This window comes from Caretta caretta, chromosome 1, assembly GCF_965140235.1.
Source record: "Caretta caretta isolate rCarCar2 chromosome 1, rCarCar1.hap1, whole genome shotgun sequence".
In the NCBI taxonomy this organism is placed as follows: Eukaryota; Metazoa; Chordata; order Testudines; family Cheloniidae; genus Caretta; species Caretta caretta.
In genome coordinates, this window is record NC_134206.1 from 206,298,669 (window position 1) to 206,353,327 (window position 54,659).

At 45.6% G+C, this 54,659-nt stretch overlaps 1 protein-coding gene across 5 annotated transcripts; it reads right to left on the minus strand.

The window, feature by feature from the left end:
- Window positions 1–1,059: 1,059 nt before the first annotated feature.
- Window positions 1,060–48,209, minus strand: CD58 (CD58 molecule). 5 transcript variants are annotated; one of them, XR_012664793.1, is made up of 14 exons: window positions 48,039–48,207; window positions 39,364–39,675; window positions 28,843–29,091; window positions 27,183–27,287; window positions 25,188–25,232; window positions 22,604–22,672; window positions 9,787–9,858; window positions 9,594–9,665; window positions 9,401–9,472; window positions 9,208–9,279; window positions 9,015–9,086; window positions 5,429–5,464; window positions 3,901–5,058; window positions 1,060–2,502 (listed from the first exon to the last, which is right to left on the minus strand). XR_012664793.1 is itself a non-coding variant. In XM_075119012.1 (13 exons), exons 1-13 carry the CDS (start codon window positions 48,109–48,111, stop codon window positions 2,474–2,476), a joined length of 1,278 nt encoding a protein of 425 aa, XP_074975113.1. In that variant the 5' UTR covers window positions 48,112–48,206; the 3' UTR covers window positions 1,060–2,473. The 5 variants fall into 5 exon arrangements, 2 of the variants coding, with proteins under 2 accessions (XP_074975113.1, XP_074975115.1); XM_075119012.1 differs by lacking the exon at window positions 3,901–5,058 and having other exon boundaries at window positions 48,039–48,206; XR_012664794.1 differs by lacking the exons at window positions 9,015–9,086; window positions 9,208–9,279; window positions 9,401–9,472 and having other exon boundaries at window positions 48,039–48,208.
- Window positions 48,210–54,659: the final 6,450 nt, after the last annotated feature.

The following is a 54,659-nucleotide window of genomic DNA, read 5'->3' on the forward strand; positions in this document are numbered from 1 at the left end:
CTTTCTACCTAGCTGGCAAAGGCCTTCCCCGGAGTTAGAAAGTCCAGCCATAAAATGTCCAAATGGCGAGCTCTCCCCTACAGTGCAATTTTTCATTCATAATTTGCCACTCAATTTTCCACTGCGTATTTTTGACAACTTTTCATTCTCAACTTTTGACGTGCAAATTTACATTCTTCATTTTTGACACTTCGGTTTTTGTATTCAATTTTACATACTCCCATTTTTGACATTTAATTTAATATTTTTGATTTTCCACACTCAATTTTTCACATTTGATTGTTCTTTCTCCATTTATAACACTCAATTTTGGACAGTCCATTTTCCACTCTTGATTTTCAACATTCAATTTTCCATTCTCAATTTTTGACCATCCATTTTCCATTCTCAAATATTGACATTCCACCTGCACACTGTAGATCATAAGCTCAAGGGGATGTTTCCGAGGAAGCCCCTTATTAAAATAATGAAAGCACGCTAAAAATAGTCAATGGGTAAGGAAGAAACATGGTACAGTATTAGCGTGCTAACGTATGGATCAGAAGATGTGGGTTCTGTTTCCAGCTCTGCCACCAATTTGCTGTGGGACCTGTGGTAAGTCACGTGGATGCAAGAATCCCCTAAAGCAGAGGTTCTCAAACTGGGGTCCGTGGACCACCATTGGTCCGCGAGCTCCATTCAGGTGGTCCATGGACAGTTCCCTCCAAGGTGCACGCCTGGGCAGCCACACATGAGTAAATGAAAGGCCAGCCACCCAATTAGTGGAGCTGCGCAGGTGTGGCTCCACTAATTAGGTGCCTGGATCACATGTAAGGTGAGGTGGTGGCCTTGGGGGGAATAGGGGGTAGGTGGGAGGGGGCAGTGGGGTGAGAAGAGTGGGTGGGGGGAATTTGGGACATGCAGGGCTGTGGCGGCCAGAGAAAGAGGCAACTTTCCCCAGCTCCAGAACTGCAGCTGCTGGGGAGAGACGGCCCTCCTTCCCAGCCCCAGCTCAGGGGCTGCTGCGGCGGGGGAGCGAGGGCACATCCATCACATTAGAAAGGTAAGACTATTAAAATATTAAAATATGAGTTGTGTGCTTTTATTTGTAGAACAAAAAAATGTTAATTATTAAGGTTTTTTTTAATCCAAAGCTCTTTACAATAGTTAGCTCACGGTACAAACAACATTTGGAAAGATCATGAAGTGGCCCACTGAGACCCACAGCAATTTTCAAGTGGTCCATGAAAAAAAAAGTTAGAGAACAACTGCTCTAAAGCATGTAGATTTTTTGGGTGCCTAACTTCATACATCAAAGCCCAGACTTGCATAGATCTGAGACCTGGGTTTGGCACAGAGACTGTACTGGTTTCACTGGTTGATAATCTCCTTCTGATAGTGAAAGAGGTGTCTGTGCTGATGCTTTTAGATCAGCTGTTCTGACACAGTTGTGGGCGCCACAGACGCAATTGCTCTTGAGACTTACCTTAGAGTCTGAGGATACATTGTTTGGGTAGCAGGGGTTCTCAAACTTCATTGCATCGCGACCCTCTTCTGACAACAAAAGTTACTACACAACTCCAGGAAGAGGGACGGAAGCCTGAGCCCTGCCCCTTTGGGCGGGCAGCGGGGATGGGGGGAGGGCGCTATAGCCTGAGCCCTGCTGCCCATGGCTGAAGCCCTTGGGCTTTGGCTTCAGCCCCCGTCCTGGGCAGTGGGACTCAGACTTTGGCTTCAGCCCCAGAGCCCAGCAAGTCTAACGCCTCAAGGCGACCTCATTAAAACAGGGTCATGACCCACTTTTGGGCCTGACCCACAGTTTGAGAACCACTGTGCCATTTACTCTAGCCGGGTTGATACCATGTCCACTGAGCTAGAAGGCGTGTCTACCTTTTGCTATTCAAAAAAAAAATTAGAACTTAGTGGTGGGGGTGGAGGGTGATGGTGGTGCTTTCTGGAAGAAACAAGAGCCAGGAAAGCTGTTGCTCATCTATGCATGGACAGTGTCATTGTGGCCTTTTCTTTCAGATAGGGAGGCTGAGAAAATGAGAGTCGCCCCTCTGAATACTCTTCTCTTTTGAATGTAAATAATGTTACAGTTAGAGTTGTATATCATGTCGATTAGTTTTTGATTTGTCTACATTCACTTGTGTTAGTTAATGTCTGGAAACATTGGCATAAATAAACCTGGCTCCTATGTTTCATGTTTGCTTGCTTGTAAAACAAAAGTATAAAAAAAAGCACGGATGCACACGGATTTGCTCCTTGACTCACTGTCCATTTTCAAAATAACCAACATTGAAGAAAGAGGGCATCTGTCCTTGAAAGATGAAAGTGGGCATTGCTGGCAGCTTGAGAACAAATACACGAATCTTCAAAACACTTTTGTTAGGGAGAACTCAAGCACTCATTGATGACATCCACAAGATACTTGTTCCATTTCTTCTCTCAATCTCTTTTGTCACTCCGCAATGGAGTTTAGTCCATTGTGTTGTTACTCTGCGTCCCTTTGCTGTTTAAGATCTGGAATAAAAGATGAATTCATTATATTTTTTATTTTAGTTTGCAATGTTTTATCACTTACCCAAGAACACTGCAGATTTTAAACACTAGCGAACAATAAATATGAATTAATAGGATACTGTAGCATTTTGCTATGTGGTCTTTGGTTTATGTTAGTAGCAGCATCAGCTGATACTCGGTGTCACTCCTGGGTATAATGCTGCAGGGATTTTTTTTTCCTATGGTAACATTATGCATTCCTGAAGCGTCTTTCATCTGAGGATCTCAGAGCTTTCCTAAGGTAGGTAAATATTATCCTCATTTTACAGACAAGGAAACTGAGGGACAGAGAAATTACAATGAAAAGGTGTCAAGACAGAATATCTAAAGTATTTACATCATGTGATGGGCATCTAAATAAAACTGGGCTGATTTTCAGAAGATATACTTAACTGCCACTTAAGTCAACACTTCCTTCTTCGTGCACCAGACACAGCAACACGGAGAGACGAGTCTGCATGTGCCAAGGCACTGGTACATACAGACTGTGCCTCTTCTCCCACGGCACCATTCCCCCCGCACCAAATCTCAGCACAGTACCATTTCCGCCCACTCCAGACACCAGCAGGGGAGCTAGTCTAGCAGCAGGGAGACCTGAAGCAGCTGGCACAACTCTACAGTTGCGCTGGTACTTTTTGTTGAGCTCAGTTACGCTACATTGAATAAGGGGAAGTGACTCCTGTGTCTGTTACATTTCCAAAGCAGCCTGTGTCTGAGATGTTATCCGACTGTATGGGTGGGTGGTTTGGCATTGGTGGGGACTGTGGTTGTTTAGATAAGGGAAACCCCCCCTAAAGGTGAGACCGCCAGGGCAAAATTTCAAAAAGGAACATTTTAAATTATTTTCTTTGCAAAAGTTTGTATCCCAGATCCACAGCAGCTTTGTTTGCTCTTGTCATGTCCTGGTGAGGCCATCTGAACACAGGACAAAAGAAGATGACAGAGCAGCATAAAAAAACCCAACTTTGGAACCTCAGAGTTGGTGTTTCTGGTTTCAGATGTTTGTTCAAGGCTCAAATGGTAGGGTGGAGATCCCCTCCAAACATGGAACTAATGCACTTCTCCTGCCTACAGCTGTGACAGACAGGGTCAGTTCTTACTCTCCCCTAGGTAGTTCTGACATAGGTCACACAACCTGTGAACAGCACTAAATCAAATGCTGCTGTTAGTGATTTGTTCCTCTGTGGTGAGATGTAGCAATAATGCATATACAAATAATGCAATTGTATATTACAAACCTCCAAACATGGCTCAAACACCATGGCAAACCCCAATGGCCAAATAAAGCATCCTGTATAGAACAGAAAATCATAATAGCCCACGATCTAACAACAGCCAGCAAACCTCACAAAAACTTACGTCTTCAGCCTCACTCATCAGGCTCACTGACAAGCTCTGGGTCCCCTTCTAGTTGATCCAAAATGCCACTGCTCAGATCAGCTTCCCCTTCCAGCCACTTGGACCATGTCACTGGCCTGCCTCAGATCGTCACACTGCTGCCTCTCTTCATCTGCATCACGTTCAAGTTTCTTATCCTGTTCCTCACTTAGGCCTGGTCTACACTCAAATTTAGTTCAACTTCCATGGCCTCTGTTTCAGCCCTGCCTACACCTTTACTCTCATTTCTCTGTACTCCCCCTCACTAGCTATCCTCCTAAGCCTCCCTTTTACCTCCTCCCTCGGTCTCCAGCAAATACAGCTTGGGCTGGTATTAAATAGAAGAGAAAACTCTGCATATTTCTGATAGCCCCTCCACCCAGATTCCTGTGGAGCCTAGGAATCTTTAATGTACTATCAATGTCATGCGAAGGGAGAAACCCTTATAAAAATATACCACAGTACTCAAGACTTGTACACACACACAACCACTTTAACTAGACCAATACAATAAAAACAGCGCAACCCTCTAGTATGAACTCAGCAATACTCTTTAAACCTCAGTTTAAAGTTTAAAACCAGGGTTTTGATCCACACCCAGACTGTTCCCATCTAGTACCTGAACTTTAATTGTTTGCACTGTTTCTGTTGAAAATGGATTGCAAGCTCCTTGCAGCAGAGCCCCATGTATCTATATGGTGCTATATAAATACTACTCAAGGGCTAAATACTGATTAACTTATTCAGATTTTTACTCAGGTCTTACTGAGACAGAGTCAATGGGCGCTCACCTGAGTAAGGGTAGAGTAACACCTTCTGGGACACTGTCAGGCTGTTTAGAGCTCATATTTAGGCTTTAGTTGTAGCTATTACAAAACCTAGTGTTAATACAAATACTCTGTGAAATAACAGCCCTCCCCAAAACCATTCACTCAGGTTTTTTGGACTTACATCTCCCCCTTATATACACTAGAAAGAGCTTGCTAGCATAGCTACACAGATCTATCTATCAATATTGGCAAATCCTACTAGTGGAGATGCAGCAAGTCTGAGCGCTTTAAAGCGCTAGTGTGGACAGGCTTCGAGCGCTGGGAGCTGTGAATTCCATCCCTGATTCATGATTTAATCTGGAATTGGAACCTGAGTAGCCAAGGATAATTAGACACATTAACCATTTGATCTACAACCACTGATTTGCTACCACAAGTCCTGCCAACCAATCCCAGTCCTTATATGGATATTTGTGCTCATCTGCCATCTAGAACTCTAACATCTAGGGCCATTCAGCACCTTTGACATGCCCCCCCAATCAGACAGCATTAACCCCTGTACGCCACGCCAACAGTGAGGGCTATAACCTGAGGTGCTATGCGCACACGTCACATGTATGGTCTTGAACATTCAGGGATGCTTGGAGCTTTTAGCTGGGGACCAGCTCTAGCAATCTATCGTACTTTCCCCAGACGTGATCATACAGGGGTCTAAAACGTTCCTGTGTTCTTTTCCATACCTGGCTCCTGATTCCCCTTTGTGATATTTTCATAATCTGAAAAATAAGATGCAAATGAGTTGGAGTTAGCACCAATTATTGCACACACCATTCATGGTCATCATAGAGGGGGTAAAATTCTTTCCTAACCTACCCAAGGAGCACTGGGGGGACAGAGGAGTAGTGGCTAGTTGGCGTGCCCCGGGTACAGAGAAGGATGGGTAATGGGAGAGCTGAAGCATAATGTGCTAAAATGCACCCCTTACTGCTACTCCAAAAAGGTAGCAGTGCACCTCTTTCCCTCACCCCTTTTTCCAGAGCTTGTTGCTTACTACAGTACCCAGCCGGGGGCCTAGCGCAGGGGCAGGCAAACATTTTGGCCTGAGGGCCACATCGGGTTTCCAAAATTGTATGGAGGGCCAGTTGTGTCTCCCCAGACAGCCAGGCGTGGCCCAGCCCCTGCCTCCTATCCGACCCCACCCCACCCCCCCGCTTCTCACACTCCCTGACAGCTCCCTCTGGGACTCCTGCCCTATCCAACCCCCCTTGTTCCCTGATTGCTCCCCTGGGACTCCTGCCCCATCTACCACCCCCTGCTCCCTGACCACCCCTGGACCCCCCACACCTTACTGCCCCCTGACGCCCCATCAACCCCCCCCCCTCATTTCTGACTTGCTCCCCGGGACCCCTGCCCCATCCAACCACCCCTTCTCCCTGTCCCCTGACCGCCCCTGGAACCTCTGCCCCTGCCTGCCCACCGCCGCCCCGTCCAACCCCCCCTCCTTCCTGACTGCCCTCCCCGGGACCCCTGCCCCCATTCAACCCCCTATTCCCCACCCTCTAACCGCCCCGCCCCGACCACCACCCCCAACTCCCCTGCCCTCTGTCCAACCCTCCCTTCCCCCTGCCCCCTTACTGTGCTACCTGGAGCACCTGTGGCCGACAGTGCTACAGCCGTGCCACCCAGAGCACTGGGTCAGGCCACGGCTCTGCAACCGCGCTGCCCGGACGCCCAGAGCATTGCGCTGGCCACGTGGCACACTGAGGCTGCGGGGGAGGGGGAACAGCAGGGAGGGGCCAGGGACTAGCCTCCCAGGCCAGGAGCTCAGGGGCTGAGCAGGAGGGTCCTGCAGCCGGAGGTGGCTCTTGGACCATAGTTTGCACACCTCTGGTCTAAGGGCTTGCTGTGCCCCCCAGCCAGCTGTTCCAAACCCTTGCGACTCTTGCAGTGTGACCAGCACAACAACTAAGTCTCCCCTTAGCCTTCAAGAGAACACCAAGGCCCAGGTCCTGAAAGGTATTTAGGCTCCTAACTTCCACTGAAATAAGTGTCTAAATACCTTGAGGATCTGGACATAGGAATCTGTCCTGTCTGGGGAGGGGGGGGCATAGATACAAGAGGGTTTAACCAGACACTGCTCTAGTCACCCTTATTTTAACATTTTGCCTGAAATTTGCAGGGCAGCAATCATACATCTAGTCCGACATTGTGTCTGGGAAGTGTGGTTTTGTCATAAGATGACTGAGACAGAGAAGGGTAGGCTAGTACTCTGAGCACAAGACTGGGAATCAGGACTCCTAGGTTCTATGCCCTCTGTAATACTCCGTGCTTGATTGTCTACGCATTTTCACCCTTGTAGCTTACTTGACACCATTAGGGTGATTCCTGATTGACAGCAATGCAAGTAGAGACTCGGGTCCTGTGTGGCTTGCACAAACCATTTCACCTCTCTGTGCCTCAGTTTCCCCAGGTGTAAGTAGGAGATAACAATACCCACTCTCAAAGGGGCACAACGAGGATTTATGCAGCAATGGTTGAATGGTGTTTGAGGATGTACGTGCTGATTATTACAAACAGAACGGTAAAACACAGGCGGATGGGCAGGGCAGTAATGCTCTACAAGTGCCCTGCGTGCACAGAGAAGGAGCACATCAGCAAGTAACCAAGTCATTACGCCAGAGCAGAGAGGGCAAGCCGAGGCAGGCTGGAGAATAAAGAAGATCTAAAATTGTACTATAAGAGCCACACAGAGAATTGTCTTGATTCTCTTTTTGCAGGAAATCTGACTCCAGTCCCCACCCCAAGTCCTTACTTCCAGCTACATCAGAAACATTCAGGCTCCCTTCCTTTCATTTCCCCTGTGAACAAGCTACTCTCCAGTCAGAGACCCTCCCTCCTTCCCCCAACTCCCGTGACAGTGTCTCTCTCCTACCTTCCTGTGTGTGCAATGGGCACCTCATCCCCTCCCAACACTTCTCAACCATTTCACTCCACTGGCCACTTCACAGCCATGCGCAAGCAGCTAGTCATTGCCATGCAGCACATAGAATCATAGAATCATAGAATATAAGGGTTGGAAGGGACCCCAGAAGGTCATCTAGTCCAACCCCCTGCTCGAAGCAGGACCAATTCCCAGTTAAATCATCCCAGCCAGGGCTTTGTCAAGCCTGACCTTAAAAACCTCTAAGGAAGGAGATTCTACCACCTCCCTAGGTAACGCATTCCAGTGTTTCACCACCCTCTTAGTGAAAAAGTTTTTCCTAATATCCAATCTAAACCTCCCCCACTGCAGCTTGAGACCATTACTCCTCGTTCTGTCATCTGATACCATTGAGAACAGTCTAGAGCCATCCTCTTTGGAACCCCCTTTCAGGTAGTTGAAAGCAGCTATCAAATCCCCCCTCATTCTTCTCTTCTGCAGGCTAAACAATCCCAGCTCCCTCAGCCTCTCCTCATAACTCATGTGTTCCAGACCCCTAATCATTTTTGTTGCCCTTCGCTGGACTCTCTCCAATTTATCCACATCCTTCCTGAAGTGTGGGGCCCAAAACTGGACACAGTACTCCAGATGAGGCCTCACCAATGTCGAATAGAGGGGAACGATCACGTCCCTCGATCTGCTCGCTATGCCCCTACTTATACATCCCAAAATGCCATTGGCCTTCTTGGCAACAAGGGCACACTGCTGACTCATATCCAGCTTCTCGTCCACTGTCACCCCTAGGTCCTTTTCCGCAGAACTGCTGCCTAGCCATTCGGTCCCTAGTCTGTAGCTGTGCATTGGGTTCTTCCGTCCTAAGTGCAGGACCCTGCACTTATCCTTATTGAACCTCATCAGATTTCTTTTGGCCCAATCCTCCAATTTGTCTAGGTCCTTCTGTATCCTATCCCTCCCCTCCAGCGTATCTACCACTCCTCCCAGTTTAGTATCATCCGCAAATTTGCTGAGAGTGCAATCCACACCATCCTCCAGATCATTTATGAAGATATTGAACAAAACCGGCCCCAGGACCGACCCTTGGGGCACTCCACTTGATACCGGCTGCCAACTAGACATGGAGCCATTGATCACTACCCGTTGAGCCCGACAATCTAGCCAGCTTTCTACCCACCTTGTAGTGCATTCATCCAGCCCATACTTCCTTAACTTGCTGACAAGAATACTGTGGGAGACCGTGTCAAAAGCTTTGCTAAAGTCAAGAAACAATACATCCACTGCTTTCCCTTCATCCACAGAACCAGTAATCTCATCATAGAAGGCGATTAGATTAGTCATGTGCCTCACTTCCCCCACTTAACTCTGGCCAGAGTGTGATGGCCACACACCTGCATTCTCTTGAGTGGAGGAAAGGTCATGCTGGCTCACTGATTTAGTCTCTTCTGAGTTCTTCACTTCATCTACAAGGAGGAGAGATAATTATATCCACAGAACCAGTAATCTCATCATAGAAGGCGATTAGATTAGTCATGTGCCTCACTTCCCCCACTTAACTCTGGCCAGAGTGTGATGGCCACACACCTGCATTCTCTTGAGTGGAGGAAAGGTCATGCTGGCTCACTGATTTAGTCTCTTCTGAGTTCTTCACTTCATCTACAAGGAGGAGAGATAATTATATCCACAGAACCAGTAATCTCATCATAGAAGGCGATTAGATTAGTCATGTGCCTCACTTCCCCCACTTAACTCTGGCCAGAGTGTGATGGCCACACACCTGCATTCTCTTGAGTGGAGGAAAGGTCATGCTGGCTCACTGATTTAGTCTCTTCTGAGTTCTTCACTTCATCTACAAGGAGGAGAGATAATTATATCCACAGAACCAGTAATCTCATCATAGAAGGCGATTAGATTAGTCATGTGCCTCACTTCCCCCATTTAACTCTGGCCAGAGTGTGATGGCCACACACCTGCATTCTCTTGAGTGGAGGAAAGGTCATGCTGGCTCACTGATTTAGTCTCTTCTGAGTTCTTCACTTCATCTACAAGGAGGAGAGATAATTATATCCACAGAACCAGTAATCTCATCATAGAAGGCGATTAGATTAGTCATGTGCCTCACTTCCCCCACTTAACTCTGGCCAGAGTGTGATGGCCACACACCTGCATTCTCTTGAGTGGAGGAAAGGTCATGCTGGCTCACTGATTTAGTCTCTTCTGAGTTCTTCACTTCATCTACAAGGAGGAGAGATAATTATATAAACTTCAGGTGTACATAACACAATACATTTTAACAGGAACAAAAATTTCTGCCAGGCGATTTGCTGCGTATTATTTATCATCTGGGATTAATGAACCCATCAGCTTCTCCCAGGTGGTTTCAGCCCCTAACAAACACCCCCAACCAGCACTGATTCACTTGGAGGTTCTCTGTACAGTTCATATGAAATTATCTGGCTAAAAGGAGCTGTGAATATTTTCACAGCTTACAACTTCCATGACCAGTAGTCCCGGAAGAGCTTCCTAAACTATCTCTGTGCAGAGCTCCTGAAATGCAGCCACCTCTAGCAGCAACCCGCCAGCATACAGCTAATTGTACAGCAGTGGAGTAAGGAGGGGAAATTTTGAGCTTGTGCATCCAGGAAATATATGCAATCTGCAGCAGCATTTACAGCAGGATTCTAACTGCCTTTGTGGCAGGAAATTCTCAGTATATTTTTAAAGTTTAGAGTTTTACCTCTTTCCCTGATTTAGTCCATTTTCTGACATATGCCTTTAGTTCCACCAGAGTTCAACCGGAGCTGAAGTTCTGCTTGACATGAGTCCAAATACCCTTATGTCATATATAGCGCTCTTTTTGCTCTCAATGTGACCATTTTTAAACTTAAATATTCTTAAAGAAAGTCTTTTAATTTAAACAGTCATCCAATAAAACACTGTCTCTTCTTAACCATTCTTGAAGAGGTGATTTGTGTCTTTCTGACTTCCATCAGGAGTTGCTTAAGCATTGCCAGATACTATTTAGTTCCCCAATATCACTATTCTATACCCAAATAGCTTCTTATTTCATAACCAGCTCTAGCATTAGATGACCCTACTATATTGTATATAAACATCTTTCCATTCGCATAGCAATGATATTAGGAAATTACATTAGATGCTTTACAAAACATTTGCAATAAACATTACAAAAAGAGTTTTGACCATCTTAAGCATTTAAGGAATAAACAAAGATTTTCACCTTTGCGTGGATACATGAATTTAGAAGCAGGAAAGATCTTCTATAAAACATTTTCCAACTGTAAATGTTTTCCTTAAAGTTGAAGGATGAAGACTTTGAGCATTTATAAAAAAAATTAAACTAACAGGAAGTTTTCTAGAATCCTTTGTGATAGTTTGAAACCAAGGTTTTTACCTTGCACAGAGGGGTGGTTTTAAAAAAGCCCACTTTATGATGTAGTTTTTGGCTCTTAGTAACATATCCCTGAACATTACTTCTCTGAAGTATTCTGAATACAGCATCCTTACTTTTTTTCTTTTTCTTTTTTTTTTTTTAAAGTCAGAACTCTTTCTAAAATAAATATCCTACAAAGTTTGTTCGCCTGAGATAGTCTTATCTCTATGCCAGGCAAGGAGCCGCCTAAGCTAGCCAGTGGGAGAGATCGATGAGAGAAATGTGTTCTAAGCCCCACCCCTCTGAGCTTGTGCCTCTCTCTGCTTAGCAATTCACAACCAGGAACCCCTCTCCTGAAGTCAGGTGGCTTAGGTACCATTTTATGTAGTATTAGGCATGATTAAGAGCACACCCAGACACATCGGGTCCTATGTCCCCTGTAAGCTGCGTGCTTGGGCAGCTGCCCAGGAGAGATTCCACTGCAGGTCATGCACATCCAGCAGCATGTGTTCAGGTGCCCCTCCCCGCCACATTGCTCTGTCCTGCAGCTGCTCCCCTCCCAGGACCCTCCTGCTGGCTGTGTGGGGGAGGGGAGGGAGGCAGGTGCTGATGTCAGGGTGTCCCCCTCTGCACCGCCCCTGTAACCCCATCTCCTCAGAGCAGGGGAGAGGGGACATTCAGGACATGGAGCTGCTGCAGTGAACAGAGAGTGACTGAGTACATTTCTTAAAGAGACAGTGCACTGTTTCTGAGATTTCCCCAGCAGCCATCTCTTTCTGTCTCTCTCTCATACACACACACTCTCTCCCTCTCTCTTCCCCGACCCCATTCATGTACCCCATCTCTGCAGAGCAGGGGAGAGGAGACAACAGGGCTCAGGACAGAGCAGGAGAGCTTTCAGTGAGTGTCTTAAAGAGACAGTGCAATCAGAAACTTCCCCAGCAGCGAGCACATGCATGGTCTCTGCCTCACTCACACACACACAGAGTCTCTGCGTCACACACACAGAGTGTCTCTCTCTCTCTCACACACACACACAGAGTGTCTCTGTCTCTCACTCACTCACACACACACACACACACACACACACACAGTCTCTTTCACACTCACCTCCCAACACACACTTGTATTATTGTTGTTGTTACTTCTTGGTACTTCCTACAATGCACATATATTCTCTGTAATTTAATTCTTTCAAAGTATGCTATTTTAGTGTTTTGACTGGTCTGTGCATTTCATCATTTTTATTTCTCTTACACTTAAATTTAATTCTTTGAGTAGTGAGTTCTAAAATGCCTAACCTGTCCTGACTGGAGTAATTATCCCTATGGTAACTTTTTAAAAATATGTATTCTATCTAAAGGTTTTTGTTTTTACTGGTGGTGCACATCCGCACATACTTCGGTGCACATAAAATTTATTCTGTACATGGATGGAAAAAATTAGAGGGAACATTAATCGGGTCAGATACACAAGACAAGTGCTCCTCCACTTCTCTTCAGATCACACTGGGGCTTAGACAGCAGATAGGCTTCCGGATGCCTACAGTGAGGCAGCAGTGCCCATGTCCAGGGCAAAAACATAGGCACAGTTCAAACTGGTAGTGATTAAGGCCCAGATCACAAAGAGATTTAGGTACCTAACCTCCAGATTTATATGCCTTAATCCCAGATCTAGGAACCACTGCAGTCCACAACCCCCTGCCCAGCTGTGGCTAGCCATGTAGGTGCCTAAACTCACTCAGTGCTGAAGTTTGTTTTAGCAGTAAAAGTTCCCCCTGTGCTTTTGCACTGTAAAAAAAAGAAAGAATAGTATTTTTCAATTCACCTAATACAAGTACTATAGTGCAATCTCTTTATCAGGAAAGTTAAACTTACAAATGTAAAATTATGTAAAAAAAACTGCATTCAAAAATAAAACAATGTAAAATTTTAGAGCCTGCAAGTCCACTCAGTCCTCTTTCTCGTTCAGCCAATTGCTCAGACAAACAAGTTTGTTTACATTTGAAGGAGATAATGCTGCCCGCTTCTTGTTTACAATGTCACCTGAAAGTGAGAACAGGTGTTTGTATGGCACTGTTGTAGCCGGTGTTGCAAGATATTTACGTGCCAGATGCGCTAAAGATTCATGTCCCTTCATACTTCAACCACCATTCCAGAAGACATGCGTCCATGCTGATGACAGGATCTGTTCAACAACAATCCAAAGCAGTGTGGATCGACGCATGTTCATTTTCATCACCTGAGTCCGAGGCCACCAGAAGAAGGATGATTTTCTTTATTGGTGGTTCGGGTTCTGTAATTTCCGCATCGGAATGCTGCTCTTTTAAGACTTCTAAAAGTATGCTCCACACCCCGTCCCTCTCAGATTTTGGAAGATACTTCAGATTCTTAAATTGTGGGTCAGTTAGAAATCTCACTTTCTTTGTGTTTTGTGAAATCTACAGCAAAAGTGTTCTTAAAATGAACAGCATGTGCTGGGTCATCATCCGAGACTACTATAACATGAAATATGTGGCAGAATGCAGGTAGAACAGAGCAGGGGACATACAATTCTCCCCCAAGGAGTTCAGTCATAAATTTAATTAACACATTTTTTTTTAACGAGCATCATCAGCATGGAAGCATCTCCTCTGGAATGATGGCCGAAGCATGAAGGGCTGTACGACTGTTTAGCATATCTGGCACATAAATACCTTGCAATGCCAGCTTCAAAAGTGCCATGCAACTGCTTGTTCTCACTTTCTGGTGACATTGTAAATAAGAAGAGGGCAGCATTATCTCCTGTAAATGTAAACAAACTTGTTTGTCTTAGCGATTGGCAGAATAAGAAGTAGGACTGAGTAGAGTTGTAGACCCTGAAGTTTTACATTGTTTTGTTTCTGAATGCACTTATGTAACAAAAAAAAAAATCTACATTTGTAAGTTGTACTTTCACAACAAAGAGATTGCACTACAGTACTTGTATGAGCTGAACTGAAATCATTTTATCATTTATACAGTGCAAATATTTGTAAGCAAAAATCATATACACTTTATATGAAAATGTAGAAAATCATCCAAAATATTTAATAAATTTCAATTGGTATTCTCTTGTTTAACAGTGCAATTAAAACTGTGATTAATCACAATTAATTTTTTTGAGTTAATCGCGTGAATTAACTGCAATTAATAGACAGCCCTACTTCATATACAACAGCAGAATTAATTTCACTGTTCAGTATCTTACACTAACTCTGTATTTCCATCTTCCTTGTGGCTTCTTGGGAATAAAAATAAAAATTAAATATAATCAGAATTTATTACACTCCTTACTGGTTCAGTTGATGGTTCTATGGAGGTGACAACGTAAAAAAAAGTTAGAGTGTGATTTGGAAGGGGACAGCCTTCAACCATTTGAGATGTGTTTAATGGAAAGCTATACACATCTGTTTTTAACTAGTGAGTCTTTCCACTGTTCAACCCTGATACCAGTCAGCTCTGTGTTCTTGGGGAACCAGGGCCCAGTATCCAGCCTGTCTGACTCATGAAAGACACCCCCTCCCACCAGCCTGTGCTTGAACCAAAACCAATCAGAGAAAAGACTTGCAGAGCACAGTGAAGGGTGTTGGGAGACACACCTAGACCCCTCCTGACAAGGGTGACAAGAACAAAGGCAACTCCTCCAGCCTCATCTACAAGAAAGATGGGACAGGAAGACATCTCCATTAGCATACAGAATGGAGAACAGAGAACCACACTGAACTCTGGGACCAGAAAAGCAGGGAAGCACTGCATCATGGGGGATCTCTGCTCCAGATGTTAATGAACCTATGCCTGCACACACCCAGCTCAGCAGGTATCTGACCAATTCTAGTAATGAATCCTTGATTAATATCCAAAATACTGAAGCAGCCTAATTGCATTGTGAGCTCCCTGGAAGGATCATCATCCATAGCCAAGAGTGATCATCTCCTATTGTCTAGCCTAAAGAACACCCTTGAGTCATCAGTTTACCTATAAACAAATCTAGTGTTCTCCCTTGAACCATTGCATTTTCTCTACAAAAACCCCTACTCACCCTCTAATCAGTGTTCTGATGCATGGATCCAAACTCTGTATCAGTTTCAATGGGATTTCATCTTCTCCTGACTGATCATGCTGGGGGCTCTGCCTGTCTCCAGCACTCAGGACCCTGAGCTACCACCAACACCTGGGAACCCTGACCAGTTCAAGCTTAATGGAAGTTGGTGAGATGCCTCTCTTTCTCTCTCTCTGTTTTCTTTTCTACCTCAGGTATAATTTTCTAACCCTGACTTGTTTGATCAGGTATATTTTTCTATATATGACTTTTGTGACCTTTAATAATGTAACTGTTACGTTGGTTTATGCTCTCCTTGTGTAGTTATCCCTATTATTCAAAAAATAACTTTTATGGTTAAGCTGGTTGCTTCTCTCTCTCTCTCTCTGAACTTTACTCTTTTGTGTTTTTAGCTTCCCCATTTACTCTGCAGCAACACTTCTTTTACCTAAGCTAAAGATCCCTGTAGCACCCAAAATACTGTGGGATTTGCTCATCAAGTGGGTTACTACCAGTACAATTGTGACTTGAAAGTGGGGATAGGGACGTGCTGTGACATATGAGGGTGGCAGCTTGAAAGTGCTGCTTGACCCAGTTCGCAAAGTCCAGGGGCATATAACAGTGGCAGCCTGGAAGTGCTGCTTGACCCAGTCTGCTGAGTATGGGGCATATGAAGGTGGCAGCCTGGAAGCGCTGTTCAACCCAGCCTGCTCAGGCTTGCTCTGTTAATATGTGCGCGAGTGTGTGTGTGTTCATCTGGTTCTGGGGCTGGAGGAACCCAGCCCTGGGGACCCTAGGTCCTGCGGGTAGCTCCATCGGGAGGAGATTTGCAGAAGGGAGGAGTAGAGCTCCATATGAACACACAAGTGACACAAGCAGTACATTAATAGGATTACAAAACCCCCCTCCCAAAGAGTAACCCTAATAAATGAGCATACCCCAAAGTAACGGGCAAAACTGGTAACAACCCATTTTCATAAGCCTTCGTGGAGTTTCCATTCACATGAGCAAGAACTCAGATCTTTCCATTTCCTTTGGGATTACAGTGATTGAATTTTGCCCTCCATCCACACACTGAAGAATTATGTAACCCCTATAACAGATATGATTGGTAGGCCTGGCACTAAAGAGAACACTACATTTGGGAGTTTGCTCATCTCATCTAATGGTACCAGAAGCCTCCAAAATTTCCAGGATTAACAGAGGCTACAGAGACTCCAGTGTCATCTCCCCATCTATAAATAGGGGATAATAATAATGACCTCTGTCCAAGGGAAGCAATGAGCTCAGCTATCAAACATTAGTATTTTGACCATGCTTTTAGGATGTAAGTTCAGTGGTTCTCAACTAGGGGTATGAGTCTTCCAGGGGGTACATCAACTCATCTAGATATTTGCCAAGTTTCACAACAGGCTACATAAAGAGCACTAGCAAAGTCACCAAAAACTATCATATCATACAGAAAAAATGAGATAGTCAGCATTTTTTCAGTAATAATGTGCTGTGACATTTTTCTATTTTTATGTCTGATTTGTAAGCAAGTACTTATTAAGGGTGGTGAAACTTGGGGTACGCAAGACAAATCAGATGCCTAAACGAGGTACAGTAATCTGGAAAGGCTGGGAACTACTGCCTTAGTTCCATCAGTGGAACAGATGGTGAAAGCAACAGGCTAACGAACAGGATAGTAATGCTTCAGAAATGCCCTGTGTACACACAACAGAAGCACATCAGCAAGTAACCGCATCAACACACCAGAACAGACAGGGGAGCAGAGACAGGCTGAAGAAATCAAAGAAAGTGCCACACTGTACAGTCGGTACCTCCTGTAGAATTTTCTTGTTTCTGCTTTTGCGAGAAACTTGCTTCCAAACCTCCTCTCCATGTCCCCATGCACAGATTCACTATCACTGAGCTTCATGCTCCCTTCCCCTCATTCCCTTGCTGAGCAACAGGCCACTTCTCTCTCAGCAATAGAAACCCTCTCTCCTCCCCTCTTCTCCAGTCTGCAAGGGCTGGAGCCACAAAGGGACTGAGGGGTGGCAAAACGCAGCGGTGCAACCTCTAATTTCTGGGGGCCTAGAAAAATCACTGAAACAGCGATGGGATCAACAGAGGCTGAGTTAGGCACCCAGGGATCCTATACAATGAATGGGGAGAATTGAAGAATGGGAGCCACAAAAACCAGGATGCTAGGTAGGGAGGGGCTTAAGCTAACCAATGGGAGATGGGGAGAGAGGAGTTTATCCTAAACCACACCCTTCTCATGCAATTTGGCACCTGCATCCAGGCTGCAGGGAGGCCGCCTCTCCCTGCTTGCAATCCATAGCCAGGAACCCCTCTTCTAGTGTCAGATGGCTTAGGTGCCCTATAGATGGCAGGCAGAGGTGGGCATTCCTATCTTCTGGGTGAGAACCCTAAACACTGGGCTAAAGCTTATGAGGATGGACACTGCCATTTCCTCCCCACACCCATTCTGTGTGGAGCTTGGCATGCTGAGAGCCAGTGGCACCTAAAACCAGGACTTAGGTGCCTAAACCCTAGTTAAAGACACCTAAGCCCCTTTGTAGATCTAGCCCAAAGCCTCCCTCCCACTCTGCTTTGCAACAGTGATAGTTTCATCCCCTCCCATCCCTTCACAAGGGCCATGTTTCTATCTTTACAACCAGGGGCTTCTCTCTCTCTCTCTCTAGCTGCTCATTCCCTCACTTCTGTGCCTCAATTCTGGCTAAAATTTGACAGCCACACACACCTTCCTCAGCTTGGCTTTTGTTACCGTCTTGGTGGCTCGCTGGCACATCTTGTCACTTCTCCTCCGACTCTGTTGCTTCACTTTAAAGTGTCATTCTAGTCTACAGAGCAGCTAACAATGGCATTTTGGGTTCAGTGTTTTAAAGATTACTAATCAAATCCTCTCATTTTATATGCCAAGGGCACTGGGTGAGATCCTGATACTTGCACCAGCCCCTCTTTAGTAGGGGCTGTAAAGGAGCCCAACGTGCCCCCTTCCCCGCCCCCCTCAGTTCTGAGTGGGGAAAAATTCTCCTGGCCTAGGTACTGCAGAGCACAGCCTTTAGGCCGTCCTTCAATCACATTTGCTCAGGCCCCAGCACAGGGAATGAAGTGGTGGGATGGGTGCTTTGGCAGAGGGGCAATTTTGGGCAGCGCTGTGGCACATAAGGCAGCCCTGGGATGCAGCCAGAATGGGCGGGCTGTCTCGGTTATGTCAGTTCCATTATGGTCATCTGCCTCAGGACGGGGGACTCCAAGCTTCTAGGGTCCACAGCCCCGGGGTAGCACCACAACCCCACTTTCCAGCCTCCCTGACATAGAGCCAGAAGCCTGAAATCCCTGGGAGAGTCGATTAACTAGGACTCAGCTCCTAGCTCTGCAGCAGGGAGCCTGAACAACTTGTGGGCCCTCAGGGCTTCCAAGCTCCCTGCCATGTGGCTGGGAGCCTGGGGATCCTTTGACGGCCTCCAAGGGGCTGTGGCTCCAGGACAGAGCTGGAGACCCCAGAGTTTCCAGAATCTTGGGCCGGTTGCTCTGAAGCCTCAGACCCTGAGGGTATGTCTACACAGGGCTAAAACACCCATGATTGGAGCTGGTCAGCTGACTTAGGCCTACAGGGCTCGGGTTTGGGGCTGAAACGTAGCTGTATAGACATTCAGGCTCAAGCTGCAGCCTGAGCTATGGCACCCTGTGAGGGGGGAGGGTCTGAGAGCTCAGGCTCCAGCCTGAGCCAGAACATCTACACAGCAATTTTTTAGCTCTGCAGCCCAAGTCTGAGCCGTGTGAGGCCCTGCTGCAGGTCTCTTTGCCCTGTGTAGATGTGCCCTGAAGGCCTGGGAGCTGCTAATGGAAACTGACGTTCTTGTCAGTTTCACAACTGCTATGAAGAATGAGGGAGCAAGTTGCATTTTGTATCTGAACTGAAATCGTATCAGAATTCATGATTCAGGAGAAACTTCAAAATGCTGAGATTTCTCATGAACTGGAAATCCCAACTTTCAGCCAGCTCCAGTGTGGAATTTTGGAGCCATGGTGATGGTGAGGAAACTTCGGAGCCATCAGAAATCCTCAGATTTCCTCAACCTCTTGGGGCTTTGCGCTGAGTCCAGCACAGAGACTTACAAAGAAGGGCAAGTATCATTATCCTCATCTTAAAGATAGAGAAACTGAATTGCTGAATTAGCAGGTGAACAGGAGCTGGGGTAGGAGGAGAGGTGAATAATAAATGAAGGACAGGAGAATGTAAGTAGGGAAGAGAGAGAAGCAAGGGAAAAACCTATTGGTGAAAAAGAGAATTCATCAAAAAGCTGATAGATCCTGAAAACAGTTAACAAGAAGCAACCCACAAAGGAAATGAAGTAAATGAACAGAGAGAATGACTGTGTGAACATCTACTGAAAGAACACAATTCAAAGATACCTAATGGACAGGTGAAGGCCCACTAGGTGAAGAAACCCTTCTTGTGGATAAACTGAAAAGAAGTAAAGCCACAGGAACATCGAATCTAAGAAGCACTACATGCCAAAGAGAAGCAAAGAACAGGACAGGTAGAGTGGAGCACGACTTACAGCCAAGTACAGGAAAAGTTGATTCTTCTCTGAAGTCACATAGTATATTGTTGAGTAATCTCTTCTGTTCTTTCAATAACAATGCATTTGGTATTAACTGCACAGAGTAAGGAAGAGTAGTATGTACAAGCTCACAACGGTTAATGTGTAGGTAACCTACAGTTTATTATTATCAGTAGTAAGTACTTAGTAATGTTCTATATTACTTATGTGTCCGGTACAATTTTGGGGTTTTCCCTTATAAAATTCTAAACATTTAAAAATTATTCCTTTTTTCTTGGTATGCCTCTGTTTCTCCTCACAGAGAACATAGCCTAGCCCAGTGCTACTCAAAGTGGTGGTCTGCGGACCAGTGCCGCTCTGCGAGCCATCGGCTGCCGGTCTGCACACACATTAGGAAAAAAAAATTGCCGGTCCCCCACATCAGATAGCTTGAGAAGCACTGGCCTAGCCTAGTCAGGTCACTGCATGTATACACTGGTGTACATTTTTATCCACATACTATGAGAGGGGATTACGACAGTTGAAGGAATAATGTTCTCAAACTCACAAAGGCAAAAATTTAGACATTAGGGGAAAAACTAACAGTAAAGGTCTGATGCAAATGTTCACATTTTGTTACAAAAGTACGAGCAAGCACAGACCCAAAGAGGAAACCTACTATTGATTAATACATGAATTAATGGACTATCTAGGATGGGGCACTTAAATTGCTGTCTCAGAACTACACCTGGTCTGCAGGGCTCTGAAATGCAGCCCATGCCTGCCCTTTCCCCGTAATTTCTTCATGGAGAAATAAAATTCATTTTGGGCAGGAACAGAAGTAATTTATAAAGACAAGGTCATCCATTCAGGTAACAAACAATACCACATGAATAGTGAGTAGCAAAAGACATTCAAAGGTAATAGTTATCAGGAATCCATTGGCAGAAAATAGTGTAATAAATTTAGCCCTGGTCTACCCTACAGAATTACTTCGGTATAACTACATCACTCAGGAGTGTGAATAATCCAAACCCCCAAGTGACAAAGTTACACCAAACTACGTGCCGGTACAGACAGCTCTACGTCAGCAGGACAGCTTCTTGCACCAACATAGTTACCACCTCTCCCAGAGTTGCCACCTCTCCTGTCGGCTTACAGCATCTTCATTTAAGCACTCCAGCGATGCAGCTGCATCAGACCTGCCCTCGCTGTGCTGGCTGACACCTCTACAGGCACTCAGCTCCTAATGAGTGTGGCTTTGACTCAGATAGGAAGAACTCTGGAGTCTGGAAGTAACTCTGGGGAGGAAGGTCAAGACAGGGGGTGTTTCCTGCCTGGAGGGGGCAAAGTCAGCAGTCGCAGCAGGAGGGGATGAGAGCAGTCTCTGTACTCTCTTCCAGTAATCAGTACACCTGCTGTTACTGCACTTGTGCCAGTGTCATTGTTCCAGGGACTCAGCCTGCTTGTGCTAATTCACATGAAGGAGACCAGCAGGTCACATAACAACAACAGTTTGTATGACCTACTCAAACAATTTTGAATACTGAGCAAATTTATAAAAATCCATGTCTGTTCACAACTAATTTGCACACAGATTGTTCTAATATACTTTTCTGCAAATAGTTTAGCCAATCAGGCATAATTCCACTGAAGTCAATGAAGTTACACAGGTGAAAACCCAATAGAAGTGCGAGAAGAATAAGGCCCTATAATACTAGCCTCTTAACCCACCCACCTACTGTTTGCAGAAACAGAGAAGCAAATAATTAAATCTTGGCAGAGCAAAAACTGTATTTGAGTTATTGTTCAACTACCAGTGTGTGTGTGGGGTGGGAGAAATCAGAGAAAGGACTCTCCCTACAGAATTTATGTGATGCCTCTCTCTGTGTAGGCTAGGCATTCAGTGGAAATTCATCTAGGAAATCTTGCTGCAAGCTACTGGGCCTTGGAGTCTAGCTACGTTTGCAAACAAGCAACACATAATGATGAACTGGAAAACTTGAAGTGACCTGTTTCACAAAATGGGCCAGGCATGTCACCTGAGTCTACAGTACTCCTGATTAGCCAGGGGTTTCAAGCGTCTCCCAAGACCTGCTGCATATTGAGGCTATGCTGTAGTGTGTCTGTACCTCTTTTAATCTTAGTTGTCTTAAATGTTTATGATAGCATCAACTGATGCATGCTCATGGGGAGGAGAAAAACCGGTCTCTGGTTTAAACATTAATAGAGTTAATTCTGTCCAATTATAGCATAAGACATTTCAGGAAAGGACAAAGCTCATTGTGGTCCTGTACTTTTGTGCCAAGTCACCCAGTGTAGCTGTAGATATTTTTCTTATCTAATACTAATAATTATGAGAATTTTCAAAAGGGAGCGTTTGTATTTCTATGAATATATTTCTATGAATAATGAGACCATCTACAGTTACATTAGGTCAGATAAAAATCAGAAGGGATGTAAACCCTCATGCTTCAGTGCATAAAACAACCTCTGATTGATGAGGTCAGGAAGTAACTTTCCCCATGGGCAAGTATTCTGTAATCAATCATCCATTATGGGCTTTCTTCCTGTGAAGCATCTGGTACCAGCCATTGCCAGAGAAAGCACTCTGAACTAGATCATCACCAAAGCTGGGTCTGATCCAGCCTGGCAATTCCTACGTCTACATTTCTATCTGTAGGCCAATTTATAACTCAAAATTCCAGTGGAGCAGATTTGTATGAATTTTTTTAAAACTTTATTTGCTCCTCAGCTGAGACACTGGGACTGAACTTGCTCACAATGAAGTCAATTGTGACATGAGGCAGATGAGGCCCTTTGTATGCCAGGTTCCAGCCTGGAGCAGTTTTTACAGATGATTTATAAATCACCTGTAGACAGAAGGGTTTGTACGAGAAATGCTAACAGACCATTAACGATAGCAGTGTGGCCGGTAAAATATATTATACTCCAGCACTCTCACCTTTTTGGCCGCTTTCTTCCGGAAATCTGTCATCTTCTGTAAGACGTTGTTCTTCAGTCTTATATACAGCTAAACAAATGAAATACAAACTTGCATGTATAAAAAAAATCCCAAGGCACATCAGCATAAAAATGTCAAAAACCTCAAATCAAGAATTATTTAATTTTCCATTCACAAAATGAAACCAATTATATGACTCAAGGAGCAAACTCATAATTCAGTAAAATACTATACTAATACTGAAGAAAAGACAAGATCCAAAAACAAAACTAGAACAACTACCCCTAAGCCACCCACCTCAACCTCAAGAAGCTGAGTAAAAAAAATGGATCTTGCACCAACAAACTTAGGCTCTGTCAGACTAGTTGAAGTGAATTACAAAGCTGAGGACCATTCACTGAGAACAAGCCACTCCCTCCCCAGATAATTAAAATCTACAGACTGTTAACTCATGTGCACTAGCTGATCTCAACTGCCATGGTTCACAGAAAGAGGCATGGGCATCCATTTAGTTATGTACTTATCACTGTAATAGTTGAGTGCCTCATAAATATGGCTTTATCCTTGCAAGACCTCTCTGAGGTAGGACATAATTGTCTCCATTTCCCTGATGGGGAGCTGAGGACATCAGTGACTTTCAGACACAAGTTTGCCCCTGAAAGCAACCCACCCAGTTTGAATTCAATCAAACTTGACTGTTCAGTAAATAGAACTTTCTTTACAGCATCTTAATGCAGGCAACCGAGAACCACCAGGCTGCAACCACCTGGAACAGTTATGCCAGATGAATGCGAAGGTTGAGAAAAAGCTCTGTCTCCATTCCAGCCTCAACATGGCAGCTCAGAAGTTCTTAGTGATGCAATGGAACAGTGTGCAGTTTCTGTCCCTGATGCCCTAACACGTACTTCATATATTTTATCTGGTGTAGGTCACATGTACACCAAAATGATCTGAGCAGATGATGCAAACAAAGAGGATGCTTTGGAGACTCAGTACTAATGGGTGAGGACAAAAGTGATCATAATACCCAACTGGCACATTGCTAGAGTGAGCCACTAGATATGGAGTATTCTCCTGTAAAAAAACCTGAAACCTAGCAGGGTCCATCAACCTTTGTTGGGAACATGGATTGGCCCTGACCTCAAACTGCACATGGTCATGGTCTCATCCTAACAAACGACCAGCTTTCACTCCGCGGTCTCCAAACAGGATCCAAAGTGCCCAGCCCCATGTGCAGAGCCAAAATCTCATGACAGAGGTCTATGATTGACATGCCAACCATGAGATTCCAGCAAAGCCCACAAAAGTATTCATCAGTGTGGACAGCAAAGTCACCTAAGATAAGACCTTGTTAGTGGCTCTCTCAAATCAATGCCAAGACTGTGGCTTTCAGTATGGTGGGTACTGCAGCAGCCGACATCACACGAGATGCTGAGGTTGTTTGGGAATACAAGACCCGGGCCACTCCAGACCTGCTGATACACCAAGACCTCAATTCACTGCCACTCTCCTGACTCAACTCCAAGAAGCCCTTCTGGATCCATGCATCAACACTACAGGCCAATGGAAAGAACACAAGTTCTTGCTAGCTTGAATCATGAGCTGCTTGTGACATCTCAAAAAAAAAAAAAAGACCTGATTGAAGATCCAACTAACAAAGTCCTGGAGTTCTGCCTTCCCCTGAGGCAGTGGACTGCACCCAACTACATTCAGAAAACACTCAGAAGGTGTGGGTATCTCCTCCACAAATGGAAAATCAAAGAATAACCAAATTGTGACTGTGGTGAGGTACAAACCATGCGATACATCAGAAAATGGCCCCGCTCACACGTACAGGGTGGCACAAAGGGGATCCATCTAGCTACTACAGAAGCATTAGAATGGCTTTTGTACCTCAAGATTCAATTATAATCCCAACCCACTGCTTTTCAAATGCAAAAGCAGCCTGGGCAATTCCAAGGCCAGAGCAGACAAGAACTCTCTTAGTTCAGAAGTCCAATGAGGAACCCTTTACATCACACCTATTCCCAAATTAACCCCCCCTCTCATGTTTTACCCCAAAACAACTCTCTCTTTTTCCTTCAAGTCAGGTAGGCCCACACCCACGAGTGACCCCCTCCCAACTTGAAACCTGATACAACAAAAACAGCGACACCTGTTCCTAACATTCATTCCTAGCAGGTACTGAACGCCTGTCTGGGGAACTGAGCTACCAAAGAGCCAGATGAATCATTCAACCAGGGCTTGTGAAGGGCATTTATCAGCCACAGATCACACATCAATAGCTTCAACCAAAGAGTAGGGTTCCTGCCAGCCAAAGTCCTGTCCTCCCAAGATGAAACGCTTTGATGGGCTCAACAGGGGAAATAAAAGTTCTCGAACTATAAGTCTATGTCTACGGAATCTCTTACCGTCACTCTCCATGCTCTTCATAACAGGAACACAAGAGCCCAAGGGCCCATAAACAAACCCCCAACAGTGCGTCAACACATTCTGTTCCCAGCAAGAACACTGTTGTGAAGCCTCAATTATGAAGAGCTGCACACAGTGTATAATGAGCCTATAAGGTTAGCGTAATGTTTACCTGAGTGATTTGTGGGTATCTGATGGAGAACGTTGGAAAGCAAACCTTAAGGGGAAAAAGAAAGAAAGAAAGAAAGCTGATGTGTTATTTGTTATTATTCTTCGCATTATTGTAGTGCCTAGAAGCCCTAGTCATGGAGCAGGACACCATTGTTTTCGGTGTTACACAAACACAGAACAACAAGACAGTCCCTGCCCCAAAGAGCTCACAATCTAATGGTGGGGGGTTGGGGGGGTGCAGAGAATAGGCTGTAAATGAGACGGACACATACAGTAGGGTAAATTCTGGCTCAGTAAGTGCACACCAGACAAAATATAATTGACCAGAAGCAGCAGAGCAAATGATAACTGCCTTAATTCTGGCTCCAGCTAGCAAAGTAGAGACATCTCCAAGGAGCTTCCACTTTCGTTACGAGAAAGGGCCCAAAATGGGCAGTGACCAAGAGAGAGCATATGGTCCATAAGCAATAAATATCTACATATTTGTAGATCCATACATAGAGCTCCTGCTCCAAACACACACGGATCATTTGATTCCTCCTAAGAGTAAGCTGCATGGAGAGTGTCCCTGTTGAGAGGCAGAATGAGAACAGCAGTCTGTGCTGCTTTTGCAGCCAATGAGCTCAGCACTGGAGCTCCTCTGCATGCTGAAGTCCTGCTGAAGTCAATGAGCACTCTACACACAGAGCACCTCTAGGATCAGAGCTATGTCTGTGCTTGCTTCTGAGGGGCACGGTGGGGGGTTAGGCATTTCTTTTCCAAGCCAGTATTCAGCCCATAGTATTAACTGAAAAGTAGTTCACAGAAGGGGGGGGGGGGGGGGGAGGGGAGGAGAGGGAATGTTGCTAATGTCAAAGTCCTTCCCTTCCCACTACAGACATGTAATATTTAACTGGCAGCAAAACCAGTATAGTCTCTCTGCACAGGACTCAGGGAGCCTCTACCAAAAGGGGGCATTCAACCCCCTGCATGTCAGGTTCCACACACGAACACCTGTAGGGATGATGGAAGTCAGAGGCATAACAACTAACTGGATCTACAGCAGGGGCGGGCAAACTTTTTAGCCCGAAGGCCACATCGGGGTGCAAAACTGTATGGAGGGCTAGGTTGGGAAGGCTGTGCCTCCCCAAACAACCTGGTCCCCACCCCCTATCTGCCCCCTCCCACTTCCCACCCCCTGACTGCCCCCCTCAGAACTCCTGACCCATCCAACCCCCCCTGCTCCTTGTCCCCTGACCACCCCCCCGGATCCCACCCCCTATTCAACTCCCGCTCCCTATCCCTTGACTGCTCTCCGGCCCCTATCCACCCCCCAAACCGCCCGACAGGCCCCCCGGGACTCCCACACCCTATCCAACCCCCCCACCCCGCCCCGCCCCCCAACCCCTGACCGCCCCAGAACCTCCACCCCATCCAACTGCTCCCTGCCCCCTGAGTGCCCCCCAGGACCCTCTACCCAACCCCCCCACTGCCACGCACGTGCGCGCCACCCCCTTACCATGCCGCTCAGAGCAGCAGGAGCTCACAGCCCTGCTGCCCGGGTGGCAGCACGGCTGCAGGGAGGGGGGATAGTGGGGGAGGGCCGGGGGCTAGCCTCCCTGGCCAGGAGCTGAGGGGCTGGGCAGGATGGTCCCGCGGGCTGTAGTTTGCCCACCTCTGATCTACAGGCTGACTCCCCAGACACGCATGCAGATAGGACACAGAGTGGCCACAGATTCTGGTAAAGCAGCAGCTCCAGAAGAACTGCACCTACTCACACACCTCTCTGTCAGGGTATGCCTGTTGTGGGATGTGTACAGAGCCCAGGATCCAGTCCTAAGGAATTTAAAGTAAATTTGTTCTCAAGTCCTCCAGCCCTATAGAGATTATATAAGCTGGGCTTATTGATTACATAACTAAAATGCATTTTAATGCAGGTAAGCATATGTTCATCCTACTGAAACTTAGAGTGCAGCAAAATCACACAGCATATGCAAACAAATGAAGTGCTACATACCTCTTCTCCATAGAAAGAAGAGTGCTCCCATGAATAGAAGGAGAAGAATAATAACAACAAAAATTGCTATTAAACCATTTCTACCTCTTGAAAGAACGTTGGGACCTTAAAGAAAAAAAAAAGAACAAATTGCTAATAGAAGACATTTCAATGTGCTGTAAACAACCTCATTCAAGTCAAAAGTCTATAGAGAAAGAGTGTTTAAAAGGCACATACAAATGTAAAACTTTTTTAAAAAAGGAATGATTTGAAAACTTTATTGGGCCAAATTCAGTTACCGGTGTCACCCCCACTAGCTCCAGTGGAATTACATCAGGGATGACTTTGGCCCAATGATCATAGAATATCAGGGTTGGAAGGGACCTCAGGAGGTCATCTAGTCCAACCCCCTGCTCAAAGCAGGACCAATCTCCCATTTTTGTCCCAGATCTCTAAATGGCCCCCTCAAGGGTTGAACTCACAACCCTGGGTTTAGCAGGCCAATGCTCAAACCACTGAGCTATCCCTCCCCAACATGATGGTATGTTACATTATGCTTAAGATATTTTAATAGCTTCTTATCTTTAGAAAGTTAACAAAAGTTTCTATTTTTTAATGTAGGAATTGCCATGCCAGATCACAGTGCACTGTCCAGCCTGCTCTCTTTACCAATAGCTTGTTCCTGATACTTCAGAGAAAGGGGCAAAAAAACAGCATGCTGGACAGCCATGGAATAACCTGCCCAGAGCAGAAGTTTCTTCCTAACTCCTGTCAGTTAGTAATTGGCTTATGTCCCTAAAGCAGGAGTGGTTATATTCTATATACATGTTTTATTCTATGAAATAGAACTGTAGGTATTCTTTTTATTCCTATAAATGTCTAAACCTGGCCTCAGGCCTAGTCAACACCCCTGAGAGATGTAGTTAAGCTGCCCTTAGCCCCAGTGTAAACACCGCTAGGCCAATAGAAGAATTCTCCCATTGACCGAGCAACCACCTCTGGAGGGGATGCGTTTACTACAGCAACGGGACAACAGCATAGCCGCAGCACCATACCTGTGCCTCTGTAGACAAACCCCATGTGACATTCTGTGGCCCTGAGTTTCACAAGTTAATTAAAACACAGAATTTGCCAATGCAGCGACGAGAGAAAATATTTCTGTCCCCAATTTTCTAAAACACCACTGCGAATCCAGATCAGGTCAGTAGTGATTGAAATCATTAGCCTCTGATGATTGCTTGGCAGGTTATGTGAAATGATTTGATAGACTCAGTCCAGTTTTTACAGGACAGGTTCCACCACCATAATTGACATTGATAAAGCCCCTTATTGACAGGTTCAGCAGAGAGGCCAAGGTTTACTCTGTCCACGGAGACTGAACTCACTCTTCTCCCTTAGTAGTTCGTTCCAAGTAGCAGCTGACAGTTTACACTACTGCTATCCCTGCATTGTATGTTCTGTGCAATGGGATAACTATCAATCTAGAACCTTTCACCAGCTCTAAAGTCACTTTTAACACCATACAGACTCTGCTATAGTGACTTTTGCATTTTGTTCCCTTTTATGCATAATTTCCTGAGACATCAAGAGGAACACTGCAGTCCAAATGAACATCTCATTTCCCAGCTCAGTCCCTGGTCCCCTCTCACTGTTACAAAGACCTTTTTACGCACATACTTACTCTCCGAGAAGCACGCACTCAGAGAGATTGAGTCGTTGATTTTTGTTTTGGAGATTTCTCTGATGCAGAAAACTTTCTCTGAAGGGTTTGCGTTTTCTTTAAGTTCGAGAACAGAATTATTAGCATGAATAATTTTTATGTCATCCCGATACCAACTGTAGTGCACATCCTTTGAGAAATGTATCGCACACGATATTCTAATCTGACCATTAGTGACATTGCAATTTAATACCGATGGTGGAGGAGGATCTGGATGAAAAAAAAAAATCTACATTAGTTTGACTTCACATTGTTTTGCATTTCAAGAGCGCTTTTTCTAGCTGTTTGTGGGTGTAAAGTTTAAAACACAGTCCAGCTGTATAGGGGATATTTGGTTCAGTTGCCAAGCAGCAATAACAATACTTACAGTTCTGTAACACACACAACAAACTTAAGTGTTTAGACTATATTGGGGGCCCAGCTCTTTTAACAGGACAAAAGCTTTCAAGGTAGCAGGTTCAAGTGCAGATGTCGCTATTTTTTACTTCACAATAGGACCAATCCTACGAGTGTTTCCATTCTGTGGAAAGTGCAGTCTCCTGTACTGTGCAGCATTCCCAATTATTTCCATAGGAATTCTTTTGTAGGGAGGCCTCCACTCTTTAAAGGCCTACGGTGAGACTCTGCTTCTTTGCCCTATGGTGCTGCTTTCCCTTACGAAAAGGTACGACAACATTCTATAGTAATGGTAATACAGTATCGGTCCAAGACATCTTACAATAGAAAGTACTATTATAATAAATTATTACCTCTACTGGCCTCAATTCTGTAAGTTGATCCTTGGAGGTGGACCCCTGCATCTGCACAGCAGACACTGAAGTCAATGAGCTTTGCAAAGCTACAGAGAACCACCTGCACGGAACTTGTAGGATATGGGCCTCCAGGCCCAAAGCATGCTAAGTATTTTACTAACAAATAATGAGAAAAGGCCTCTGCTGACTCTGCAGTTTTGGGATGCTAATGATCGAATACTATTTTTATAAGCATTTTTTTTTTTAAATCCTGGAGTAGCACCATCAGAACAAAACACAAAATGTGGCACCCACCATTTTAAGCATGTAGTTGAGAACGGCAGGTACAAAAGTGTGTGGGTGCTGTTCTGCCGCTCTCTGGTGACTGAGTCCACAAAAAGAATAAGGGATCGACTGCTACTAGCATCTAGAAAAGCTTCTCTTTATTTCAAGCAGACTTGATGAACCAAGCTCTTCAGGTGCATGTGTGTATGATTTATTTATTAAATCAGGCCAATTTCTGTCTCAGTCACATAACTGGAAATTCAGAGCAATTCCAGTCACTTCTACTTAGTTGCTACAGATTTTCACCTGTGTCTCTGAGATACAAACTGGCTTAGTTTGTCTCTTGCCCACAGCATAAGGGTTCACTACAACAGCAAAGGTGTGATCACCACCAATCTAAGTCACAACGGTGGCACTGAAAAAAGCAGGTTGTGTATGTGAGTGCAAATACCCACTAGTAGATGCCTCAGGGAAGTGATCTTGAATACAGTCAGAGCCAAAATCACTCAGGACTTTAAAAATAACCCACCAAAAAATAAACAAACAAACAAACCACCAATGGCCGTTCCATCACTTTCCAGACAGCTACCATAAAGAAAGCAGGGTGGAGCACTTTATGACCAGTGGTGCTCAAAACACTGCCTGTTGCAAGGATGTCCTAGCTGCAGACTGCACAAATGGAGTAAGTGAGAAATCAGCTATCACAGAAACAGATTTCTTGGCAAGTTGAACACAAGAGGAAGTGCTTTCACTTTTGGTCACACCTTTCCCCAGCACCAGTGACAGGGTGTCTCAGTCAAGACTGCCTGATTATGAAACTTGACACACCTGATACAAAGGTCGTAAGTAACTTTTCTGGGCCCAGCAGCCAGCAACTTGAAACAGATTATTTTTTACAACAAAAATTATGACAGAGCTATAGATAAGAGACAGATGGGAAAACGAGAAATGTAAAGCTTATGGGTCAAATTCAGAGATGCTGTAGAAAGTGGTACAAGTTACACACCAGGAAATGGGTGAAAGGAGGGCTAAAAGGGTGTATGTAATTTACGAGCTTGTGGAAGGAGTGGACATGACATAAGTTAAAGTGTGTGGTGAGGGAGAGGGGTTACATTTACATACACTTTCTGATACCCTCCTGTTAGTTGTTTTTCCTGCTGTATTTGTCTTCCAGCCCGAGTCTGCAAGGTATACTACTTTAGACTCCCCCAGGCTCAGTTACACTCTATATCTTACACCACATAGCCTCTGAATTTGTCCCACTGAGCCCTGGTCTACACTGGGGGGGGATCAATCTAAGTTACGCAACTTCAGCTATGTGAACAAAGTAGCTGAAGTCGAGGTACTTAGATCGACTTAACGGTGGTGTCTCCACCATGGTGAGTCGACTGCTGCCGCTCCCCTGTCAACTCTGCCTGTGCCTCTCGCGGCGCTGGAGTACAGGAGTCGATGGGAGAGCGCTTGGGGATTGATTTATCACATCTAGACTAGACGGGTAGTGTAGACATACCCTGAATCTTCTTATGTTATCCCCTGTGTTAACATAGGAGTACCTCTCCCTCTGAATCAGAAGCAACTGCCATGGCTACATAAGCCAGCAGGGTTCATGAGGGCTGCTTTTCGGTTGGTCCTTAATCTTACTTAACTGTATCACAAATCTAGATCGCATGCCCTGATTCTCATGGGTGACTTTAATTTTCCTGATATCTGCTGGGAGAGCAATACAGCGGTGCATAGACAATCCAGGAAGTTTTTGGAAAGCGTAGGGGACAATTTCCTGGCGCAAGTGCTAGAGGAGCCAACTAGGGGGGGCGCTTTTCTTGACCTGCTGCTCACAAACCGGGTAGAATTAGTGGGGGAAGCAAAAGTGGATGGGAATCTGGGAGGCAGTGACCATGAGTTGGTTGAGTTCAGGATCCTGACGCAGTGAAGAAAGGTAAGCAGCAGGATACGGACCCTGGACTTCAGGAACGCAGACTTCGACTCCCTCAGGGAACGGATGGCCAGGATCCCCTGGGGGACTAACTTGAAGGGGAAAGGAGTCCAGGAGAGCTGGCTGTATTTCAAGGAATCCCTGTTGAGGTTACAGGGACAAACCATCCTGATGAGTCGAAAGAATAGTAAATATGGCAGGCGACCAGCTTGGCTTAACGGTGAAATCCTAGCGGATCTTAAACATAAAAAAGAAGCTTACAAGAAGTGTAAGGTTGGACATATGACCAGGGAAGAGTATAAAAATATTGCTCGGGCATGTAGGAATGAAATCAGGAGGGCCAAATCTCACCTGGAGCTGCAGCTAGCGAGAGATGTCAAGAGTAACAAGAAGAGTTTCTTCAGGTATGTTGGCAACAAGAAGAAAGCCAAGGAAAGTGTGGGCCCCTTACTGAATGAGGGAGGCAACCTAGTGACAGCGGATGTGGAAAAAGCTAATGTACTCAATGCTTTTTTTGCCTCTGTCTTCACTAACAAGGTCAGCGCCCAGGCTGCTGCGCTGGGCATCACAAAATGGGGAAGAGATGGCCAGCCCTCTGTGGAGATAGAGGTGGTTAGGGACTATTTAGAAAAGCTGGACGTGCACAAGTCCATGGGGCTGGACGAGTTGCATCCGAGAGCGCTAAAGGAATTGGCGGCTGTGATTGCAGAGCCATTGGCCATTATCTTTGAAAACTCGTGGCGAACCGGGGAAGTCCCGGATGACTGGAAAAAGGCTAATGTAGTGCCAATCTTTAAAAAAGGGAAGAAGGAGGATCCTGGGAACTACAGGCCAGTCAGCCTCACTTCAGTCCCTGGAAAAATCATGGAGCAGGTCCTCAAAGAATCAATCCTGAAGCACTTGCATGAGAGGAAGGAGATCAGGAACAGCCAGCATGGATTCACCAAGGGAAGGTCATGCCTGACTAATCTAATCGCCTTTTATGATGAGATTACTCGTTCTGTGGATGAAGGGAAAGCAGTGGATGTATTGTTTCTTGACTTTAGCAAAGCTTTTGACGCGGTCCCCCACAGTATTCTTGTCAGCAAGTTAAGGAAGTATGGGCTGGATGAATGCACTATAAGGTGGGTAGAAAGCTGGCTAGATTGTCGGGCTCAACGGGTAGTGATCAATGGCTCCATGTCTAGTTGGCAGCCGGTATCAAGTGGAGTGCCCCAAGGGTCGGTCCTGGGGCCGGTTTTGTTCAATATCTTCATAAATGATCTGGAGGATGGTGTGGATTGCACTCTCAGCAAATTTGCGGATGATACTAAACTGGGAGGAGTGGTAGATACGCTGGAGGGGAGGGATAGGATACAGAAGGACCTAGACAAATTGGAGGATTGGGCCAAAAGAAATCTGATGAGGTTCAATAAGGATAAGTGCAGGGTCCTGCACTTAGGACGGAAGAACCCAATGCACAGCTACAGACTAGGGACCGAATGGCTAGGCAGCAGTTCTGCGGAAAAGGACCTAGGGGTGACAGTGGACGAGAAGCTGGATATGAGTCAGCAGTGTGCCCTTGTTGCCAAGAAGGCCAATGGCATTTTGGGATGTATAAGTAGGGGCATAGCGAGCAGATCGAGGGACGTGATCGTTCCCCTCTATTCGACATTGGTGAGGCCTCATCTGGAGTACTGTGTCCAGTTTTGGGCCCCACACTTCAAGAAGGATGTGGATAAATTGGAGAGAGTCCAGCGAAGGGCAACAAAAATGATTAGGGGTCTAGAACACATGACTTATGAGGAGAGGCTGAGGGAGCTGGGATTGTTTAGCCTGCAGAAGAGAAGAATGAGGGGGGATTTGATAGCTGCTTTCAACTACCTGAAAGGGGGTTCCAAAGAGGATGGCTCTAGACTGTTCTCAATGGTAGCAGATGACAGAACGAGGAGTAATGGTCTCAAGTTGCAGTGGGGGAGGTTTAGATTGGATATTAGGAAAAACTTTTTCACTAAGAGGGTGGTGAAACACTGGAATGCGTTACCTAGGGAGGTGGTAGAATCTCCTTCCTTAGAGGTTTTTAAGGTCAGGCTTGACAGAGCCCTGGCTGGGATGATTTAACTGGGAATTGGTCCTGCTTCGAGCAGGGGGTTGGACTAGATGACCTTCAGGGGTCCCTTCCAACCCTGATATTCTATGATTCTATGAAATACCAGTGAAATATTAGTTTTTGTTCAGAAAATGCCATGCCTTGTATATGGCCCACGCTTACTAGCTGAACAGCTGAACTAACCACCTTGCAACTAAATAACGAACAAAAGGTGAGGAGCTTGTTTTCTTCAAAGTGAATTTCGTTCCCTAGACCCATCACTGTACTTCATTACAACATAAAGACATGAATCTGCTGGAGATAATAGAGTGACACTTTCACCTTTTCCATGAGTTTGGATTCTTAAAGTGTTTTTGCTACTGATAAGTTTTCTTGATTTTTTTCTTCTCCATTTTTAAGCTTTTCAGACTTCCGTTGTCATATTACAAGACAATGGGTGACTAATTTAGGAACAAATTACCAAGGGGAGTGGTGGACCGTGTGTCTTTGATATCTTCAGATCAAGACTGGATGCCTTTCAGGGAGCTATGCTTTAGTCAAACACAAGTTATTGGGTTCAATACAGGGGTAACTGGGTGAAATTCTCTGGCCTGTGACATAAGGAGGTCAGACTAGAGATCTAATGGTCCCTGTTGGTCTTAAACCTCCTTACGCTACAAATAATACTTTGTGTGGATCCTTCATCTTCATGGAGATTTACAAACATCAATTCTCAAAACCACTCTCTGAGATAGGTGTTAAACTCCTTTTTACACAGGGGAAAACTGAAGAACAGAGAGATTAAAGGTTAAATTTCCAAAAGAGGCCTTGAATTTGTTTGTCTCCATTTTCCAATGTCCATTTCTAGACTCCTTGGGCTTGATTTTCAGCAGTGCTGAGCACTTACAGCTCCTGATGAAGTCAATGGGAGCTGTGGTTCCTTAGGACCTCTAAAAGTCAGACCCAAGAAGTCTAGAAATAGGCACCCAAAAATTAAGGCACATAAAATGAGATGCTGTTTTTGGAAACTTGGGCCTCAGTGACTTGTCGAGATGGCACAGTGAGTTAATGGCAAAGCTGGAAATTGAATCTCTTGAGTTCTGACTCCCAGTCTGCTACTTTGATTAGCACACCCTCCCTTCTTCAGATATTTGAGCAATTCTCTTTCGCTTGACAAACCAGTAATATTGTTGCCCCTCTATTTCTTATCGAATCACAGAAATATAGGGCTGGAAGGGACTTCAAGAAATCATCAAGTCCAGTTTCCAGCTCTGAGGCAGGACCAAGTAAACCTAGACTCTCTCTGACAGGTGTTGGCCCAACCTGTTCTGTAAAATCTCCAGTGATGGGGATTCCACAACCTCCCTTGGAAGCCTATTCCAAATCTTATCCACCCTTATAATTACAAAGTTTTTCCTAATATCTAACCTAAATCTCCCTTGCTGCAGATTAAGGCCACTGCTTCTTGTCCCATCTTGAGCAGACATGGAAAACAATTGAACATCATCCTCTTTATAACAGCCCTTAACATATTTGATGACTTATCAGGGCTCCCCTCAGTCTTTTCTTAAAACTAAGCATACAGTCATTTTAATCTTTCTTCATAGATCAGGTTTTCTAAACCTTTTATAATTTTTGTTGCTATCCTGTGGACTCCCTCCAATTTGTCCACGTCTTTCCAGAAGTGTGGACCTTCATGAGAGAACCTTCCCTCTTATCCCATGACAGCTCAGTTTGCTTAAAAGCCTTTGGTGAGGGACCTTCTCAAAGGCTTTCTGAAAATCCAAGTACACTATATTGACTGGATCACTCTTGTCCATCAGCTTGCTGACACCCTCAGAGAATTCCAGTAGATTGGTGAGGCATGATTCCCCTTTACAAAAGCCATGTTGACTCTTCCCCAACATATCGTGTTCATTTGTGTGACTGATAATTTTGTTCTTTACTATAGTTTCAACCAATTTGCCTGGTTCTGAAGTTAAGCTTACTGGCCTGTAATTGCCATGATTACCTCTGGAGCCTTTTTTAAAAATAACCATTACATTAGCTTCCCTCTAGTCATCTGGTACAGAGAATGATTTAAGCAATAGGTTACATACTACAGTTAGTAGTTCTGCAATTTCATATTTGAATTCCTTCAGAACTCTTGGGTGATGTGATGGGCGTCTGCCCTACACTGGGCAGGAAAGGGTTAATAGAGATGTAGAGAGGCTGCGTGAAAAGCAGCTAATAGGAGAAGGGCTGTGAGGAGCGGCCAATCAGGGCCCAGCAGCCCCATATAAGAAGAGCTTCAGGGCAGAGCAGAATCAGTAGCTGCTTGGAGCTCAAGGAGGGAAAATTGTCCCTGGAGTAGGCTGCAACCCTGTAGCACCTTGGACCAGAGTAATGCAGGCAGGAATCTGGGGAGAAGAGAAGGAACTCCAGATGGGCTGCTGCAACTGAGGCGGGTGCTGTGGCTGCAGGGAAATGGCTCAGGGAAATGCAGCAATAGCAGATTCAAAGGGGTGTAGCAGGAGGCTGCAATTGACAGGGTCACTGGACTGGCATCTGGAGTAGTGGTTGGGTATGGGTGCCCCCCACTTGCCACTGGGGAAGTGGCAGGATAAGTGACTGCAGTTGCCACTGGGGAAGTGGCTAGACTACTGAGGAGCTGAACCTCCCCTAGAAGGGGGGAACATGGATAGTGACACGGCCGGAGGGCCGAGCCACGAAGAGGAGGCTGCGGTTCCTGATGCTGCAAGGGGGTTGCAGGAGGACTGCGGAGAAGGAGTGACGGGGTGCAGGACAATGGACAGGGGCGTCGATCTCAAACTAATCTCCAGAGAAACCTGGAGGAAGTGCCAGTCCGGTGGTAAGTGATGCATTCCATGACAGGTGAACACCATCTGATTCTGGTAACTTACTATGGTTTAATTTATCAATTTGTTCCAAAACCACCTCTTTTGACACCTCAGTCTGGAACAGTTCCTCAGATTTGACACCTTAAAAGAATGGCTCGTGTGGGAATCTCCCTCTCATCCTCTGCAGTGAATACTGAGGCAAAGAATTCATTTAGCTTCTCTGCAGTGTCCTTGTCGTCTTTGAATGCTCCTTTAGCACCTCGATCCTCCAGTGGCTCCACTGACTATTTGGCAGGCTTCCTGCTTCCGAGGTACTTAAATTTTTTGTTCTTAGTTTGTGTCTTTAGCAAGGTGCTCTTAATTCTTTCTACACTGCCTTATTATTCTTTTACATTTGACTTGCCAGAGTTTATTAATACTTTCTATTTTCCTCACTAGGATTTTAATTCCAATTCTTAAAGAATGCCTTTTAGCCTCTAACTGCCTCTTTTACTGTTTAACCATAGTGGCATTTTTTGGTCCTCTTACAATTTTTTTTTATTTGGGGTATACATTTAGTTTGAATCTCTTTAAGGGTGTTTTTAAATAGTCTCCATGTTTGCAGGCATTTCACGCCTTGTGATTTTTCCTTTTTAATTTCCTTCTAACTAGCTTCCTCATTTTTGTGTAGTTCTCCTTTTTTAATGCCACTCTGGTGGGTTTCTTTGGCATTTCCCCCCAGAATAGTCCTTATGGCTGATTATGGTCACCTTTTGTTTCAGGATAAGATTTCATTACAGTATTTGCTATAAGGTCTTGCTTCTTGTATGGACTGCAAACTAAATTGTGTAAGGTTCTTTTGTAATCCCTTTAGTAACCATATAATCCTTTCCAAAATGTTATCCTGCCTGAAAGTCTCTGTAAAATTGTTTGTGAGTAAAGGATGTGTGCATGGTTAAGGATGAGTGTGAAAGCCATCACAAATGTCCAGATGGTCAAGAAAAAGTGAAAGACTTGGAAACACAAGGAGACAATCAGAAAACATCCATCGTCTCTGATGCTAAACATGTTAGCACCACTGACGACCTCAGAGGTGAGGCAGGCACCCCCGAAGGCGAGACAACAAATAGGAGATAACGATGGGAAGCCCAACAATAACCATCAAATGATAACAGTGGAAAACCCCAAGATTAACACCATTTAAGGACTAACGATTACAGAATAACACTGCAAAATCCATAGGCTAAAGTGGAAATTTACAAGTATAAAGCTGGGGTGTTTTGCCATAGAACTCTCGGTTCAGTCCTGTAAAGCATCGGATCAGGACCGACAGAGCCCAGCTCCTCACTCGTGCTCAATCTAACTGGCCATTAGATTAACTCAAGCTACGACAGACTGGTAACTATAAAGACCATCTGCAGGACGTGTGTGTGTGTTTTCAATAAACGCAGCGTGTTGCCTTCTCCCCTATAAAAAGATCCCGTGTGCTTTGTATGAGCATAACATACATTCTGCTGGAGAGGTGCTGCAGTTACGCCTTTTGCCCACCAGGGGTTTCTGGGGTGCCAGAGCAGAGAGCAGCCACTCCCGAGCAGGAACAGCCCCAGCTGTGGATAGTGAAGAGAAGAGGCTGCATTCCTCACAGCACCCTGCCCATGGGGCCAGGTCAGGAGGCATGGGATGGGGGGGACAGACAGCGTGGGGCATATGGGGTTACTGAAGGGCCACATGGGGGGAGGAGTGTGGCTGAGTGCAGGTACAGGGAAACATGGGAACAGGAAGGTGCAATGACACATGGGGATGGGGGGCAGATATGTCTCACTGAATGAGAGTGGTTAGGGGTCAGCCAGGGTCTGTATGGGAGAGGCTCCCTAACAATTTCCCCCTTCCCCCACAGAAAACCCATGTTCCATACTTCTCACACTCACACCCAACGACCCTCCAAGTTCATACCCAGGCTCCTTCCCAACAATTACTTCCCTCAACTCCTCTGTCACACCTGACTCCCCCAGGCCTTGCACTGCTTCTGAGGGGTGAGGGAAATAAGTTTATGTATTGTAGTTTAAAATGTATTATTACTCAAAGTTCTGTATTACTATGCCGATGAAGGAATCTATTTGTTAAAACACATTTGAATCTTTTTTGTCTGTATTGTTACAAACATACTTGCAGACAGGTATCTTGAAATAAAATTAACACCACAATTGAAACTGGCGTGACTATATTTTGTTATTTGGACAATTAAAATATGAAGAATTTAATTTTTTGGTGCAGAATTCCCCCAGGAGTTTAAGGACCTACATTAGGAGCAAGAGAAAGATGAACGGAAGTGTATTTCAAGAACCTCTTATTGCCTTTTTGTCCCTTGTTAGGTATAATTCATTTTGTGTCTTATCCTTTCTAATTTTGTCCCTACATGCTTATACTATTCTTTAGTACTCCTCCTTAGCGGTTTGTCAAAGTTTCTTCTTCTTGTAGTATTCTTTTTTGGATTTTTCAGGTCATTAAAGAGCTCCTGCTGGAGCTACATTGGCCTCTTACTATTCTTATCTTTCCTTCACATTGTGATAGTTTAAAGTTAACTACTTTTCACTTTTTAAGGAGACAACAGCTGCAAATTGTTTTTACTGCTTACCCACTACTTACCCAATACTTCAAATACAAATTTTGTATACTGGAGCTGGTTATCGTCAGCAGCTAGAACCTGTGCCTCATACTCTGCAGCATCATGAAGGTTTAACTTTTTGATGGTCAAATTGCCAGAAGATGTGTCAAGCTGTCCTCTCTCTCCAAAGCTAGAAAAATACGTAGGCAACCCACCACTTTCCCATTCAGCCACTTTATTTTTTCTTTTCATCCAGGTAATTTCGTATATAGCACCCTTAAATTTTGGTGAAAAAGTAAACTCTTCTCCCACAATCGCAAACACAGACTCTTGATCTTGAGACCGGGTGCATACTATGCCAAAAAAGAAAATACATTTAATTAGTCCCCAGTTATCTAAACTATTGTTTGAGTCATTCTGTATCTATTATATATAATATTACACACAAAAACTATGGTAAAAGAACATTAAGACTGCAAAGTCAAGCACATAAAAGTTAGGAAGTCCTCAAATTAAGGTTGCCCAGGTATGACTTGTAATTTTTTTTTTCCAAAGGCTTATAACTTGTCCAAATTCAATCTGATTTTCACAAGGATGTAAAAGGCACATCCTTGACACAAAGGCCCCCTCTTCCTTGCCAAATTTCAAGTCTCTGCTCCAAAAGCATGGGGCACCAGCACTGTTCAAAGAAAAGGTCACCAGAATTTAATATGGGCAAAACAATGTATCGTCCCCCCCAACACTAGCCTCGTTCTCAGAAACATCTGAACCATTTTGGCTAAAATCTTCCAAAAATTTTCAGCCTGAAGTAGACACTTTTCAGATCAGAAACACACTTTAAATAATTGCACAGGTTTATAAGATTTGGGGCTTTTTCCAACAGAAGAAATACATTGGTGCTGCAGGAAAGCATCAAACACACTGATATCACAGATCTTATGATTAAATATAGTGATGTCTCATAAATGATCAGTACGAGGTAATGTGGGGGTGGTCATTCACATCCAGCCCTCCCCCAATTGCATTCAGGACAGCAAAAATATCCTTGCTGTGTACTTTACATTTTGTCTGTCAATAACTCTGGGGAAGTGTTGAGCTTCACTGCCTTTTGTTGATAGAAATTCTAGACATATTTGGCATTTCTTAATCAGAGTGGGATGAAAATACTGAATGTGACAAAATTATTCCTGGCTGCTTGATACCAGCATTTCCAGGATGGCCCCACAAAACTGGAGGCAGAGGGCAACCTTGCATGGTTTCTTTTAGGAACAGGTGAAGGTTTGTTGTGATCATAGCAGCATTGCAGAGGCTGACAAACTATATACTTCATGCCTTCTATGGCACTGGCTCACTGGCTTTGGTTAGATTTGGTTACTGATAAAATGGTGAATATTTTGTATTCTGGGTTTTTAATTTTTGTTTTTCAAAGAAAAGTATCAGTCACGAGTTCTGTCTGGTTTACCTACTTTAAAGTAAGATTTGGAATTTTGGCAGGTGCTTAAATAACTAGTTTCAGAGTAACAGCCGTGTTAGTCTGTATTCGCAAAAAGAAAAGGAGGACTTGTGGCACCTTAGAGACTAACCAATTTATTTGAGCATGAGCTTTCGTGAGCTACAGCTCACTTCATCAGATGCATACCGTGGAAACTGCAGCAGACTTTATATATACACAGAGAATATGAAACAATACCTCCTCCCACCCCGCTGTCCTGCGTTTCATATTCTCTGTGTATATATAAAGTCTGCTGCAGTTTCCACGGTATGCATCTGATGAAGTGAGCTGTAGCTCACGAAAGCTCATGCTCAAATAAATTGGTTAGTCTCTAAGGTGCCACAAGTCCTCCTTTTCTTGTTTCTTAAATAACTAGTAATATTTCTCATGAAATATCGGATAGGTGACATTTTCCTCCCTCTGCCTGGAGAGAGAACTCCTAAGGATAAGGAATATATATCAGGTGCCTCTCAGCCTTTAACACTAATCAAACAGAAACCTATCTGTACTGAAAATTACCCATTTGAATATCTTTCATCAGATGATAAGAAAAGGGATCATTGCTATCAGAACATTAAGCTAATTTGACCAAAATGGATGTTTTGAAACATGAATTCTGATTCACAGTGTGGTTGAAGCTCTTTGCCACAAAGGCCCTGCTTTGGCCACTTGATATGTCTAACTATATTTTGGTGTGAACAAAGCGAGCCTCCCAGCCTGGGCCGACAGAATCGGGCTATTGGGACTTGTGCTAGTGCCCTAAAACTAGCTGTATAGACAGCGTTTCAAGTGTGGCTTGGGATCTGAAGCCCACTCCCCTCCCTAGACTCTAGGGCCCAAGCTCCAGCCTGAGCCACAGCTTAAAAGAGCTGTAGCTACAGGCATGAGCTGGGGCTAGCCTGAGTCTGTCAACCTGTCTGCGAGGCTTGCTCCTGCTCACTCCAAAATGCAGTGTAGCTACTGCACGATAGCAACTCCCCTCTCAAGTGGCCAAAGCGAGGCTTTTGTGGCAAAGAGCTGTGAACCGCGGGGGCCAAAGAGCTGTTTGTGCAGCTCACAGAAGAATTTGGCGCATAGCAACTTACTCCAGAAAGGCTGGGTTAGTTTGACAATAGACATATTAACCAAATTAGGTTTTTTTCCCTCTCTTGTCATCCAGCAAAGGGGAAAAAAGGATTTTTTATCTATAAAGAAAGGCTGTAAAGGTGTTTGTTTAGGGGTTTTTGCCTACATTTTTTACATTAGAAATTCAGGTCTTGTCTACCCTGTTTATCCTGGACAACTCAATGGAGAATTGATGGTTATATAGGATGACTTCGTCATAGATATGAAGCAATGAAACCCGAATAATTGAGAGGGAAAGGAATTTTCATTCAGACTGTTTAAAACTCTTTGGTTTTGTTAACACCTATTTAATTCAGTTAGAAGAAAATATCTGTTTAATAAAGAGTCAATTTTCCTGCCCCTACAGTTAAAAATGGAAACAACTCCCAATAGAGCTGAGTCACTCAGGGAAACATCCAACAAAATCAAAGACCAGATGTTCCTCATATTTGTAAGGTAAAAGCAAGCGAAATTAAAAAAAAAAAAAAACTGGATGTTTTGTTTAAAAAATTATCAGGTTTTCCTTACCTATCATGAAAAAACAAAAGGAGGGCAGAAGACAAATTTTTTTTTCAGGTCCCCTTTAAATTGAGGGGAAAGAAAGTGTGTTTGCTCTACCAGGAGAGATGCCCACCACTATCCTTCTGTCCACTTATCAACACAGAATAAAGTACCTCTCTATTTCATACAGGCTGCATCGATTTTAAGAACATTCACATCTCCTCTTCTCCAAACTGAAGGAGAAACAAAAGAAAACCCTCCCTCCCGCAACCTAAGTACTGAGGAAATATAGCAAAAGTCAAATGAGTTTAGGAAAAGAGTAAGATTTTTAAATGTCAGGTAAAAGACAGGTAAAATAGTCCAGGAACAATAAAAAAGAGAGTTTCCTAACTCTTGAGAGCGCATCCACCAGCCAATGTGTCCACATGTCACAGTGTGAGTGTGTGGAAACATTACTTCTTCAACATATCTATTTACATATTTATTTATCTACAACATATCTCCTCTGTGATCTTGGCATGAAACTCTGGCCCTGCTGAAGTCAATGGGAGACTTCAATAAAGCCAGGATTTCACTCTTGGTATAATCATTTGAGCCCTGATCCTGCAACTTGTTTCACATGGACAGACTCTTGCACCCATGCAGAGTAAAATGTATTCAGTGGGGTTCTGAGAGCGTGCGAAGCTCTGTAGATGAACAAGTGGCAGGAACAGAGCTTTATTTGCTCTAGAAATGCCAGTGTGCCTCTACTGTGTACACTTGGCATTTCTAGAGCATTATCACCTTGCCACTTTCATCATCAGTGCCATTTTGGACAAACACTGGCAAGGGCAGGGGACAAAAATAGACAGACTCAGGAAGACAAAGCAGATATAGTATGGCTTTAAATTCCTTTAAAGGAGGAGGCACTTAGATACTATGGTGTGGGGGGCCATAGAGGTGGCAGCTGGTGAGCTGCGATTGCAGTTCGTGATTAGCTAAGAATTGTGCCCACCCTACTATTTTTGTTACCCTGTTGCCCGCCACCCTGATCCCCTTATTTGCCTCATCCACCTGTTATGTGCTCTTTTAAAATGTAAGCTCTCTGGGGCACAGAATGGCCTTTGCTATATGTTTCTTCAGGGTCTAGCACAATGGGGCCCTGACCTGGTTGGCATGTAGGTGCCACCGCAATTTATTTTAATTAATATTTACTTATTCAGATAATTTGCTATCTTTCAAAGTGAATAACTGAAACCAATATGATACTGCAATATAATTTATGATACTGACACACATCCAGATCTACATCATTGCCCAAAAAAACTGCTGAAAATCAAGCAGACACCAAGATCCTGACCCTGCAATTAGAGAGCCGGGGGAATGTAAGGGATGGTTACATCTCAAGGGATGGTTTGAAACAGTTAGCAACAGAGCACAGACAACATCATAACAAAAAGTAACTTTGTTCTTATATCCCGTTTTATATACTCAGCAAACTCCCAATTAAACAGAAAAAGTCACAAGCAAGTCTCCTATGTGAAAATAATTAAATTAATACAAATCATGAATCAGAATTCATGTTTCAAAACATCCATTTTGGTCAAATTAGCTTAATGTTCTGATAGCAATGATCCTTTTTCTTATCATCTGATGAATGATTTTCAAATGGGTAATTTTCAGTACAGATAGGTTTCTACTTGATTAGTGTTAAAGGCTGAGAGGCACCTGATATATATTCCTTATCCTTAGGAGTTCTCTCTCCAGGCAGAGGGAGGAAAAAGTCACCTATCTGATATTTCATGAGAAATATTACTAGTTATTTAAGCACCTGCCAAAATTCCAAATCTTACTTTAAAGTAGGTAAACCAGACAGAACTCATGACTGATAATTTTTGTTTTTTAAAGAAAAGTAAAAACCCAGAATACAAAACATTCACCATTTTATCAGTAACCAAATATAACCAAAGCCAATGAGCCAGTGCCATAGAAGGCAAGAAGTATAGTTTGCCAGCCTCTGCAATGCTACTATGATCACAACAAATTTTCACCTGTTCCTAAAAGAAACCATGCAAGGTTGCCATCTGCCTCCAATTTTGTGGGGCCATCCTGGAAATGCTGGTATCAAGCAGCCAGGAATAATTTTGTCACATTCAGTATTTTCATCCCACTCTGATTAAGAAATGCCAAATATGTCTAGAATTTCTATCAACAAAAGGCAGTGAAGCTCAACACTTCCCCAGAGTTATTGACAGACAAAATGTAAAGTACACAACAAGTTTCAGAGCAGAGCCATGTTAGTCTGTATTCACAAAAAGAAAAGGAGTACTTGTGGCACCTTAGAGACTAAGCAATTTATTTGAGCATGAGCTTTGGTGAGCTACAGCTCACTTCATCGGATGCATAAAAGTGGAAAATGCAGTGAGGATGTTTTTATACATACAGACCATGAAAAAATGGGTGTTTATCACTTCAAAAGGTTTTCTCTCCTCCCACCCCACTCTCCTGCTGGTAATAGCTTATCTAAAGTGATCACTCTCCTTACAATGTGTATGATAATCAAGGTGGGCCATTTCCAGCACAAGGGGAAATAGGTTACCTTGCATAATGACTTAGCCACTCCCAGTCTCTATTCAAGCCTAAGTTAATTGTATCCAATTTGCAAACAACAAGGATATTTTTAATGTCCCGAACGCAATTGGGGGAGGGCTGGATGTGAATGAACACCACCACATTACCTCATACTGATCATTTATGAGACATCACTATATTTAATCATAAGATCTGTGATATCACCACGTGTTTCTGATGCTTTCCTGCAGCACCAATGTATTTCTTCTGTTGGAAAAAGCCCCAAATCTTATAAACCTGTGCAATTATTTAAAGTGTGTTTCTGATCTGAAAAGTGGCTCTGAAATATTCACATCCTGGGGTCCTGTTGTCTCTCAGGGTAAATCTACACGACAGCAGCACAGCTGCAGTACTGTAGTGTAGATACTCCCTACATCAACGGAAGGGGTTTTCTCATCAATGTAGGTAATATAGAAAGCAGCTTTCCGTTAATCTAGCCGTGTCTTCACTAGGAGTTAGGTCAACCTAGCTCAGAGGTGGGCAAACTACGGCCCACGGGACCATCCTGCCCGGCCCCTGAGCTCCTGGCCTGGGAGGCTGTCCCCCCTCCCCAGCGCAGCGCAATGCTCTGGACGGCCAGGCAGCAGAGCCTGGCCTGACCCAGTGCTCTATGCTGTGCGGCGCGGCTGCCTGTCCTGGTGCAGCCACACTGCCAGGCACCGGTCCTCCAGGCAGTGCAGTAAGGGGACAGGGAGCAAGAGGGGGGTTGGATAGAGGGCAGGGCAGTTGGGGGGGGGGGTGGTCAGGGGCATGGATAGGGGTCAGGGTGGTCAGAGGGCAGGGAGTGGGGGTTGAATGGGAAAAGGGGTCCCAGGGGGGTAGTGAGGAAGGAGAGGAGGGGTTGGATGGGGCAGCAGGGAGTGATCAGGGGACACGGAGCGAGGGGGTGGATGGGGCAGGGGTCCTGGGGGGGGCAGTCAGGGAGGAGAGGGGGGGTTGAATGGGGTGGTAGGGGGCAGTTAGGGGCAAGGGGTCCAGGGACAGTCAAAGAAAAGGGGTGGTTGGATGGGGCAGGGGTCTCAGGGGGGCAGTTAGGAAGAAGGGGGGGGGTTGGATGGGGCAGCGGGGGGGCAGTTAGGGGTGGGCGGTCAAGGGACCGAGAGAGGGGAGGGAGGTGTATGTATGGGGCAGGAGTCCCCGGGGAGCCGTCAGGAAACAGGGGAGTTTGGATGGGGCAGGAGTCCCAGGGGGGCTGTCAGGGGGCGAGAAGCAGGAGGGTTGGATGAGGGTGGGAGCCAGGCCATGCCCGGCTGTTTGGGGAGGCACAGCCTCCCCTAACCGGTCCTCCATACAATTTCAGAAACCCGATGGGGCCCTCAGGCCAAAAAGTTTGCCTGCCGGTGACCTAACTACTGTGCTCAGAGAGTGAAATTTTTTAGTCTTGAGCAACATAGCTAGGTCCACCTCAGGGCCAGATTTACACCTTACATGCCGCTAGGCACAGCATCTATAGCACCCTGATGCCTACAGCTGATCTTTGTGTTGCACACAGTTTTAGAGAAGTAAGTAGGGTGACCAGATGTCCTGATTTTATAGGGACAGTCCCGATTTTTGGGTCTTTTTCTTATAGGCCCCTATTACTCCCCACCCCGTCCCAATTTTTCACATTTGCTGCCTGGTCACCCAAAAGGTAAGGTACCCCTAGAACGGCATTCCTAGGCATGTGCCTAATGTTCCTAATTGGCAATCCAGCCCTGGTCAACCTACATTTTATGTGTAGACCAGGCCTCAGTGATTCCAGATTAAATGTGCTCAGTTTACAGGTCAAATTATTATTATTTTTCTGATGGTCAGCCCTGCAAAACCCCAGATGGATTCTTTCTGCCACATGCATCATCACCAGCACTAAAAATTCTCTGAGCCAAGATAGGCCCTTAACAATATCTGTGTAATTCCATTTTCCTCAGTGGGTTTACAGAGGTGTAAATGATAGAAACCTAGGCTGCGATAGTCAATCAGCAGACAATGGGCCAAATCCAGACCACCAGATGCTTTTGAACAGACCCTGAAATCCTATTATTACTACTTTCTCTGGAGTCTGGACCTTGACTATACCTTGGCCAAGAAACTTGGACCCTGACAGAAAATAATTGACTACCCTGACCTAGGCCTTCATTCTGCAAATGACTCCATGTGGACACACACCCACACTGAGACCCAGGGACGTTTTGCCTGGGTTTGCCCACGTCAAGGCAATTGCAGGTAGGGTGACCAGACGTCCTGATAAAATCGGGACTGTCCTGATTTTTAGTTCTTTGTCCCGCGTCCCAACCGATGCACGGTCGGGACACCATTTGTCCCAATATTGTAGCTTTGGCCGCTCCAGCAGGTTTTTGGGGTTTTTTTGCTTCCCGCATGTGTCCCGATATTTTGTCCGTTTCATCTGGTCACCCTAATTGGAGGTTTGAGCTCTTAGCAAATAATTCTGTTCCTGAGACACAAAGAGGAACAGACTTCAGCTCACAATTGTGTCACCTCTGTGGGGCTGGCAAGCATCCAGAACCATAAACTTTTTGTGCGTCTGCACCACTGGACCCAGATAAGACACTGGCATGAGCAGGGAGCAGCTAGGAAGAAGCTATTTCCACCCTCCCTTTTTCTGGGCGCGTCCCCGCTGTCCCTGTAATTGCAGGGGGAGCTGGCCCAGACCCTTCACTTTCATTCAGACTGAAAACAACTTTTCCGGGTTGGGAAAAGGCTTTTTATAACAAACAATCCCAGGAAGAACCCTCCGCCCGCCCCCACTAGTCGGGGCCGGCCAGCCCCGCCCCGTGGCTTCCCGGTCTCGCTCCCCCGGGACCCAGCCTCAGCCCTTCCAGTTCCCTCGCACTTCCCGCCCCAGTGAAGCCCAAGCACGGCCCGGACCGCGGGGCAACGCCGCCCCCTCTGCGCAGCGTTGCTGCGGGAGGTGCGGGTCGGGGCCCCGGGACGGCGGGGAGCTTCTCGCACGCGGTCCCGGCGGCGAGGCGGGAAGGGAGGGGAGGGGAGGGAGGCGGCAGCCGCCCTTACCCAGCAGGGCGCTCAGCAGCAGCAGCAGCAGCAGCCGCAGCCCGAGCGCGGAGAGGCGGCCGGCGAGCCCCATGTCGGCTCGCGGGGCCGGCGGGTTCGCTCCACTCTGCTCCGGGGCCGCCGCGCTGCACAAACCCAGGCGGCGCCGCCCCCAGACCGAAACTGAAACTAAATCGTGGTCCGGCCCCTACTGCGCCGCAGCGTCCCTGGCACCGCCTCCAAGCCAGCCCGCCTCCTGTCGGCGCCTGGCTCCCCACCGCCCCCGTCCTCGGCTCCGCCAGCCCCCTCCCGCCAACCCACACCCCCTCCCTTCCCCCATCGCCCTCATCACCCCCCTCTCTCCTGGCCCCGTACACCCCTCCATCCCTCTGCCTCTCCCATAGCCCCCCGTCTCCATCAAGCCCTCTTCCCAGTGGCGGATTAACCCGCGGTCTCTGCAGGAGCCGCCTGGGTAGAGCTGGGGGGCCTCGCTCCTCCTTTCCCCAGCCCCTGCCCCTTGGCCACGCTGGAGCTGGGTAGGGTTGCCAGGTGTCTGGTTTCCAACTGGACACGCTGTCAAAAAAAGAAAAGGAGGACTTGTGGCACCTTAGAAACTAACCAATTTATTTGAGCATAAGCTTTCCATCCGATGCATCCGATGAAGTGAGCTGTAGCTCACGAAAGCTTATGTTCAGATAAACTGGTTAGTCTCTAAGGTGCCACAAGTACTCCTTTTCTTTTTGCGAATACAGACTAACATGGCTGTTACTCTGAAAACTGTCAAAAAGGGACCCTGGTGGCTCCAGTCAGCACCACCGACCAGGCTGCTAAAAGTCCTTGGCGGCGGTGGTGCAGCGGGGCTGGCAGGCTCCCTGCCTGGCTCCGCGTGGCTCCCGGGAAGAAGCCGGCATGTCCTTCCAGCTCAGGGGCCGCCATGGGGGCTCCATGCACTGCCCCTGCCCCAAGCACCGGCTCCGCAGCTCCCATTGGCCGGCAAGTTCCTGACCAATTTTGATATAGACTTTAATAAGATGTACGGGACATGACAGACAATGCAACGTACTGCACTCGAGCATATAATCAGGTTCTACAGGGGCTACTTCCTAATTCAATGCATGTAAAGTGCAATGAGCATATTGTAATTCTGGCAGCAATCAGTGGTGCATTCGTTTTTCTGAAGTCAAGAAATTCACTGCTGCTAAAAAAAAAATGTTTAAACACTGCACAGCTCGCAAACTGTGTTTCCAGACTTTCTTTGCAGGAAAAAAAACAGCTTAATCCTCCTGACCAAGTGCCTCTCTTTCCAGAACCAGTGGTGACACAATGGAATTCGTGCTTTGAAGTAGTTCTTTACTGTGCTGAGCATGTAAGTGACTACGGCGAGTTTGTTGAAAGTGAAATGGCGATTTCACTTGATACTCAAATAATGGACAGCCTGATCTCACTTTTAAACACTGTGAACTTGCTATAGTTAATTTTGGAATGCCAAACCATTGGTGAAAACCACCAAATCTTTTGAGATGTGTTCTATTTCTGTCCATCAATTGTACAACACTGTATGGATTTGACACACTGGGCAGACTCCAATGCAAAGGAAAAGCACAGCGAAGATGCAGAGCGGAATGTGTTTTTACAAGGAGTGTTCAAGAAAACAGCAAACAAACCGAAAGACTACTACTGAGGAAAGTGTTGCCAGACCTGCTTAACAAGGATCAAGGTTCACGCAGCCTGGACTGGCATTGATGAAAGCAGTTCAGGTATTTGATGTGAAACAAGTGAACACGTTATCAGAGCAGGCACTCCTTCTGGAGGCAATCCCTAAGTTTGGCCATGAAGCTACAGCACAGCTTTCCCCATACAAATGTTTTGCAAGTGAATGTGAATGAAATGATCTTGTTTTGGGATTCACCTAAAGTTCTACAGCATTTTCTAGAGTTAGCAGGGACAGCAAAGCGATCATTATCAATCTTGCCTAATTCTGTGGATGCCAAGTGTGCAGTATCTCAGTAGAGACAAGTCTTCACAATGCAAAGACAGGGCGTAAAGGAGACCCCCTGTAGCAAGGTGTACCGCACTAATATTCAATGCCTGTAAAATGTAAAAGGCTAAAGTGACAGGACTTGTTTCTCCAGCAGTTGTGTTAAGACTTTTAATCTCCTGAATTGTATATTGTACCAGTCACTTTTTAAAAAATAAAATATAGTTGCAGAAAAATGTCTGGTTATCAAAAAAATTAGCAGGCATAACATAATACTTGAGTGTTTATATCATTCCAGCAAATTTTTCTTAAAGAAATAAGAACATAAGAATGGCCCTACTGGGTCAGACCAAGGGTCCATCTAGCCCAGTATCCTGTCTACTGACAGTGGCCAATGCCAGGTGCCCCAGAGGGAATGAACAGAACAGGTAATGAAAAAGTGATCCATCCCCTGTCGCTCATTCCCAGCTTCTGGCAAACAGAGGCTAGGGACCCCATTCCTGCCCATCCTGGCTAATAGCCATTGATGGACCTATCCTCCATGAATTTACATAGTTCTCTTTTGAATCCTGTTATGGTCTTAGCCTTCACAACATTCTCTGGCAAGGAGTTCCATAGGCTGACTGTGCGTTCTGGGAAGAAATACTTCCTTTTATTTGTTTTAAACCTGCTGTTTATTCATTTTATTTGGTGACCCCTAGTTCTTGTGTTATGAGAAGTAGTAAACAACACGTCCTTATCTACTTTCTTTATACCAGTCATGATTTTATAGACCTCAATCATATCTCCCCTTAGCCGTCTCTTTTTCAAGCTGAAAATCGGCTTTTTTAAACTACCATTATTAGTAAAGGTCCATTACTTTTCCATGATTTCCCACATCTTGTCCACTGCTCAGCCACAATTATTTATAGACCATCCTGCGATTCAAGCAGGACCTTATTTATGCACATATACTTATGCCTGTGAGCCATCGCCCCCTTATTTCCCCAATTCCCCCCCTACCTTCCCGGGATACCATGGCTGGGACTGGTGCCATGCCCTATGAATCCCAAGGAGAACTGAGAATGTAGTGCTTGTAACTTGTGTGGGTCAAGGGGACTGAATTCAGTGTACCACATTTCCATTTATCTTACAAATACACTCACAATAGTACCTCTGTGCCTTGTATCTTTTGCAGCTGGAAATGTGGCCTGGGGGTCTCTCCATCCACACCAGCAGAGCAGCTCAGCCAGATAAGATGATCACGATGGTCCCTTCTGACCGAAAAGTCTCTGAGATAAGGAGGAGAAGGAAGAGGACGTGAGATGACATGTTCCAAGAGATCCTACAAGCCTCTACTGCTTCGAATACTGAGCAGAAGGCTTAGAGGCAGGGCTGGATTAACCTTTTGTGGGCCTGGTGCCAAACATTTGTGGGCCCCCATGGGGTACAATTGTAAAAGACAGGAGCTAGACACAGAAGTTGCTTTTGACACAGCTGCACAGGTTTTATTTACAAAATTCACAAGTTAAAGTTACAGATGGAGGTGGCTGCCCCGAGAGTACCAGCAATGGTAGCCTTTGGACAAAAGAATACACACACGTGTACAACAAATAAATTAGAAAAGAAAACATACAAAATAAAACACAGTGGGTAAAAACAACTAACAAAAGCCAAAGCTGGCCAAAACCACCAGTCATGTGCTGCTCCCACTAAAAGGGAACCATCACACTATCTCACCCTTCACATTTCACATATTAACAACCAGGGCTTGAATTAAATTTTTGTATGAAATTGGGGCAGATTTAAAACTCTTCAAAACATTTTAAAAACACAAAATATGAAAAACTTTAATACATTTTACTGATAGCACCATTATTCATACTAGACTTGCTAGTTACCAAATAGCAACTGTGAAAAAACAGGACAGGGGGTGGAGCGTAATAGGTATATATATATAGTATTATATATATAGCATTATATAAGAAAAAGTCCCAAAAACCGGGACTGTCCCTTTAAAAATGGAACATCTGGTCACCCTACTTGCTAGTCCTTCCCTGCTGGCAGGGAAGTACAGAGACTAGGATCAGGACCAGCTGTGCACCTAAAAGACTCAGCCAACCCTTCAAATTGGACCTGGCCCACATCCCTCCCCACAATGACCCCCCCCCAGACTGGACCAGAGCCAGACCCCCTCCCCAGACCGAAACCCCCAAACTGGACCAGACCCCCTTCCAGCCCAAACTGGATCAGACCCCTCTATGAGCCAACCCCTCTTGACCCAAAACTCCCCACTGCCTACCAGAACAGGGCTCCTGGCTCTCAAACCTCTATTCCCAAACCAGTCTCCACCCCAAAATCCCAGATGGACCGCTATGAGGCACCCCACTCCCGATTCACCCCCTGCCGACGATCCACCCCTGTTCTCTGAACCGGGCCAGGCCTCATCTGGCTGTAGCTTGGACCAAGGCTCACCTCCACACCGGCCAGCACTGGCAGGGGCAGTGCAGCAGAAAGGGTTGGGACAAGTGTCCGGGCTTAGTGCTGACCCCAGCAGTGGGGAATCCCTAGCCACAGGGGATGCCTGAGCTCAGCCCATGCCCATCTCAGACTAATTTGGGAAAGGGGCTGCATAGAATCATAGAATATCAGGATTGGAAGGGACCTCAGGAGGTCATCTAGTGTAACCCCCTGCTCAAAGCAGGACCAATCCCCAATTTGTGCCCCAGATCCCTAAATGGCCCCCTCAAGGACTGAACTCACAACCCTGGGTTTAGCAGGGCAATGCTCAAACCACTGAGCTATCCCTCCGCCCCAGGGCATAGGGGACCCAGGATGAGGGGGAGGGGACATGACCGCCCCACCAGAAGCTGGGAGGGGGCTGAGCCACGGTGGCAGCTCCAAAGGGAGGGGCACAGAGCCACGATCTGTGCCCCACAGCTGCAGAATGGAGCCCAGTGCCCGAAGGAGCCATGCCCCGGAGAGTGGAACGTGGGCCCAGTAGTGAAGCACCCCCAGCACCATGCGTTGGGGCACAGCCACCTGAGGCTGGGGGTCCCCTCCCCATGGCCACACTTGCTGCCGCTCCTCCTGGCTGCCCTGCTTTCAAGCCTCGGCGGCTCCAGCCACTTCACCGAGCCCAGGGTGCAGTGCTGGGGAGCTGCCCCCTGCAGGTGGCTCTGTGCACTCTGTGGGGTGGCCTCCTGCACCAGCCCAAGGGCCAGCGCCTGCTGGGCTCACCCTCTACATGTCAGGGGAGGGATTATGGGCCCCTTCCGAGTGTGGGGCATGGCATCACTGGCACCATTGTAAACCCGATACCGCTTGGAGGCTCACCCTCATGGACAGCATGGACAGGGATAGAGCGGAGAGGAGAAAGGGACATGAAAAGGACAGAGATATGCAGCAAGAGATGCTTGTACTTGTCAAGCAGCAAACATGCTGTAGACTCTTGTTGACCTTCAGGTTCAACAGTCCCATGCATGCCTGCCTCTACCATTCCACCCCCAGAGGAGAGTACAGTCAATCACAGCTGCACATATACACCAACGGTGTCTTTCACAGGTCAGTGTGTGTTTCTGAAATGGAAATGACTGTTCTTTCCCCCCTTCAAAAGTTTTATTCTGTTATAAATGTGTCTGTTTGCATGAGTATGGAATCAAAGTCTGTTTTGGGGGAAAATTTAATTAATCTTTATGGAGTTCACAACATATGCAGGCTGCGGCTGACATCATTCACAGATAATAGTAATAGGTGCAATGTTATATTTGCAATGTTACATTACCACTCACAGAGCACTCATTACAAGCTTCATACTGGGGTGCAAAAGAGCAATGTCACATAGAGCACACTGCAGCAACACACATTGCACACAAGTGAGCTGTAGCTCACGAAAGCTCATGCTCAAATAAATTGGTTAGTCTCTAAGGTGCCACAAGTACTCCTTTTCTTTTTGCGAATACAGACTAACACGGCTGTTACACATTACTGTGGCTCACTATTGAAATGGTCTTTCAAAGCCTCCTTGAGCTGTACAGCTTCATGTTGAGCAATTTTTGTAGCCTTGGTATCCAGCTGCTCTAAATTAGCAGACAATCATTCCACCTTCTCCTTTTGCTGTGCAGATATGCAGGACACAGCCGGCAGCTATCACCATTGGGACTTTTTTCACTGAGATCCAGTCTTGTGAGTAGACAGCACCAGTGACCTTTCAAATGGCCATTCTGCATATGCTGAGCCTGTTGCTGAAGTGCTTCTTGGTGCTGTCCAGGTGGCTGGTGTACGGCTTCATGAGCCATGGGAGTAAAGTGTAGGCTGGGTCTCCCAGATCCCTAAGGCATTTCAACATCCCCAGTAGTAGTCCACAGGTCTGCTAGAAAGAAAATCCCTGCTTACAGCTTTCTGAACAGCCTTGTGTTCTTAAAGATGCATGCGTCATGCACCTTCCCTGACCAGCCCATACTGATGTTGGTAAAGCATCCCTGGTGAGCCACCAGTGCTTGCAATACCATAGAAAAGTAGCCCTTTCTGTTGATGTACTCTGTGGCAAGGTGGTCTGGTGCTAAAATAGGGATGTGTGTGCCATCTGTCACTCCACTGCAGGTCGGGAACCCCATTGCTGCAAAACTATCCACTATGTCCTGCACACCGCCCAGAGTCACAGTCCTTTGTAGCAGGAGGCAATT

Coding starts and splice junctions, on each gene's coding strand:
- CD58 (XM_075119012.1), bottom strand. CDS start 48,111: ATGGGGCTCGCCGGCCGCCTCTCCGCGCTCGGGCTGCGGCTGCTGCTG. Junction 29,092..39,363: donor ATTTGTATTTGAAGTATTGG/GTAAGTAGTGGG, acceptor TTTTTCATCCAG/ATCCTCCTCCACCATCGGTA. Junction 9,087..9,207: donor CTCCACTCAAGAGAATGCAG/GTGTGTGGCCAT, acceptor TCCTCCTTGTAG/ATGAAGTGAAGAACTCAGAA.